This window comes from Balaenoptera acutorostrata, chromosome 2 (assembly GCF_949987535.1).
Source record: "Balaenoptera acutorostrata chromosome 2, mBalAcu1.1, whole genome shotgun sequence".
NCBI lineage: Eukaryota > Metazoa > Chordata > Mammalia > Artiodactyla > Balaenopteridae > Balaenoptera > Balaenoptera acutorostrata.
In genome coordinates, this window is record NC_080065.1 from 31,995,800 (window position 1) to 32,059,063 (window position 63,264).

The 63,264-nt window shown below is 42.0% G+C and overlaps 1 protein-coding gene across 3 annotated transcripts; it reads right to left on the reverse strand.

Annotated features, from left to right (window-relative positions):
- Nucleotides 1–8,598: 8,598 nt before the first annotated feature.
- AGXT2 (alanine--glyoxylate aminotransferase 2) lies at nucleotides 8,599–56,681 on the reverse strand. 3 transcript variants are annotated; one of them, XM_007192221.3, is made up of 14 exons: nucleotides 56,519–56,681; nucleotides 48,999–49,087; nucleotides 47,778–47,962; nucleotides 38,131–38,254; nucleotides 36,571–36,665; nucleotides 35,858–35,951; nucleotides 35,076–35,169; nucleotides 31,172–31,272; nucleotides 30,515–30,607; nucleotides 21,677–21,809; nucleotides 20,155–20,246; nucleotides 18,629–18,778; nucleotides 14,252–14,350; nucleotides 8,599–9,194 (listed from the first exon to the last, which is right to left on the reverse strand). In XM_007192221.3, exons 1-14 carry the CDS (start codon nucleotides 56,604–56,606, stop codon nucleotides 9,120–9,122), a joined length of 1,512 nt encoding a protein of 503 aa, XP_007192283.2. In that variant the 5' UTR covers nucleotides 56,607–56,681; the 3' UTR covers nucleotides 8,599–9,119. The 3 variants fall into 3 exon arrangements, with proteins under 3 accessions (XP_007192283.2, XP_007192282.2, XP_007192281.2); XM_007192220.2 differs by lacking the exon at nucleotides 8,599–9,194 and adding an exon at nucleotides 9,264–9,584 and having other exon boundaries at nucleotides 48,999–49,084; XM_007192219.2 differs by lacking the exon at nucleotides 8,599–9,194 and adding an exon at nucleotides 9,264–9,584.
- Nucleotides 56,682–63,264: the final 6,583 nt, after the last annotated feature.

Below are 63,264 nucleotides of genomic sequence, written 5' to 3' on the forward strand. Positions count from 1 at the left end.
GGGATTGCATTGAATCTGTAGATTGCTTTGGGTAGTATAGACAGTTTCACAATGTTGATTCTTCCAATCCAAGAACATGGTATATCTCTCCATCTGTTTGTATCATCTTTTCTTTCATCAGTGTCTTATAGTTTTCTGCATACAGGTCTTCTGTCTCCTTAGGTAGGTTTATTCCTAGGTATTTTATTGTTTTTTATTGTTTTATTGTTATTTATTGTTATTTATTGTTTTATTGTGTTTTGTTTTTGGTATTTATTGTTGCAATGGTAAATGGGAGTGTTTCCTTAATTTCTCTTTCAGATTTTTCATCATTAGTGTATAGGAATGCAAGAGATTTCTGTGGAATAATTTTATATCCTGCTGCTTTACCAAATTTATTGATTAGCTCTAGTAGTTTACTGGTAGCATCTTTGGGATTATGTATGTATAGTATCATGTCATCTGCAAACAATGACAGTTTTACTTCTTCTCTTCCGATTTGGATTCTGTTTATTTCTTTTTCTTCTCTGATTGCTGTGGTTAAAACTTCCAAAACTATGTTGAATAATAGTGGTGAGAATGGACAACCTTGTCTTGTTCCTGATCTTAGAAGAAATGCTTTCAGTTTTTCACCATTGAGAATGATGTTGGCTGTGGGTTTATCATATATGGCCTTTATTATGTTGAGGTAAGTTCCCTCTATGCCTACTTTCTGGAGGGTTTTTTTCATAATGGGTGTTGAATTTTGTTGAAAGCTTTTTCTGCATCTATTGAGATGACCTTATGGTTTTTCCCCTTCAGTTTGTTAATATGGTATATCACATTGATTGATTTGCATATATTGAAGAATCCTTGCATTCCTGGGATAAATCCCACTTGATCATGGTGTATGATCCTTTTAATGTGCTGTTGGATTCTGTTTGCTAGTATTATGTTGAGGATTTTTGCATCTATGTTCACCAGTGATATTGGCCTGTAGTTTTCTTTTTTTATGACATCTTTGTCTGGTTTTGGTATCAGGGTGATGGTGGCCTCATAGAATGAGTTTAGGAGGGTTCCTCCCTCTGCTATATTTTGGAAGATTTTGAGAAGGATAGGTGTTATCTCTTTTCTAAACGTTTGATAGAATTCACCTGTGAATCCATCTGGTCCTGGGCTTTTGTTTGTTGGAAGATTTTTAATCACAGTTTCAATTTCAGTGCTTGTGATTGGTCTGTTTATATTTTCTATTTCTTCCTGGTTCAGTCTCGGGAGGTTGTGCTTTCTAAGAAGTTGTCCATTTCTTCCAGGTTGTCCATTTTATTGGCATATAGTTGCTTGTTGTAATCTCTTATGATCCTTTGTATTTCTGCAGTGTCAGTTGTTACTTCTCCTTTTTCATTTCTAATTCTGTTGATTTGAGTCTTCTCCCTTATTTTCTTGATGAGTCTGGCTAATGGTTTATCAATTTTGTTTATCTTCTCAAAGAACCAACTTTTAGTTTTATTGATCTTTGTTATTGTTTCCTTCATTTCTTTTTCATTTATTTCTGATCTGATCTTTATGATTTCTTTACTTCTGCTAACTTTGGGGCTTTTCTGTTGTTCTTTCTCTAATTGCTTTAGGTGTAAGATTAGGTTGTTTATCTGAGATGTTTCTTCTTTCTTGAGGTAGGATTGTATTGTTATAAACTTCCCTTTTAGAACTGCTTTTGCTGAATCCCGTAGGTTTTGGGTCATCATGTTTTCATTGCCATTTGTTTCTAGGTATTTTATGATTTCCTGTTTGATTTCTTCAGTGATCTCTTGGTTATTTAGTAGTGTATTGTTTAGCCTCCATGTGTTTGTATTTTTTACAGATTTTTTTCCTGTAATTGATTTCTAGTCTCATAGTGTGGTCAGAAGAGATACTTGATACAATTTCAATTTTCGTAAATTTACTGAGGCTTCATTTGTGACCCAAGGTATGATCTATCCTGGAGAATGTTCCATGAGCTCTTGAGAAGAAAGTGTAATCTACTGTTTTTGGATGGAATATCCTATAAATATCAATTAAGTCCATCTTGTTTAAAATATCATTTAAAGCTTGTGTTTCCTTATTTATTTTCATTTTGGATGATCTATCCATTGGTGAAAGTGGGGTGTTAAAGTCCCCTACTATGATTGTGTTACTGTCGATTTCCCCTTTTATGGCTGTTAGCATTTGCCTTATGTATTGAGGTGCTCCTATATTAGGTGCATAAATATTTAAAATTGTTATATCTTCTTCTTGGATTGATCCCTTGATCATTATGTAGTGTCCTTCTTTGTCTCTTGTAATAGTCTTTATTTTTTTTTTTTTTTTTTTTTTTTTATTTATTATTTATTTATTATTTTTATTTTTGGCTGTGTTGGGTCTTCGTTTCTGTGCGAGGGCTTTCTCCAGTTGCAGCAAGCGGGGGCCACTCTTCATCACGGTGCGCGGGCCTCTCACTATCGCGGCCTCTCTTGTTGCGGAGCACAGGCTCCAGACGCGCAGGCTCAGTAATTGTGGCTCACGGGCCTAGTTGCTCCGCGGCATGTGGGATCTTCCCAGACCAGGGCTCGAACCCGTGTCCCCTGCATTGGCAGGCAGACTCCCAACCACTGCGCCACCAGGGAAGCCCAATAGTCTTTATTTTAAAGTCTATTTTGTCTGATATGAGAATTGCTACCCGAGCTTTCATTTGATTTCCATTTGCATGGAATATCTTTTTCCATCCCCTCACTTTCAGACTGTATGTGTCCCTAGGTCTGAAGTGTGTCTCTTGTAGACAGCATATGTACAGGTCTTGTTTTTGTATCCATTTAGCCAGTCTACGTCTTTTGGTGGGAGCATCTAATCCATTTACATTTAAGGTAGTTATCGATATGTATGTTCCTATTACCATTTTCTTAATTGTTTTGGGTTTGTTATTGTAAGTCTTTTCCTTCTCTTGTGTTTCCTGCCTAGAGAAGTTCCTTTAGCATTTGTTGTAGAGCTGGTTTGGTGGTGCTGAATTCTCTTAGCTTTTGCTTATCTGTAAAGGTTTTAATTTCTCCATTGAATCTGAATGAGATCCTTGCTTGGTAGAAAAATCTTGGTTGTAGGTTTTTCCCTTTCCTCACTTTAAATAGGTCTTGCCGCTCCCTTCTGGCTTGCAGAGTTTCTGCTGAAAGATCAGCTGTTAACCTTATGGGGATTCCCTTGTATGTTATTTGTTGCTTTTCCCTTGCTGCTTTTAATATTTTTTCTTTGTATTTAACTTTTGATAGTTTGATTAACATGTGTCTTGGCATGTTTCTCCTTGGATTTATCCTGTATGGGACTCTCTGCGCTCCCTGGACTTGATTGACTATTTCCTTATGCATATTAGGAAGGTTTTCAAGCATAATCTCTTCAAATATTTTCTCAGTCCCTTTCTTTTTCTCTTCTTCTTCTGGGACCCCTATAATTTGAATGTTGGTGTGTTTAATGTTGTCCAGAGGTCTCTGAGATTGTCCTCAGTTCTTTTCATTCTTTTTTCTTTATTCTGCTCTGCAGTAGTTATTTCCACTATTTTATCTTCCAGGTCACTTATCCGTTCTTCTGCCTCAGTTATTCTGCTATTGATTCCTTCTAGAGAATTTTTAATTTCATTTATAGTGTTGGTCATCATTGTTTGTTTGCTCTTTAGTTCTTCTAGGTCCTTGTTAAACGTTTCTTGTATTTTCTCCATTCTATTTCCAAGATTTTGGATCATCTTTACTATCATTACTCTGAATTCTTTTTCAGATAGACTGCCTATTTCCTCTTCATTTGTTTGGTCTGGTGGGTTTTTACCTTGCTCCTTCATCCGCTGTGTATTTCTCTGTCTTCTCATTTTGCTTAACTTACTGTGTTTGGGGTCTCCGGTTTGCAGGCTGCAGGTTCATAGTTCCCATTGTTTTTGGTGTCTGCTCCCAGTGGGTAACATTGGTTCAGTAGGTTGTGTAGGCTTCCTGGTGGAGGGGACTGGTGCCTGTGTTCTGGTGGATGAGGCTGGATCTTGTCTTTCTGGTGGGCAGGACCATGTCTGGTGGTGTGTTTTGGGGTGTCTGTGAACTTATTATGATTTTAGGCAGCCTCTCTGCTAATGGGTGGGGTTGTGTTCCTGTCTTGCTAGTTGTTTGGCATGGGGTGTCCAGCACTGTAGCTTGCTGGTCATTGAGTGGAGCTGGGTCTTAGCGTTGAGATGGAGATCTCTGGGAGAGCTTTCGCCGTTTGATATTACATGGGGCTGGGAGGTGTTTGGTGGACCAATGTCCTGAACTCGGCTCTCCCACCTCAGAGGCTCAGGCCAGACACCCGACCAGAGCACCAAGACCCTGTCAACCACATGACTGCAAACACAGAGTCATTTCCAATCTCAGCTCCCAGATGACTAATTGTTTATTTCAGTTGGGTAATTGCTGCCTTAAGCTGTTGGTGACACTGTACCACCTATGGATAAAATGCATACAGCACCATCAGGAGTTAGTCTTTGCCTTTTGGTGAGGGACACTCTGTTAGGCCTGATGTATATGAGGATGGAGAAGACAAGGTCACCTTGCCAGGATTTTAGAGTTTGGTTAGGAGATAAGATGTATCCACAGGAATCAATATTATCCCAAGATGGTGAGAGCCAAGTGCAACTAAGGAAGTTCTGTATCAAAAGGAAAGTGACACTAAGGAAAGAGTTAATATTAATTGAGCAGTTGTCAGTGTATTTGCTTATTTAAATCCTCCCAAGGGATCCATGGGATTATATTATCCTCCTTTTTGGACCCAAGGAAGCTTCAGCTCAGAGAGGTTAATTTGCCCAAAACAAATCAGGTGGAGAGCTTGTGCAGGCTCCCTCTGTTGCACGTTGTGTTTTCATTAGTTGCTGTCTGCAATGACCCTCCCCAACCAGTTCTTGATTAAATTGTGTTTTGACGTCTCTCTATGTTCTTCGTCCTGGATTACTAGCACAATGCCTCCGGTTCTGCCAACACTCCTTACGTCTGTCACCAGTCAGACCAGGCTGACCTACCTTCATCTGAACTAAACCTAAAGGTACTGGCATAATTGAGCCTTTGGTTCTGTGTCTTCACTCTTGCTAAGTTAGGTGGCCCTTTTGTTTTTGTTGAGATACTTTGTGGTGTTTTGTTCTAGTATTCCTGTTTTTAATGGGCAAAGCTGCACCATTTTGACTGTTTGTGCCTCAGCTGGAAATGAGGCTTCAGCTTTAATTAACCCGAGCAATCTGCTGCTGCACGGCCCAGAGTCTTCAAACCTACTTTTGAAACTTGACTGTGGTGCTCTGGAATTAAGTGATGATGAAGTGACCAATGTTGATGAGATTTAAGTGGGATTTAAAGGTGGAAGAAGGATCAAGTCCTCCCATAGTTTAGAGATAGCTTTTGAGGTTACTTTGAATTACTAGAATGTTAAAAACTACACTGATGTAAAAGATGGCGCTTGAAAACACAAATAAGAGCATAGTTTATTACTGTACTACCAATTTATCAGTGTTATTTTACATCTCTTTATAATTATTATTATTAATGGTATAATCAAAGTTTGATGTGTTTTTTTTTAATTACTCCCTCCTGAGTGGATTGTCATTTCAAGGGTTTTTAAACAGTTGCCAACATTTTAATATTATATTCTCATCACATGATTAACTGTCAATATGTTCCTTGTGTGGAAGAAATTTACGTGAGCTGAGTGTTCATTAGCTTCACTTCAGGCAGTTTCAACAAGAAAGGAAATAAAAAAGAGCTTGGCAAGCATGTGGGCTTCTTGTCTTATGTAAGCTGGCTTACATCCCACCTCCTGTGGGTAGAGCAGAAAATGGAAGGGCAAGAAATGGTGGTGCTAAACTCCTACCCATGGTTCCAGATGGAAAGAAGTAGGAATCCATCATGTTTATAAACTAGTGAAAGAAATGAATACATGCTCCAAGGCCACAATGTTTGCCCTTTCTGCTCCATACCTCCGATGGCTTACACATTTTAAATCCCCAAATGCTCTTCAAGAAAGAGGAGCAGTTTATCCTGGTCAGAGCACTTGGATAGGGTTATACAAACTTCATAGTCAAGAAATGAGACCTAGGATCTGGCTATGTTTCAGAATTCCATTGCTGGCTTTTACTCTACACAGATTCCAGGAGGTGGGAGACTAACAGGGTGTACTCCTAGATGTACACAAGATCCTGTAGGACTCAGGAAACCACAAGGAATATGTTCTGTGAATTTATCTGAACAATTAAATCCCTCAGCCTCCTTCTTCCAGGAGAGAGTGTCCTGGCAGGGATCTTGGCCTAAGCATGAAATCTTTTTTTGCTTTTATTTTGTTTTAAATTTGTATTTTGTTGTTTTCCCTTCATATTTTATTAAATTTCTAAATGGTCATCATAAACATTATTTTCAATGTTTCCCCCTTTTTCTTTTTCTAAATTTATTTATTTGGTTGCACCGAGTCTTAGTTGCAGCAGGCATACTCCTTTGTTGTGGCACATGTGCTCCTTAGTTGTGGCCAGCGGGCTCCTTAGTTGTGGTATGTGAACTGTTAGTTACAGCATGCATGTGGGATCTAGTTCCCTGACCAGGGATCAAACCTGGGCCCCCTGCACTGGGAGTGTGGAGTCTTAGGCACTGAGCCACCAGGGAAATCCCTCCCCCTTTTTCTTTATCTTGAAAGGAAAGAAATACTGAAAATGGGAAGGCTTTGAAGAATAACAAAGAAGTGTTGGCTTTCTTGTCCAATCTCCCTGATCCCATAATTTTCACTCACAAAGAAGAGCAGAAGAACGTACCAGGTAGAGTGAATTATAGGAGCTAAGCACCAATATGCATGACATGAAAGGAGCAAAGGGAGTAAAGCATGAAAACTTGGTCTGGGGACAAGTTGTGAAGGCTCTTGAATACCATAATAGTTGGAATTTGGACTTTGTTCCATGAGCAATAGGGAGCCCTCAAAGCCTTCAAAAGATGAGAGATGTGATCATACTTATCCTTTAATTAACTGACTTTGGAATCAGTGTAGAAAATGGATTGGGAAGGCATCCAGAATACCAGTTAGGAGGTGGTTGAAATAGTTCAGGAAAGAAGATGACGGCACAAATTAAGGCAGTTTTGGTATAAATGAGCCATATTGGAAAAATTACGTTGGAGAAAGTATTTATGAGATGTAGTCATATGAAAGGCAAAAAGATAACTTGGAGAAAAATAATGCCCTAAATGTTGAGCCTGAGACAAAAGCCTCATTAATCAAGAAGGAATTCATTGTAGGAGAGAAATTTAGTGTGTTTTGTGTTAGAAATGTTGAATTTGAAGTGTCCTTGTGACATACAAATGAAGGTGTCCAGACAGTTAAAACCTTGGAGCTGGGGTTCAGCAAAAAGGTTGAGACTGAAGATGAATATTTGCAAGTCATCAGTATGTCAAGGTAGGGGAAATCTCCTAAGTGGATGAGGTTGCCCATAGGGAGAGAGTCTAGCATGGAGGAAGAGATGGCCCAGGACAGAACCCTGTCGTGGAGGAGTTGCCAGGGGAGACTACGAAGGTGCCATCTGAGATAAAAGGACCACATTGCAGAAGCCGAGGGAATCAACTCAAGAAGGAACAGTTGTTTAGAAAGAACATTCAAAGGAAACGTTAAGTTTTGCCCATAAGGAAGTCACTGGTGGCCTTTTGAGAAGGCAGTTGTCAAGGAACAGGAGGCCAGAATGGGGTCTTAGTTGTTGAGGCATGAACGGGAAGCAAGGAAGCATACAGGAGCACAAAGGCTGCTCTTGGGAGACTCTGTAGTGAAGGAAAGAAGGGAAATGTGGCTTGAAAGGAAGAAATTGCTATGTGCATAGTTCTCTAGTTTGCAAGCACTTTTCCATCTGTTAGGCTACTTGATACCCAGGACAACTCAGGAGGTAGGAAGGGCAAGTATTGATCTGCCTGGGAACAAAATGAGGTTAAAAAGAGATTAAAAGTCTTGCCCAAGGTCATCTGTACCAAATAAATGGGAGAACTGAGTTTAGAATTCAGGTTATTTGGCTCGTAATCCAATCATCTTTCCACTGCGCCCAAACAGAGCATTTCTAAAGTCTTTGCTCTATTTGGATATTGGATACTAGAGGGCATTAAGCTCCTTCTTATAGGGGTTTTGATCTTATCTGGGAGGCAATGGGGAGCCACCGGAAGGTTTTGCGCAAGAGAAGGACATGTTTAAGTCAACGCCCGAGGGAGACAAATCGGGCAGTGAGGTGTGGGTTATCTTAGTGGAACTGACACCTCGGGGTAAACCATTAGGACGTGGCTTCAAACCGGGACACAGCTTAGATAAACATCAAATTACATGCTGAGAAAGTTACTTCTTATTCAGTTCTGTGGATCTTCTTCTGTTTGTGTTAAGGAGAGGGACTCAGCTTGCCAGTATCTTTTTACACTCCTCAAACACTCTGTAAGCTCTTTTTTTCCCCCTAAACTCCCTTTTGAACAAAGAGAGAACAAGCCTCAGGCTGAGAACATCTTCAAGAAACTGTATTTTGCTAGACCTGAATTACATCGCTTTGTGTTCACTCTATTTTATGAACACTTTCCAGTTGTGACAAGTAGTACTGATTTCTCATCTATTATAATGATAGAAACGTTACTATCAAATACATCTAAGTGAAAAATGTCAGATTAAGGAAAAATATTAAGTCAATTTTAAGACAAATAGTGCATACATATGGGAAAGAAGCACTATGAATGTGCATTCTAATGACTATAAAGTTTGGGAACTTCTGGTCTTGGAGACTATTATAATAGGAGTAATGAGAATTTAGTCCAGGATGGGATGATGGCAGTGGAAACAAAGGAGGCTCTGACAGACATTTTAGGGGAGTTAAAGGAGAGGACAGTTATCTACGTGGGGTATTTTCTGCATCATTTCCCAGGATGCTTATGGCTGCAGTAAGAGAAAACTTAAATGAAAAAGGCTTGTGCAATGCACTGAATTTATTTTCTCAGATAACAAGAAGCCCCAAGGTAAGGGGACTCCAGGATTGGTTAGATCAGTTGCCCATTGACATCACTAAGGATTCAGCTTCGCTCCACCTTCCAACCTCAGCAAATAAGCTTTGTCCTCAGGGCCGCAAAGTGGTTGACGGTGGTTGGAGCAGTCCTACCGTGACATCTGATGCTTCAATGCAAGACGAACACATCTCTTCCGGAGATGAAGAAACCTTTTCCTGAAGGCACCTCCACCAAAAGATTTTCCTGCAGGAATCATGTCACATTTCAGGTGTAAACATTCACCCCAAAGGAGAATAAAATTAGCATAACTAATCTCGACTAATTAGGATTTATTGTCTGAGCTAGGGATACAGATCCTTTCCTGAGGGATGGCTTTCTCTAGGTAACAGGGGCTCCGTTAACAAATACGGCTGGTAGGCAGTCAACCATTTACAACTTATACCAGTGGTTCTGAAATTTCTCAAATTAACCCTTGAACATAAGTGGGAAGTTCTTGAGGCTTGTGGTTCTTTATTTTCAAAAAATTTATTTGGCTTGTCTCTCCATGTGTTGGATTAAGGCAGAACGGAATACTTCCACTGCAAAATCAACTTCTGGTTTAGTGATGCACATCGAGGGTGCGATGCGGAATGTCTGAGGAGATAAAGGAAAATAGAGCAACGGATCATCATAGAATCAACTACGACTTCAAGGAAATGCACTAGGTTAAGAATCCAACACCTTGTTTTCATGGCATTCCTTATATTTCCCTGAAGGGTTCGTCTCCTCCCTCCCCAGTGCTGTATCCAGGCCATTCATCCTCTAGTCTCAGAAATTCTGGTACCATCCACTCGGCCCCTTTTCCTTTTTGTCACCTGCTGACCTCCTGGTCCTTCCACCACCTCCACTGAGGTCTTAGGCCTCTATCTACCCTCCGTTTCTGCCATCACCGAGGTTGCCTTCTGTGTCCCTGTGTGCAACCCAACAAACTAGCGTCTCAGTTTCTTGATCGCCACAACTCCAGGAAACCTTCGTCTGCGCTCCTCTGCACCCACTCACGCCCCAGGCCAGCACCACGAGCCTCCTCTTCACTAGGAATTCTTCCATTTCTGACCCCACTGCATCCGCCCTTCCCATGAACACTTCAGTCTCCTCCCTCCATGAGCTTCAGGTCTGTCACCCCCCTCAGATCTCGTCCTCCTCTTCCTACCCAGCTTGGAGCACAGGGTTGAGGATATGAACCCCTCTCTCACCTGCCCCCTCACTTTTCTACCCTTCCACTGCTGCACACACACAGCAAAGTCCCAGGTCCGATCAAAGCTATAATAGGACTGTTTTGCTCCAACACAGAGAGCTGAGAAGCAGTAAAGAAAGTCCCACTGCTGGTGGACAAACACCACAGGAAATGCAGGGCCCTACTTCTGCTGGTGTCCTAAACGTTCAGGCCCTCTCTCCTTTGCCACTCTAATTCCCATTCCTCTCAATTTCCTCACTCAGTTCCTACACCCCTCACTCTGTTTCATAGACAATCTTGCCTCATGCCCCTCAGAAGCTGTCAAGCAAGACCTTTCTATAAACTTGCTTGCTCCCACGTGCATTCTTATATCCTAGCCTGGAGGTTCAAGGAACAAACTGTCTACGATTCAACTCCAAATTTTCTACCTGTGCCTTTGGCCTTTGCTTCTCCCATCACCTTCCCTCCAGGAAACACCCTTGCACTCTCTTGCGTCTTCACCTTCTCCTCAACTTCCCCTCAACCTATACACAAGCAGGCTTACAGATCTCATAATCTAAATTCAAACCACACATAAAACCACAGATAATAGCCAGGACATGGAAGCAACCTAAGTGTCCATCGACAGATGAATGGATAAAGAAGATGTGGCACATATATACAATGGAATATTACTCAGCCATAAAAAGAAATGAAATTGAGTTATTTGCAGTGAGGTGGATGGACCTAGAGTCTGTCATACAGAGTGAAGTAAGTCAGAAAGAGAAAAACAAATACTGTATGCTAGGACTTCCCTGGTGGCGCAGTGCTTGAGAATCTGCCTGCCAATGCAGGGACACGGGTTTGAGCCCTGGTCCGGGAAGATCCCACATGCCACGGAGCAACTAAGCCCGTGTGCCACAACTACTGAAGCCGGCGCACCTGGAGCCCATGCTCTGCAACAAGAGAAGCCACTGCCAATGAGAAGTCTGCACACCAAAACGAAGACCCAATGCAGCCAAAGATAAATAAATAAATTAATTAAAAAAAAATACTGTATGCTAACATATATATACGGAATCTAAGAAAAAGAAAAAAAAGGTCATGAAGAACTTAGGGGTAAGATGGGAATAAAGACACAGGCCTACTAGAGAATGGACTTGAGGATATGGGGAGGGGGAAGGGTAAGCTGTGACAAAGTGAGAGAGTGGCATGGACATATATACACTACCAAACGTAAAATAGATAGCTAGTGGGAAGCAGCCGCATAGCACAAGGAGATCAGCTCAGTGCTTTGTGACCACCTAGAGGGGTGGGATAGGGAGGGTGGGAGGGAGACGCAAGAGGGAAGAGATATGGGGATATATGTATATGTATAACTGACTCACTTTGTTATAAAGCAGAAACTAACACACCATTGTAAAGCAATTATACTCTAATAAAGATGTTAAAAAAAAAACAAACCACAGATAAAAATGTGTTGACCCTCCTGGTCTCTTCCAGCTACCATACAAATACTATCCTTCTTTTTATCAAACACATAAAAAGACTGGTTGATGCCATTGGCCATTACTTTCCACTCCCTCTATTCACATCTCAACGCACTGCAGCTTGGTTTCTGTCCCAACAGCCTTCCGGCCCCACTCTGGCTAAAGCTGCCAGTCAGCTGCTAAGCGCAGAATCCAGTGGGCACGTTCCAGCCCTTAGCCTTTCTGGCCTACTCTTCTGCATCTGGCACTTCTGTTGCTCCCCCTTCCAGAACCTCCCCACTCTCTTGCTTCCATGACTCCGCACCCTCCTAGCTCTCCTCACAGCTCTCCACCCGTTTTGTGTCTCCATCTGGGTACCTCTTCTTCCACCTGTCCTTTAAAAGTTGACGTGACCCAGGCGTCTATCCTCATCTCTCTGCATTTCTCATCTAGACTCCCTTCCCAGGAGATTTCCTCCTCTTCCCACTTGTATGCTGATGACCCCCAAATCGTGATCCTCACCTCGATTCTTTCCTCTGAGCTACAGACTTGTCTATAGATAGAAGGAGACCAAGTTCAAAGCTGCACTCATCCCTTTATACCCAAGTCCTGGGCATTTCACGGCCAGATTGCTCTCTGGATGTCTCCTCTATCCCTACGGCTGCTGTTCAAGTTCAGACAGCATCATTAGCTCCCACCTGGACTCCCGGCCTCCAGTCTCGTCCCCTCGGGTTTACTTTCCTACGAGGACAGATTCAGAAATCAGACTGCCTGAATTTGGATCCTGGTTCTGCCACTTACTAACTGTGTGACTTGGGCAATTTACTTAGCCTCTCTGTGCCTCTTTTTCTTCATCTGTAAAATAAGGATAAGAGTACTTGTTTCATAGGCGTGTTGAGAGCATTAAATGAGTGAACATATGCAAAGCATTTAGAACAGTGTACGCTATCCCTTCGTATGGTTATCGGCAAGCATACTAGATTGTATCATCATTTTCTGTTTAAGTCTTTCTCCTTTGCCAGTTCCATGGAGGGAGGGACAGATCTTATTTCTCACTGTGGCTCTAGTATCCAGCCAAGCAGTGGCTGCTTAGGACTCAAGTGTGTGCCGGATAACTAAGGACTAACTAAGCAAGTAAACAATAAATTGTTCTCTGTCTTTATAAGTAGCCCGTCTTAGGATTTTGAATCATTAACTTACCCTGTCTGATTCATATAGAAAAATATCCGGGACCAGGACTAGAAAAAACTCAGCATTTCCCAGCAAAAGTGCTCATTCTGGTTTTGTTTCTATGGTTTGGTTTGGGCTGGAAGAGCTTTCAGTCTATTTGTTCACAGGCTGAGGGGAAGTTGAAAAAAACTGCAGAAACAAGAGAACACAGACCTGTTTCCCTAAGTGGAGGGAGTGTGGAGGGTCAAGAGCACGGAGAGACATCTCGTTCTCTAACCTTTAGGAAAGGAGGTGGAAACTGGCTCGGGGGACAGATGAGCTTCTATAGGGATCTTGCCTAACGGCTTCCATTTTCTCTGAGAAGCACCAGGCAAGGGTGTTCGCTGAAATCAAGTGAGAGGCAGCAGTGAAGCAGGGAAACTAGGAAGAATGACGCATGTTTAAAACGGGAGAGAAGGATGCCAAAGGTCAAGAACAAATTAGGGCAGGAGTAGGAGTGAGCTTACATCTTAAATCTCGGCCCCCCGGAGCGAATCCCTGGAGAGGGTCGTGCTGGTGTGAGGGATGGAGGGGCAGATCACTTTACAATAGCAGCCCATGCCCACGGCAGGGCCACACCAGGGTCCCGACTGTGGGGCTTGTGCTTGGCTTTCCCAGGAAGGGGGCAGGGAGAGCTTGTTCTCTGCCTCTGCCAGCCTGAGAGTGAAGGGCACTGGGAGTGGCTGATTTTGAGTTCTGCATTAGGGACCTGGCCAGGGTGGTCCCCACCTCCCCTGCAGGGCCACCTGGGCCTGCCAGCACTATGACGTTGCTCCTGGCCACGTCACGTTGCTCCTGGCCACGTTGCTTAGTGGCCACAGCGGCCACTAAGGCTTAGCAGGCTTGCGGGTCAGAGTCAGAGCCCAGGGCTGAGTTAAAAAAAGACTAGGATTGCGCTTTCAGAGGTTAGAACTAATTCACACGTGAGACAAACTGGTTACGCATGACTGTTATGACACTATTAGGACCTGTCCTGTAAGTCCTCTGCTTTGTCTGTGCAGCTTTTTCTGCCTCCTTAGACTGTCCTCTGTGTATATTCCCCGCCGAACCGCGGTAACCAAACCATTTCACACAGCGCCCTCTAGTGGCCCGAGGGCTTCACTGTCCCTTTCTTTCTTTTTTTTTGATAGGAAAACTTTTAACATCTTTATTGGAGTATAATTGCTTTACAATGGTGTGTTAGTTTCTGCTTTATAACAAAGTGAATCAGTTATACATATACATATGTTCCCATATCTCTTCCCTCTTGCGGCTCCCTCCCTCCACCCTCCCTATCCCACCCCTCTAGGTGGTCACAAAACGTCTGATCACTAAGCGTAGAGGAAGCGGAACTGGGTCCCCTAGCATAAGGGTGAACAAAAGGGACCAGCCCTGGGACCTCAGGGAGATGCCTACCTAAAGTGATAGGTAAAGGCCAGCCTTCTTGTTACCTGAGAAAAAGTGCCACCCCGGCCAATCAGAAGCCCCATGCGTTTGCAGTCCTGGTGGATTTGATTTACTTCTTCACGGGGAAGAGGCTGGCGGCTTGTCTGTAAATACATTTAAAAAATATTTGGCATTTGAATGATTCAAGACATTATTTCTAAGAGGAATAAAAAGCAACTCAAGCAATCAATGCTCTTCTCTCCCTCTCAACCTGTCTCCCCCTGTAATTGAATAAAGCTATTAATTGCTGAATTGGATTTCTTTCTGGGGGGGGTGTTATTGAAAATATTTGTTTTTATCCCAGTTCATCCCAAATTCCCAAAGACAAGATGAAGTGGAATGCGGACCGTCAGTGAATCTTGGCTCTGCTGTTGGTTACCCTGGGAGCTTGGTTCCTTAATAGCCGTATTTGGAGTTTGCTTTATTTATGTGGAAATTGTCCTCAGCCCTGCACTTTGTTTTGTCCATGTAAAAAATTCATTTCAAAAAGTCCAGGAAATGGCTCTGAAGTTGCACAAGGGCACAAACGGTCCAAGCTTTCTCTGGGCCATAGTATGGCCTGGGCAACTGGGGTGGGGCCGTTTGTCCTCATCTGCCCTGCTTGTGGAATTTGCTCTTTCTCACCCAAGACTTAATCCTCCAGGGTCAGGAAAGGTAAGCTCTCTGGAGCCTAGAGGCTGTTTCAGGTCACTTGGCATCTGAAGGTGGTCCCTTCCTGAGGGCCCAGGTATTCCAGTACCGTTTTGATGACACTGGGCTGGGGACTTCTGAGTCTGTGAGCACAAATGCTCCAACTAGTCTGTTGTGAAGCTTTAAGATAAACAAAACACTATTCAAACTTTCCCACTACTAGATAATGGAGGACCAGGATGCGGAAAAGACCAGCATTTCCTCATTGATCCTAAAATGTCATCCTGCTTGCCCCTGATGTTCTCATGAGGAAAGACTAAAACACGACAGTATAATTTGGGGCTAAACTGTGAAAGCTGGAAAGAAGTCAAATATGGTTTGGGGGATGAGAGGTCAGAGGTCAGAAAGGGTTCCTCAGGGGCAGTTGGGCTGGTGGGCCTTGGTGGCTATCAAGGGTCTGGAGAGGTGAACTTTGTTTGGCTTCAGCCTGGTCTGGGCCAGCACCCTCCCTGCTCCTTTGTCCATTTTATTACCCCCTGGCCTCAACTGCTATGACTAATTGAACATCTTGTAGGCATTCCGAAGAGAAAAGCACGGTCGGAAAAGCTAATGAGGCAAAGCCACAGGACAGCCTGCCCGGGCCCTGTGCTTGAGTCTAAGTCCCAACCACTCCATAATCAAGTGGGCATGTTAGTAACTAACCTCTTCTCAGGGATATAATGTAGCTTTGTGTTTATTTATTTATTTATTTATTGCCATTTTTGAGGGATAAGTCTTCATTTAAACAATTATACAAGTAATGCAGGGTTATTGGGAAAAACTCCTGAAAACGATATGGAAATGCACTAAGTAAAAATGAAACGTTTCCTCTTCTCCAATCCTACTCCTAGGGATACCGCCTGTTGGTAATTTAGTGGGAACTAGACACTTTTTCTCGGCATATACATACATTTAAATGCATATTTTAAAAAATGTCATACTTTATAATGTTCTGCAATTTGCTTTGAACAAATTACAATGTATCCAGAACATCTTTCCATGTCAGTGTATTTGGACCTAGTCTTCTTTTTTTTTTTTTAATTTTATTTAGTTATTTTATTTCTTTTTGGCCGTGTCGGGTCTTAGTTGCAGCACTCAGGATCTTCCGTTAAGGCTCCCAGGCTCTTCGTTGTGGTGCACGACTTCCCTCTAGTTGTGGCTTGGGGGTTTTCTCTCTGTAGTTGTGGCGTGCGGGCTCCAGAGTGCATGCGCTCTGTAGTTTGTGGCACGCAGACTCTCTAGTTGAGACACGCGAGCTCAGTAGTTGTGGCTCACGGGCTTAGCTGCCCCGCAGCATGTGGGATCTTAGTTCCCTGACCAGGGATCGAACCTGTGTCCTCTGCATTGTAAGGCGGATTCTTTACCACTGGACCACCAGGGAAGTCCCTGGACCTAGTCTCCTTAAAGATTACCTAGTATTTTGTTGTTTGTTGGTAGAGCAATTTGTTTAATCTCTTATTTTTGGACATTTATGTTATTTTCAATTTTTGTTTATGATCATAAGCAATGCTGCAAACATCCTCGTTCATTTATATCTTTACACACTTCTGTGAATATTTCTTTAGGATACATCACTCTAAGTGGAATGACTAGGTCAAAATGTATACATTTAAAATATTGATAGATACAGACAAATTTCTGTCCAAAGGGCTGTATCCAATTCACATCCTTACTAACTGCTCATGGGAGTTTTGATTCTGGATTACACTGTATAGCATTAAAGCCAAGTTCTGGGCTGTTTTAATTACATGAATGTGGTCTGAAGTGTTGCAGGGGCCGGAAATCAATCAACAAACATGGATAAAGCACTCACCATCTGTGTATTTCCTGGCCTCAAAAGCGTACAGTTTATTTAGGAAAAGAAGGTATTTATACATGAAAACCGAGTCAACAAATACATGATTTGAAAGAGCCTTTCAAAGGAGCTCTTTAGACAGTGAGTGTGAGAGAGATTCTCTGAAGGCTGCAGCCCCTTATATGGGAGAAGCAAAGGCAAGCTTCAAGGAGGAGATGTGGTGAAGAGTTGGATCTTGAAAAGGCCTAGGATTCCCATAGCTAGAGACAGAGAGGAAAGTACTGTATTCTATGCTTAGGGAAAAGTTTGAGTGATATTTGGATGTAGGAAAGTGAACGGTATTGAGGGGACAATGAATAGAATTAAGGAATGGAGACGCTCTTTCAGAGCCCATGCTTAAAACTACTGAAGGGCAGAGGGAAGAGAAAGAGAGCTCATTCTATACATACTATTTTATAGCCTGCTTAATTTTTTCCATAATACAGTTTGCACATCTTTCCATGTCACATGTATTTCTATGCCATGTAGTATGGATGTACCATGCTTTAGCTTGTTCTGTATCAATGGGATTCTGATGTTTTACCATGACAACTCAAGTTCTGATGAGCATCTCCGTTCACACGTCTTGGAGTACACAGAAGTTGGCTTTGGATTAGTGGGAAAGGGACGAATGCCTCCTCTTTCATTGGGCTTTCTTTGGTGGAGTCTGGGCTTTGAGGCATCTAGGTATCCTCGAGGGACCTCTTGTTGGGGGGACTGGAATGGACTCTTCTGAGCCTTAAAACAGCCCTTGATGGAGCCCCAAGCTGAAGGTAAGTACGTTAAGGCCTGTGAGCCAGAGGGCCTAGTCTCATGTTACTCTTATTTTCCTGTTGTCTTCCCTTAGCTTTCAAATCTGGTTCAAACGTTCCAGCTTTTCACAGGCTCTGCTGTGTGGTACTAATGGGAGAGTGTTATATCCATGGTCTAGTCTGAATATTGAGAGAACTGAACACAGTCCTTCTAAACTAGGGTGGTGTGATGAGAGCAAACAGCAAGAAGTCACCCACGGATAAGAATTAGGGTGAAGGGGCTGGTCTGACTATTCCTTCCTGTGCCAAGATTCCCCTGCTGTCACTCCCCTCAGAGGATCTAGATTTTGCGTTTATGGAGGATTGGGACAATTTCCTACTGACGTGGGCCCTAGGGGCAGCAGTAACAACAGTGGGAAAGATTTGAGAAACACGGCAAAGAAAGAATCAATAAAACTTGACGTTAGAAATAAGGAGAGGGAAGGAGTCACAGATTATCTTGTGGTTTTGAGGCTAGGGAATTGGGAGAACAGTGGAGGGTGAAAAACAGACACAGTGACCTTGGGAAGAATCACTGGCTTAAGGGAAATGCTAAGTTCAATTGTCATATCGAGTTTGAGGTCACCTTGCGGTAGGTCATCAGAAAGTCACATTCCGCCCTTGTTACTTGGGAGATTGAAGTCCATTCACAAACAAACAAACAAACAAATGCAAAACCCTATAAATCTTTAACATTCTCACCCCAAACCAACACCACAACCTTCTCCTGGCCCTTCCCCCTTACTTCCGCTAGCTCTCTGGCCCCCTGCCCCTCCCCCAATAATTTCCTCCCTTCCTTATATTTCTAATTCAAAATATTCAGTCATTACCATTGCTCTTTGCCTAGTCTGGCAAGAATAACATCAGCTTGCTTTTGCAAATGCTCTTCTGCACTCTAGAACTCTCGATGACCAGCCAGCCTGTCCTTCATACTCAACACTCCCTACTCATCTCTAATGAGCTTTGCTGAGTCTTGCTGTCCTTGTGTGCTCTCTTCCTGAGAATGAATGAGCTTGTAGCTGAGGCTTCCTACTTTAACTCTTGCTGCCCCCGCGAACCTGCAGAGAGAACAGCGGATCACAACCTACCTTATCCTTCACCATCTCTATTCCTATCATGAGGCCTTTGCCTCGGACGTCTCCAACGATTTCAAATTCATCCCGCAGCTTAGCAAACTTCAGTAACATATAGGTGCCAACTTCCTGGCTGTTTTCTTGTAGATTTTCTTCTTTAATCACCTGTTGAGAGAAAGCCCCAAATGACCTTGCATTAAAAAAGTTTTAAAATGGACTGAGAAACATGGAGAAATAAATGTATGTGACCCTCTTTACAAAAACTTGACCAGACAAATGGAACCCAAAGTCTAGTATGGCCATACCTTGTCCTACAAAAAGATCTGCTGTAGGGAGAAAAAAATTCTTGGTAGAGGGGATGCCTCCCCCCTACCCTCCTCATCTTCAGGGGTGTGTAAAAATTTAGGAAAAAATAAAAGAGACGTCTTAGTGTTGAGCTTTTTGTGGGCCCAGAGTCAGGGCACCTGAGATATATATTCAATAAAAGGATTTTCACCTACTTCCACTCATAGCAGAGACCTGTGATTCCTGACCAAACACAAGCAGTATACTACATTAATAACCAGCTGATAATAACTGCATGACTCCAGGCAGAACCTGATGTTTTTAAGACCTACTTGTTCACCTAAATCCTCTCTATCTGTTAAATTGGCTGAGGTGACACAGCACTTAAAAAATGTAAGCTGGCAATGTCTACAGAATGAAATAAATGAAACATCCTACCTACACTTTCTCATTTTGAGATTTAATCATATTGAAGATACTTTTTAATTTGCAAGGGCAGCTTTTACTTACTTATTTTTATTGAAAAATAGTTTTAAATTTAATTTTTTTGAATAAGTGAATCATGTACCTTGTTCAAACATCAGAAAGTACAGAAGCGTAGAGTAGAATGAGCCACACTGATCCCTATTCCCCAGCCACCAAGTTTCCTTCCCCACAAACAACCATTGTTATTAATTTCTTGGACATTCTTCCAGAAATACGTTACACTTTTAAGCAAACGCTATTATGCATATAAGCAAGGGCATTTAAAAAATCTTTTCAACAGATGAGACCCCAGGCAAAATCAATGGCCTGGGGCTGAACCACAGCTGAATCACCTAGTTGGAATTGCATAGAACTCACTTGCTCTTTACTCTTTTAATTTACGACAGTACAACAAAAATAAGGAAACATATACAAGACAGGACCAAAATTAAACTGAAATCAAGGATAGCCATTGATAACTATCCATAAAATACCACACAAATGTCAAAGAAATTTCAGTGCTACCAGCTAGCTAGGGAAATTCTTATATTTCCCATGTGTGTGAGGTTTATTACATATTATTTCATATCCAATACTTGAAGCACTCACAGTAGATCTTAAAAAGGGGGGAGGGGGCAGAATAATAACTGGAAATCTAACTTAAATTCATGGACTAGGAATTAACTCTTCACTTTAGTCATGAAATGTGATAGAGTTCTGATAATGTGTGTGTGGTTTTGAAGTATTCGTTTGGTGAAATGAGTGATGTTGATGCGGTTGCTGGAAAGTACCTCAAGCACCGATGATCCAATGGCGCAGGCCATGGGGTTCCCTCCGAAGGTATTGAAGTGAAGCAGGCGTTTAGCCAAAGACTTGGCAATCTCTGGGGAGGATGGAGAATAAAAGTGTATAAAGGGTGACACATTCCTATCTATAATCTCCCATCATGCATTTGGATTATATTTACCTTCATGTTGTATATGTATGTGTAATATATTTCATGGCGTCCAATTCATTCTTCACTCACCAGATAGTGGATGTTATGGTTGGAATTGTGTCTCTTCCCTCCCCCACCCCAATTCATACGTTGAAGCCCTAACCCCCAGTGTGACTGGAATTGAAGGCAGGGCCTTTAGGGAGGTAATTAAGGTCATAAGGGTGGGGCCCTAATCCAATAGGACTGGTATTCTCCTAAGAAGAAGAGACATCAGAGCCCTTTCTAGCTGTGGAAAAGGACATGTGAGGACACAGCAAGAAGGTGTTCATCTGCAAGAGAGATCTCACCAAAAACCAACTCTGCTCGTACCTTGATCTTGGATTTCAGCCTCTAGAACTGTGAGAGAATAAGCCCAAGCTGACTAATACAGTGGATAAGGAAAAATTGCTTATTTATTCAATGAGAAGTTTAATAATAAAAATCTTTAATGTGTTGGATGAATTGAAAAGTACTTTAAAACTTGATTTATGGGAACTTACATGGAACCTTCATTAGCTAAGCCTTTTTTCTATATTCCACTCTTGGGACTAAGAAGGAAATATTTTAAAAAAAATCTCATATCAAGGATTTCATAATATAATTTCAAGATTGCTTCAGGGTTAGTATATATTCGGTTCATTATACTTCACCTTCTACATCCACATTTTAGTACCTTTCTTCATTCAATAAAAACACTGAGATATTACAAGGCACTTAATTATCCTTTGGAGCCTCTCAAGTATGCTTACTATTGGTGGGAAAAACAAATGAAATAATTTTAAGATTTTCAACACTAAATGGTTCATAAAATTCTTTTCTGTAAAACCTGACTAAAATGGGAAATACAGTTAATTCTAATGTTCATTTTATAAAATGTTCTAGCTAAGTGAGATTGTATTGTCTTTAGCTGTTTTTGATGATCAACAGAGAAAACTATCACTTGGACCTTGAGTCTATAGCTTATTGGTGTGGCAAGACTAGGTCAGGGTGTCCTTCAAGAATATGATTCCCTTGGAAACTTCAGCACTGGCTTCAGGTTGTTTAGCAAGGATCTCTTGTGTTGGTTTTGTTTTTTGTGGCACATTTGCCTAGACCTTGTCAGTAGGGTAGAACCCTGCATTTCATTGTGGGTCTGGGAGAATTAGTCTTCTCTACAGCAAGAGCAAAAAGGGCTGGTTTTCTTCTATCTCTTCCACCATCTGGCAGACAGTTTCCCTTTTTCATTGTTTGGGAATCCCATCACTGTCTCTAGCCCACACAAGTTCCAATACACATGTTTTCTACCATTGCTGATGCAGGAGACCCAGAAGCAGACACAAACTGCCTGTAGTTCCTACCTGGAGTTGTCACAACTGCTGCCATGGGAAAGCCATTCCCAATCCCTTTAGCCATGGTGACAATATCCGGCAGGACGCCATGCGTTTGGAAGCCCCAGAAGTGAGAACCCAACCTTCCAAATCCTGTCTGCACCTGTGGAAACAAGCCCCAAATAATTGGAAACCAGTCCCAAATCATCAGAAACCTTTCAAGAAATGTTGGTTTTTTCTTGACTCTCTGGTCTCTTCTCTTTCCTCCTCTTCCATCTCCTCCTCCTTCCCAACATCATCATCATCATCATCAGTCATCGTCATCACCATCCTCGTACTATTATGGAGAAAGCACTTGTTCTGTGCCTGACCTTTTAGGCACCAAAAGCCAGTTACTAGCATTGTGTGATTCTAGACATGTTTTTTAACTCTTCTGAATCCATGTTAACTCTGTTGAGTGGAAACAATAGCAATACCTCACAGGGCTGCTGTGAGGGTCATATAAATAATGCATGTGAAAAAGGTCATTGTGATTAGCAATCCTTGATAAGGATCTCCTGTGTGTAAGGCTGCGTCTGCCCCAGGCTGGATGAAGCAGGAGTTACAGTAAGCAAATTGGCGCTGGGGTGCCCACCACCCAGCCCAGATAGGCTGGTCGTCCTCTTCCCTGTGATTTCTTTTTCCTCCTGAGAATTAGTCATGAGGAGGACCCAGCTGAGTCAGTTAAGTCAGGATGGAACTAAGTTGAACTTAGTTGTTTTGTGCATGCTGTTTCCTCTTTCTAGAAAGCCCTCTCCCCGCTTCTTCATCTCACTAACTCCTCTTCTCCTTCAAAACACAGTTTCATCATTATTTGGGCTAGGAAGATTCTCCTGAGCCCCACTAGGGCCCCCACTCAAGGCACCTAAGCTGCCGTCAGAACCTCTCACGTTGGACTATTATCACCAGCATACACGTATCTTGTTTTTCTCTTTATCCACAATACCTAGCAGAGTGCCTGATAAAAGTAGACAGTGTTTGTAGAATGGATAAAAAAGTGGCGGAAGTGCCTAAGTGAATAAAGCCACACAAACATTTCCATGCAAATTTTCGCCAGAGCCTTTTTGGTGAAGGTTCCTTGATCTCCTTCTGGTTCTCAGTCTCCTGGGCTGTCTGTCTATCTCTCTCTCTACACATACACACATTGCAGGTCTGGGGTAGAGGTGTGGGCACTTGAAGTTGATTCTGAAATGCACTTGAAAGAACAAGGGTCCTTCTCAGGCTTCCTGATTATTTTCTTGCTCTCTCCAGGGTGCTGCTGCAAAGGCAGATGTTGGGGGTTACAATTAGATGAGAGTGAACAACATAGGAGAAGAGCTTAGACGTGGGAGTCAGACAGACGTGGGCTCGAATCCTGGGTCTCCGACTTCCTAGTTACGGGCCTCTGGACAAGCTGATGAATTTGCCCAAATGAGATAACGTAGGAAGAGTTCATGGCAAATCCATCCATTTTGCCTCTCTGCATATCTTCATTTTTCACTTCATCTATCAAAGTACCATCAATAAATGGTGAAATATCAGACTGCTTGGACAACACGTGAAATTATGTAGGACCATAAACCATGTTTAGCCACCTAGGAAGTATCAGTTCCATAGAATCTTTTAGTCGAACAGAGATGATTCATTCTAAGGTTCTTAAACTCAAATGTCTTCAGGGATGAGGGGCATATCGTCTTGAGAGAAGCAGGCTGGGTCTACATCAATGAGTGGGGATGGAACTATGGGCGTGCACAACCTGCCTAAAAGCAGTGGATTTAAAATTTAAACCCAGCCCATGCCAGACCAGCAAAGACTGAGTGCCCATTGTGGTCCCAGCAGTGGCCTATTTTTATTCAAATTCCATATTCCTCATTTTAAAGAAGAGAAAGCCAAGGTTAGCTAATTAAGAAGACATGTAAGATCACTGAGTGGCAGCAGTGGCCCCAAACTAAGGATTTTCTTCTGCTCCCTCATTTTCTGCTATCTTTGTCTTTCTACACTGCTGTTCTGTCATTCTTTTTTTTTTTTTTATACAGCAGGTTCTTATTAGTCATCAATTTTATACACATGAGTGTATACTTGTCAATCCCAATCGCCCAATTCATCACACCACCACCCCCACCCCCCGCCGCTTTCCCCCCTTGGTGTCCATACATTTGTTCTTTACATCTGTGTCTCAATTTCTGCCCTGCAAACCGGTTCATCTGTACCATTTTTCTAGGTTACACATATATGCTTTAATATACGATATTTGTTTTTTCTCTTTCTGACTTACTTCACTCTGTATGACAGTCTCTAGATCCATCCACGTCTCAACAAATGACCCAATTTCGTTCCTCTTTATGGCTGAGTAATATTCCATTGTATATATGTACCACAACTTCTTTATCCATTCATCTGTAGATGGGCATTTAGGTTGCTTCCATGACTTGGCTATTGTAAATAGTGCTGCAATGAACATTGGGGTGCATGTGTCTTTTTGAATTATGGTTTTCTCTGGGTATATGCCCAGTAGTGGGATTGCTGGGTCATATGGTAATTCTATTTTTAGTTTTTTAAGGAACCTCCATACTGTTCTCCATAGTGGCTGTATCAATGTACATTCCCACCAACAGTGCAAGAGGGTTCCCTTTTCTCCACACCCTCTCCAGCATTTGTTGTTTGTAGATTTTCTGATGATGCCCATTCTAACTGGTGTGAGGTGATACCTCATTGTAGTTTTGATTTGCATTTCTCTAATAATTAGTGATGTTGAGCAGCTTTTCATGTGCTTCTTGGCCATCTGTATGTCTTCTTTGGAGAAATGTCTATTTAGGTTTTCTGCCCATTTTTGGATTGGGTTGTTGGTTTTTTTGATATTGAGCTGCATGAGCTGTTTATATATTTTGGAGATTAATCCTTTGTCCGTTGATTCATTTGCAAATATTTTCTCCCATTCTGAGGGTTGTCTTTTCGTCTTGTTTATGGTTTCCTTTGCTGTGCAAAAGCTTTGAAGCTTCATTAGGTCCCATTGGTTTATTCTTGTTTTTATTTCCATTACTCTAGGAGGTGGATCAAAAAAGATCTTGCTGTGATTTATGTCAAAGAGTGTTCTTCCTATGTTTTCCTCTAAGAGTTTTATAGTGTCTGGTCTTACATTTAGGTCTCGAATCCATTTTGAGTTGATTTTTGTGTATGGTGTTAGGGAGTGTTCTAATTTCATTCTTTTACATGTAGCTGTCCAGTTTTCCCAGCACCACTTATTGAAGAGACTGTCTTTTCTCCATTGTATATCCTTGCCTCCTTTGTCATAAATTAGTTGACCATAGGTGCATGGGTTTATCTTTGGGCTTTCTATCTTGTTCCATTGATCTATGTTTCTGTTTTTGTGCCAGTAACATATTGTCTTGATTACTGTAGCTTTATAGTATAGTCTGAAGTCAGGGAGTCTGATTCCTCCAGCTCCATTTTTTTCCCTCAAGACTGCTTTGGCTATTCGGGGTCTTTTGTGTCTCCAAAGAAATTTTAAGATTTTTTTTGTTCTAGTTCTGTAAAAAATGACATTGGTAATTTGATAGGGATTGCACTGAATCTGTAGATTGCTTTGGGTAGTATAGTCATTTTCACAATATTGATTCTTCCAATCCAAGAACATGGTATATCTCTCCATCTGTTGGTATCATCTTTAATTTCTTTCATCAGTGTCTTATAGTTTTCTGCATACAGGTCTTTTGTCTCCCTAGGTAGGTTTATTCCTAGGTATTTTATTCTTTTTTTGCAATGGTAAATTGGAGTGTTTCCTTAATTTCTCTTTCAGATTTTTCATCATTAGTGTATAGGAATGCAAGAGATTTCTGTGCATTAATTTTGTATCCTGCAACTTTACCAAATTCATTGATTAGCTCTAGTAGTTTTCTGGTGGCATCTTTAGGATTCTCTATGTATAGTATCATGTCATCTGCAAACAGTGACAGTTTTACTTCTTCTTTTCTGATTTGTATTCCTTTTATTTCTTTTTCTTCTCTGATTGCCATAGCTAGGACTTCCAAAACTATGTTGAATAATAGTGATGAGAGTGGATATCCTTGTACCGTTCCTGATCTTAGAGGAAATGCTTTCAGTTTTTCACCATTGAGAATGATGTTTGCTGTGGGTTTCTCATATATGGCCTTCATTATGTTGAGGTAGGTTCCCTCTATGCCCACTATCTGGAGAGTTTTTATCATAAATGGGTGTTGAATTTTGTCAAAAGCTTTTTCTGCATCTATTGAGATGATCATATGGTTTTTCTTCTTTAATTTGTTAATATGGTGTATCACCTTGATTGATTTGCATATATTGAAGAATCCTTGAATACCTGGGATAAATCCCACTTGATCATGGTATATGATCCTTTTAATGTGTTGTTGGATTCTGTTTGCTAGTATTTTGTTGAGGATTTTTGCATCTATATTCATCAGTGATATTGGTCTGTAATTTTCTTTTTTTGTAGTATCTTTGTCTGGTTTTGGTATCAGAGTGATGGTGGCCTTGTAGAATGAGTTTGGGAGTGTTCCTTCCTCCACAATTTTTTAGAAGTGTTTGAGAAGGATGGGTGTTAACTCTTCTCTAAATGCTTGATAGAATCCACCTGTGAAGCCATCTGGTCCTGGACTTTTGTTTGTTGGAAGATTTTTAATCACAGTTTCAATTTCATTACTTGTGATTGGTCTGTTCATATTTTCTATTTCTTCCTGGTTCAGTCTTGGAAGGTTATACCTTTCTAAGAATTGGTCCATTTCTTCCAGGTTGTCCATTTTATTGGCATAGAGTTGCTTGTAGTAGTCTCTTAGGATGCTTTGTATTTCTGCGGTGTTTGTTGTAACTTCTCCTTTTTCATTTCTAATTTTATTGATTTGAGTCCTCTCCCTCTTTTTCTTGATGAGTCTGGCTAATGGTTTATCAATTTTGTTTATCTTCTCAAAGAACCAGATTTTAGTTTTATTGATCTTTGCTATTGTTTTCTTTGTTTCTATTTCATTTATTTCTGCTCTGATCTTTATGATTTCTTTCCTTCTGCTAACTTTGGGTTTTGTTTGTTCTTCTTTCTCTAGTTCCTTTAGGTGTAAGGTTAGATTGTTTATTTGAGATTTTTCTTGTTTCTTGAGGTAGGCTTGTATAGCTATAAACTTCCTTTTTAGAACTGCTTTTGCTGCATCCCATAGGTTTTGGATCATCTAGTTTTCATTGTCATTTGTCTCTAGGTATTTTTTGATTTCCACAGTGATCTCTTGGTTATTTAGTAACGTATTGTTTAGCCTCCACGTGTTTGTGTTTTTTACGTTTTTCCCCTGTAATTCATTTCTAATCTCATAGCGTTGTGGTCAGAAAATATGCTTGATATGATTTCAATTTTCTTAAATATACTGAGGCTTGATTTGTGACCCAAGATGTGATCTATCCTGGGGAATGTTCTGTGCACACTTGAGAAGAAAGTGTAATCTGTTGTTTTTGGTTGGAATGTCTTATAGATATCAACTAAATCTATCTGGTCTATTGTGTCATTTAAAGCTCTGTTTCCTTATTTATTTTCATTTTGGATGATCTGTCCATTGGTGTAAATGAGGTGTTAAAGTTCCCCACTATTATTGTGTTACTGTTGATTTCCTCTTTTATAGCTGTTAGCAGTTGCCTTATGTATTGAGGTGCTCCTTTTGTTGGGTGCATATATATTTATAATTGTTATATCTTCTTCTTGGATTGATCCCTTGATCATTATGTAGTGTCCTTCCTTGTCTCTTGTAACATTCTTTATTTTAAAGTCTATTTTATCTGATAGGAGTATTGCTACTCCAGCTTTCTTTTGATTTCTATTTGCATGGAATATCTTTTTCCATCCCCTCACTTTCAGTCTGTATGTGTCCCTAGGTCTGAAGTGGGTCTCTTGTAGACAGCATATATATGGGTCTTGATTTTGTATCCATTCAGCAAGCCTGTGTCTTTTGTTTGGAACATTTAATCCATTCACGTTTAAGGTAATTATCGATATGTATATTCCTATGACCATTTTCTTAATTGTTTTGGATTTGTTTTTGTAGGTCCTTTTCTTCTCTTGTGTTTCCCACTTAGAGAAGTTCCTTTAGCATTTGTTGTAGAGCTGTTTTGGTGGTACTGAATTCTCTTAGCTTTTGTCTGTAAAACTTTTGATTTCTCCATCGAATCTGAATGAGATCCTTGCCAGGTAGAGTAATCTTGGTTGTAGATTCTTCCCTTTCATCACTTTAAGTATATCATGTCACTCCCTTCTGGCTTGTAGAGTTTCTGCTGAGAAATCAGCTATTAACCTTATGGGAGTTCCCTTGTATGTTATTTGTCATTTTTCCCTTGCTGCTTTCAATAATTTTTCTTTGTCTTTAATTTTTGCCAATTTGATTACTATGTGTCTCGGCATGTTTCTCCTTGGGTTTATTCTGTATGGGACTCGCTGCACTTCCTGGACTTGGGTGGCTATTTCCTTTCCCATGTTAGGGTAGTTTTCGACTATAATCTCTTCAAATATTTTCTCTGATTCTTTCTCTCTCTCTTCTCCTTCTGGGACCCCTATAATGCGAATGTTGTTGCGTTTAATGTTGTCCCAGAGGTCTCTTAGACTGTCTTGATTTCTTTTCATTCTTTTTTCTTTATTCTGTTCTGCATCAGTGAATTCCACCATTCTTTCTTCCAGGTCACTTATCCGTTCTTCTGCCTCAGTTATTCTGCTATTGATTCCTTGTAGTGTAGTTTTCATTTCAGTTATTGTATTGTTCATCTCTGTTTGTTTGTTCTTTAATTCTTCTAGGTCTTTGTTAAACATTTCTTGCATCTTCTCGATCTTCGCCTCCATTCTTTTTCCGAGGTCCTGGATCATCTTCACTATCATTATTCTGAATTCTTTTTCCAGAAGGTTGCCTATCTCCACTTCATTTAATTGTTTTTCTGGGGTTTTATCTTATTCCTTCATCTGGTACATAGCCCTCTGCCTTTTCATCTTGTCTATCTTTCTGTGAATGTGTTTTTTGTTGCACAGGCTGCAGGATTGTAGTTCTTCTTGATTCTGCTGTCTGCCCTTTGGTGGATGAGGCTATCTACTGTTCTGTCATTCTTGAGAGGCAGGTTTACGCAGTGGTTAGTGTGGTCTTGGCTTAGTGTGGTTTAAGTTCTGGCTCTGTCCCTACTAACTGCATGATCTCAACAGGCAAATTAACCATCTTGGACTTCAATTCACTCATCTGTAAAATGGGCATAATTACAACTGGACACTCCTTACAGAATCGCGATGAACATTAACTTAGTTAATACATACAAAGCATTATGAACAGTGCCTGACACTTAGTAAGTGCTCAGAAAGTTCTAGGTATTCTTATCTTTACCTACTCATTAGAACAGTTCTTTTGAAGGTCACCCTGTGTTAGTTTCCAATTAGGTTGTTGAAAATGATAAAAATGCATACCATAGGAAATTCTGAAATACATTAATTTCTTTGAATTCAGTCTACCTTCCCGCTAATTAATCCAATGGTGGCAGCTTCACTATGGGTGATTCCAAAGGTTAAAGCTTATTCTCTTCACCAGTGTAGCTATTTATAAACTGACTGAATAGACTTTTCTTCTTTTAATAGCAGATTAACTTTCTTCAGGACTTTGGTTCACGTTCCCTAAACTTGCACGGGTAGGATGAGAAAGGGAGGATGGACACAAGAGGAGGAGCTGGCCCACGCTTCCATGGGCAGTGCCCGGGGGTCGTCCAGTTCACCTGGGGATCACAGAGACCTGGCTGCATGGTAGGAAACTGCAAAAGAATTCTGCTGAGGGGGCAGCCCATTGTCCCCTATCGGGGATGTTTTAGTTGAGGAAAACTGTTTAGGCAAAGATGGCAGGACTGAAACAGGTATGAATCATTCAAGTTCTCCTCCTGTTTTCGGTGGTCTAATCACTTGTTAGAATCATGATGGCTCACCCAGAAGTGATCCAGGAGCACTTTGGAGGCCCTGGCGACTACCCTCTGGTCTTTTGATCTCCATTGCTATTCTCAGGAAGCAGAAGACACTCCAATAAGAGGTGTGATTATAATGTAAATTAAACCCATTAGGAAAGACACAGGCTAGAGCTCACAGAGCCCATGGATTTTATTCCCTTAAAGTGTCCCCTTAGAGGTACTGTATGATTATTCCAACAATGTTGCCATAACTATTTTATTTTTTGGAACTACTTAAAATTTTTTTTTAATTTTTAATTTTTTTGGCCATGCTGCATGGCATGTGGGATTTTAGTTCCCAGACCAGGGATTGAACCCGTGACCCTGCAGTGGAAGCACGAAGTCCCAACCACTGGACCACCAGGGAAGTCCCTGGAACTATTTTTGAATATCTATGATGGTGGCCCTCATCTAACTTAGAGGTTGGACCCTTTCTTTTTAAGTATGATTTCCAAACAAATTTTGTTATTAAGGTAAGATGAATGCGTCCAGACTGGTTAATACTATTTTGGCAAAAATTAAGATGAAAACTTGTTTATGAGATTAAACTAAGTTTAAGCTGCTCCTGACATGTACTCCTCAAAAGGTATTTTAAAAGTATGTTGAGGAATGGCAGCATCACCTATGCCTGTTAACAATTTATTTGATAGACTTCAATTTGGATGTTTAAGTTCTGTTGTACTTGATTAAATGGACCAACTAATCCAATAACGAACTAACCAGTCAACTATCCAAAGCTTCATTAACTTATACCCACGTCTTGGAATCCCCAGAGTAGATGCTTTCTGCCTGGACCACAGAGGAAGGTTTAAAGAAGTTTCTCCTTGTGCTTTTCCTGTCCCGGCTGCACTGCATTGCACCTATTCCATGGCCACTCACTTCATCTGCGACGCACACGCCTCCCCGCTCACGCACCAGCTCGAAGGCTTCCTTTAGAAACCCCTTTGGGTACTGGACAACGCCATTCACCCCCTGCAAAAGACCAAACCAAGAAGACCTAGAGTAGCAGCACAGCCCTTGAAAGTACTAAAAGAAAATTGAAGATGGGTCATGATCAATATTAGCATTAGTGATACCAGCAATTCTTAAAACAGTCTCTAGAACTTTTTCAACTATGGGTGAAAAGAGGGGCCATTACTCTTATGCCATGCCTGCGGAAAAAGGATGCAAGCATATTCTTTCCTGAGAGTAGAAATAAAGTAGATTAAGGGGATTTAGTAAGATTATAGAAAGGCTCCCCCTGACAGTGTGGGTGATAAACAACTAAAAATTGCTGGGGGTTTCTATTTTTACAGATTTAGGGATTCAATAGTTTCATGTATCTCTCTGTTCAGTCTGGGAGTGCAGGAGATGGTCTTTTCAAAGGTCAATTGAAAACCAGCCCCCCTCCTTTTTTAAGGGGACCAATGGAATGAATTAAGTTTGGAGAGGGACATAGCAGTGGTCACTTAAATATTTGGAATTCTCTAGAATGTATGAGTTAAAAATCTGATAATGTAGAACTGAGCTCAATTAATGTTTGGTTAATACACTCACTTGAATCGGCTCTGCAAAAAATCCAGCAATTGATTTGGCCACAGAAGTGCTCAGAGTATCTTTGAATTGTTCAATATACTGGTCTTTAGCTTGGCAGCAGTCTGCAACAAACAAACAACAACAACAGAAAACACAGCATTTGAAGATGTGAGAATGGCATCCAGAAGAATGGGGGGACAACAGAAAAAAAGAAAACAGGACAGTAAATTGAATAGAGTCCCTCAAGATACAGTAAACCAGAATATGAGGATATAGGTTTCTGAATGTTCTGAACATTCTGTCAGAATGACTCATACTTTGTTTCGAGCAGCAAGACTAGCATAGCCACAAAAGCATAAACAAACCACTTCAGTTGTTTCCATCTGGAGAAGCAATGCTCCAAAGCATCATTGAGTCTGGTATAGATAGCTGTTTCACCTAAGGATACTGATCCTCTCAACAGCATAGATTTAATTCAAATGTAATTGCTGTGTGGATTTAATCTATTTGGAAATAACTATGTTTACCTTTCATTGATACTTAATCTGATGTACAATTTTAAAGCTATAATGTATCTCAGTCTTTATGGTTAGTAAATATGTTTATATAGTAATCAGAATTCAGTCTAAAGAGGAATGTACTACAGTCAGATAACTTTCATCCATTACAGCAAGGCAGGGGAAGCTTTCTCCTCTGGAATACCAAAGGTCCCAGATCAGGTACATCCGTATATGACTGAAACTTCAGGATTTTTATCCACACCTGTAATTTGGTTCTAAACAGCATCACATAGTCTCTGAATCTAAACCCACATCCATGGACAGCAGAAGAGATGCAGAGAGAGATGTGGGTGTGATGGGGGGTTTCTGCTGAAAGCAGTCTGGGACGCAAGTCACCATCTACCATCATGATGTTTGCTTAGAGGCGTGGATGCGATCCTGTCTCCTGAAGGCTAGAGATAAGGAATGGAAACCTTCAGTTATCGTCTTCGAAAGTGAACCATAAATATATTTTATATTGAATACTTACCTTTTCATTAAAAAGTGGCAAAAACATGACCTGGCCCCAAATATACTTTGAGGCTACATGCGATGTTTGGAAAAGCTTGCTTGATAGAGTTACCTGATCTTTAGTTAGTTGGAATTGAGGGTTGGGGGTTTGAAGAAGGAAGTAATGAAATGAATAGCAAACCCAGAAAGTACATTTTTTAGCATCACTTATGTTGTATGATGGGTAGGATATAGTAGACAGATAAATCTGTGCCCCTAGAGGTTGAAATTTCCTATTATTATTAAGAAAGGAAGAAAAAACAACCTAGGATGACCCTAAAGGATGAATAGGACATATGTATGTTCAAAGGATATAATTTGGGAATTTAGTAAGATCATTTGTAACTAGAGAAATCAAAGGGTGGAGCAAAATCAACCCTAATGGCTTAAATTTGGACAAAACCAAACCATGCAGAAGGTTTTGCTTGAACCTGCACTAGACCTTTCATAATTTCACCCCCCACTGCCCACAAATTCAGTGATGAGAGGTCATCAACTGTCATTGGCTTTTTCCTTCATTTCACATTTACTTCATTGGCTCGTTGCTGTGACTTCAGGTCAGGTCGCCTCTGGAGAGAGACTTGGTGCTGTAGTGTCACCATGACAACATCAAGCGAGTGGAGAGGGGATGCTCTCCTGGATGTTATCCAAGCAACGGAGTAGAGAGGGAAGAGTTTTCATTTAGAGTTAAGCAGAGTGAGATGCCAAGAAAGAACAATTTTTTAAGAAAAAGGAAACTTGTCTTGCAAAAGGAGAAGGAGAAATGACATGATCAGTACCAGGTTTGGAACATTGAGGGGTAGTGGGTTGAGAGGTGCTTTTCATCACAGGTTACATCTGAAATTCAGGGAGTGGAATGACCAGTGGGAAAGAAAAAATCCTGAGGAGGGGGTGGAGGAAGGGAATGAAATCTACCACATAAATACCTATATTAGGCTCAAAAATGGATGCCTATGTGGGGAATGACGACATACTTTTGAGGTGAAAAACAAAAGCCCCCAACCAAGAGTGGCACCTGGATGTGCCCACTGAATGAACTCTAAGAGGAATGGAGAACTGGAATCTTCTATACTCAGAATAATTCACACGTTGGGATGCATTTATAAACATATATGAATATGCCTTTTTACAGCAAATACCAAACTCTTCTCAGGCCCTAAAAACATCAGAGGAGGCTGAAGTCCCTTTCTGTATAAAGATATGATATCAGTCTTGTCTCTTGAAGACATGCGTTAAGAAAACAGCTGACTTCAGACATGCCAAAGACCACAGTTCCGAGAAGCAGAAATGTCTGTCTTCACTATCATTTAACCTCTAGAGGCCACTAGAGAGATGACCCTGGGGCTCTGCTATATTCCAGTTGGCCTGAGGGAGAGAAGGCCTCAGAGAGGGAGGGACACGTGCTGGGAGGGAAGGAAGTGGCCATGTCTCCAGGGCTTCTGCTGCTGAAGCTCTGCGCTGGTGCTTTTGACGTCTGTGAGGTTCATCCAACCGATCTTAGTTGTTGGTGCCACGTGGATATGAGATACAGGCATGGCTGTCCTTGGCATCGCTATTGTCTGCCTGCCTCTACAAAAGCTCTCTTCCTTGGTCTCTTGAAGGCCTGGGATGAGGGGCCATGGGGGCAGGTATTGCCGCCTCCATTTCACAGATGAGAAACGGAAGCAAAAGATGGAACTTTTGCTTGCAGCTGAGCCACGATAAGGCTAAGAGTCCAACCCAGGGCTCCTGACTTCATGTGTCTCTTCAATCCTGGCCAGCAGAGCAGGAATTATTTTTAAGCCTGGGTTCCTCCTGCTGGCATATTGGTGTGAACAAGGGTGGTCATGGCTGGGGAGCACTGGCTTTGAGGGCAGAAGAATTGGGGTCAAGTCCTAGCTCTCGGCCTCCTAGGTGTGGACGTGTTTCTTCATCTTTAAAATGGAGAGTGTGAAAGATAGCTTTAAACTTCCCTACGGTTTTAAGTTCTGTGACTATAACATCTTGTTCTAAAGCTCATTCTTTCATCCTCCTACCTCCGTATTGCCATTATCCCATCTGAATTTTAAGCTGACTGTGAATTTTCTTCCTTTCGAAGCTGATTTTTAAGGCTTCCATTTGCATTCTTCCTCTCAGCCCAGTGACTCACCCTGTTCCATTAAAGATCTCTCGGCTGGAGCGATTAGTGATTTCCTTCAGCACTGCTTAGGGGCAGCTGTCCAAAGGATGCTGCCCTGGGATGACAAGCACGAGGTGGGGCTTGCTGATGAGCAAAGGACAGATGCTGTCTCCACGCCTCCTCTCCCTCCCGTGAAGAAGAGGTAAAGAATGTAATAGCAACGTGCTTGATGAATAGTGGCTTTCCTTGTGAGGACGCCTTTACAACTTTTGAAGAGATGTCAGCAGCCTTCAGGAATGGTCTCCTGTTTTGACAAAGGCTCTCATTTTGGCTGGTATTCTGAGTCCCTGGGGAACTTCCTGACTGGAGTTTTGAGATTTCTAAATGTTCTTTCCCCTTTCCCCTCCTCCCATTGGGAATTGGTAAATAATCCCTCAAAAAAACCTTGTTTTCTTTTAAAATTGGCAGCAGAGCTATTGCTGGGAGAGCTAAGAGAGCACCTTTAGTGAAGCACCAGGTAATAGTCTGTTTTTGGCTTAGCTCTGATAGCATGAGATGCTGAGATGCGTTTCCTAACAGGAGACGGATGCTCTGATGGTAGTGGTCATTGGCAGAAGAGGTGTTAGTTCAGTGAGGGGTGATTTCCTAGTTGTATTTGCCTTGGCTTTCCCTTTCCCACTTTTTCGAATCTGTTCGCTCAGGAATGGTTCTGCCTCTCTCCACATTCCTTATCCCTCCTGACCTTCCACCATGTGCCTCCCCCCCTGCCCAGCTGGACCTGGTGCACAGCTGCATTTCCTAATTGTTTGCACTGGAGAATCTCGGCAGTGGCTTCCTCCCCAAGGGCCACAGAAAACATCTGGGCACATCGTCTGCAAATGACAAAAGAGGGAGTTTAGCAAGATGTGAACACAAGACATCCAATTTGGGGCAACCTATGGTACCAGTTAAGGCAAGAGGGCTTCTTAATTTGAAACTAAGATTCCTCCTTTACTCTTCTCCCACTTAGGACAAAAACCTAATATTCTGCTTTGAAGAGATAATTTTTTTTCTTGGAAATCAATTATGAGGGCACTCTACAAAGCAAACTGATTTCAATGTCAGCCTGCAAACAATTTGCTCAAGAGCTTGGTCGGTAAGGGCATCTGAAAGAATAAGAATAATTAGGTATCTGATTCTGATGCTGAAAATGTGGAAACAGTGAGTGAGAACAGAAGGTGAGTACAGGGACGACTCTATGGAAATTTTATGCATTCAAGGCTCTGGGAAGTTATTTCAGTGCATTTATTTGCAGTTTACTTGATTTTATTTAAAAGCAAAACAAAATTAAAAAAACCTCTATCATTAATTATTACTCAGACTCTGAAGGTCTTCCTAAGAAACATTTCCCTTAAATGGTCTTTAATTCGATTAAGTCAAATTGAGCCCCTGATTAATTATAGTTATATAATATAAGCTAATTTGTATTAGTTTCTAGTCCTAATGCCTGGAAAATCTGACAAATGATTCCATACACCCAGGAGTTTTTTAGAGAAATAAGACAAAAATCTCAAAACTTACTGATTGGCAGCCCATCCCACTGGGGAGTCCCATCTTGTAGAACCCTACATTTGTCAAGCCAAGTGTGTAAGGACTGCATCCATGGTAAGCTCCTCTGCAGACAGAAAACAGTGGGAGGACTGGGTTAAGTTTACTTTTCTATGATCACTGGCCTGTGGAACACTGGGTAGGACAAAAAAGAAAGTCCATGTAGGCTATTCAGGCTATGGCTCCTTCCCATAAGCAGAGATGAAAGTGGGCCCAGTGTCATATGGCAAAGTCATGAGCTTCTGGGGGTGCAGACCAATCATTCACTATTTGGCATAGGTCATAGTCAATGCCATACCTTTTTTTAAACTTTTTTTCTTTAATTTTAATTTTTATTTTATATTGGAGCATAGTTGATGAAAACTGTTGTGTGTTAGTTTCTATACCATATCTTTAAAGTTAAAAAGCTGTCATGTCACCTTCTTTTTAATTCCATAGGAGAATCTATGACAAAACTGGGACTCCAAACTCTTGGTTACCTCAGTCAGGGACCCCTACCTTGGATCAGGCCAATTTGGATGGTGTTATCCAGCCATAAAATTCATTTGACTGACCCTACCCTAAAATCTAAAATTAGAAAAACACCCTGGGAAAGCCCCTCTCCTGCTCTAGGCTATATTTTAAAGATAAACATTTACTATTGGGGTGAGTCAATGTTAAAGTTGAATGTTCCAAGGTGTGGTTACCTGAAAGAAATGATATCTGTGTTATTTGAGTGTGCTCTGGCCATCAGCATGGCTAGGTCATTGGCTTCTGAGCCACTGTTCAACAGGAAAATGACCTGGAGAAAAAAAAAGACACATGGTCATGAGACACATGATTACCCAATTCATTTGAAATTGTTAAAAGACAGTGTATCCCAGCCTCTGATTATTAAGGAGAGTTCCCTTCATACCAGCAGTCCCATCATTGAATTACTATATTAATTCTACAGCTATTCACTGCGCAGCTGCTAAGCACTAGAGATACAAAAATGACTAAGGGATTGTCGGAGTTGTGAAATATTCCAGATTTGCATTGGTTTTACCTAATGCTCTGCAGAGTGCTAAGATGGAGAGACTTGCTGAGATGTACAGTGGTTAGTGGCTGAGGGCATGTGAGGACCAGGTCTCTTGGTTCTTGAACCTGAGCCGCCCCACCTGATTCTGAAGGCTTGAAACAAGTCAGGCTCCCAGAAGAGCCTGTTGGGTGTGTGTGAATGTTAAAACAAACGGGCAACAAACAAAAAAGTGTGGCTCGTCCTGGTTGAAAGAAAGGGGAGAACTGAAGGGTACTGGATCCTCCAGGCTCGGCGACTGGGAGGCCGGGGCTGTGCCCTTGCGGGCTTCCTCGCCTCTACTCATCCATGAGTGTGCCTGCCCTGAACTGAGGTTGCAGCTCTTGCAACTTCCTCCATCTCTTGTAGATAACATAGTAAATATGGTACCTAAATAATACAGGAAGATGATCATAATAGCTAACACCAGGTACGGCGCACTGTTCTAAATATGTATTAACTCATTGAATCCCGAAATGCAAACCTTGGCCAACATTTTAACATCTCAATTCAGTTAAAAAATTCAATCATTTCAGACGCAGAAAAACATCTCATTTAACAAAAATATCAAAATGCATCTCAGACCAAATGAACTTAATGGTATATTAATTTTCTAAAAAAATGGCTCCACTCTTTGTTAAAGAAGAATGGTTAACCAACAAGGACCTACTGTGTAGCACAGGGAACTCTGCTCAATATTATGTAACAACCTAAATGGGAAAAGAATTTGAAAAAGAATAGATACATGGTTATGTATAACTGAATCACTTTGCTGGATGCCTGAAACTAACACAACATTGTTAAGCAACTCTACTCCAGTATAAAATAAAAAGTTAAAAAAAAAAAAAGAAGAAATGCCAATGACTTTGCAGAGGGGCTGTGGAGCAAAGAGATGAAAACCTCCTGAGGAACACAGAGGAGAGTGTCAGGAAGCCTGGGTCTCCCGCTAAGTGATTTCTGCAAAGATGTGGTGGTGAGGAGAGTGACCAAGGAGAGGCAGATGTTTGGAACTGATGAAGTGAACATCAGCTGGTTTCACCAGTAATTCATCAATTCCTTTCTTCTCCTAGAGTGCTTTCCGATATGGCCACTAGCGCACTCATTTCGGATGTTCAATGCACAGACCAGATTCCCACCCATACTCTCATTTCCTAGGCCAGCTTCCCTGGGATCATGAGACTCCTATCCCTTTGAACTGGAAGCATCAGACCTTCAGAGGCTCAGGAAGAAGCGCTGAAAGCTTCTCTGCATATTCGTGGATCGGAGGGTGGAAGAAGACGGCACTTGTGTGCCACAGGCGGCCAAGCTGCTTTTGTGCCACTGCGTTTACTTTCCTGGATAAACAGAAGAGCAGAGTTACCCACAGTGCCAGCGGGCATGTCCCTCCCAACACAACACAGGCCATTGAACTCAAACCCATGGCTATTTCTCAAAGAGTTTCAAGAGGCTGATTTCATCCCCGCACAAGAAAGAGCTTCTCTAACCACCAGAGGTATCTGGCAATGGGATATGTTGCCTCAAAATGCAATGAATTCCTCACCAAGAGAAGTGTTCAAAAGGAGACTTATGTGCTGGGGATTTTAAAAGAGAAATTCCTAGTATAGAAGGAAGTTGAACTTACAATCTCTTCTAACTAGATTTTCTTATTAACTACACTTTGAACAGTTTGGAAAATAGAGACAACTAGAAGTAAGCCTGAGTGTCTTCCCATTTTATTCTAAAGAGTTATAGATCCATCAAGCACATGTTTACAAGATCAACAGTTTTTCCTTTAAAGAAGATTCCAACATTTGGGTCTTAGTAGTGGTCAGCATTGATGAACACTGAATGTGTAACCACATTCTGTGAAGGATCCGAAGGTTCACGTTGAAGGGTAGTAGGAACTACGGGTAGACAGGTAGGTGGGACCTGACTTGGAATGCTTTGAAAAGACAGGCCAAGGTGTTTGAACTTGATCTAAAGGAGAGCAATTGCCAAAGTCTGTTACACACTAATTCTGTTTTTATTAATAACTGGCATACCAAAAAAAAAATCATCAGTTCAGTGGCTAAACAATTTTGAGAAATACCAGATCAGATTTCTTTACGGCAGGACTTCTCAGTACCTTTAATAGGCTAATGTGCACTGTGTCTCCTCAGGAGGGAGATAGAGTTTAAAGTGTTTCCCAACCTTACTTTCTAATGGGACACTTTACCAATGAACCTCTCCTGTGATCAGTGTCCCACAGAACTCACTTTGGAAAACGGTGGAGTATCAATAAACTCTTAAATAGAAGAGACACTTGACAAGAGCATTGTTTAGCAAAGTAAATCTGAGAGCCACAAGAGGGTAGAATGGAGGGGTAGGACTGGTAATGGTGAGGCCAGCTGGGAGGGCATGGTAGCCTTCCAGGTGCGGGAGGAGCAGAGCTCCTAGGAGACTGGGGCTACTGGGAATTAGTGAGAGGGATTACTAGAAGAGGCATTTCAGCAGAGGGAAAACTAGACCTTGGTGTCAGGTTGGTTATACGGAATGAAAGGCAGAAAAGAGTCAAAGATGACTTCAATATTCTTGCCTGTAATATTGGGGAAATCCCAGGATTGGTTGAGAAACACAGTCAGTTGTCTTAACTACCCAGCTCCTAGCAAGGACTTTTGCAGAGGAGGTGGTTCATATGTGCTCCTTGAATAAATGAATGTGTGAATAGAAAGAGTTTTGTGGAAAGCATGGTGGATTTGGTCTTGGCAATGTCGAATTTCAGCCGATGGTGGAATATCATGGTCAGGGGTGTCCTGGAGGCTGTGGGAAATATGGGGCATCTTAGAGCCCACTTTAGGTGTCTTAGAGCTATTATCACAGCTTGGTGGGAGGCCAAGGCTGAAGAGTTGGGTGAGGCTGCTGAAAATGTAGCAACTAAATTAGCAGACGTGGGGAGATGGGGTGGGGCCAATTCTACGGGGGAAATGATAAGAGATGAAGGGAGTATAGAGAGAAGAGCAGAGGGCTCAGGAAAGAGCCCGAGACACCCAGAGCTAGGGGGTCAGAGGGACCAGCTGAAAGGTCAGGGGGAGATCAGGAGAAGCACCAAGGGCATGAGAGCCAGTGGGAGTTGTTGATTCACAGGCACAATGTTGCATGTTATTGGGAGGATTCAATGTGAATGTTTAAATGTGTTCTCTACTTCATTTTTGTTTACTTACTTCATGCATGTTTGTCCTATGTTTTAAACTGCTTCTGAAATTTATTTTGCATGCTCCTCAGGACCTGGTATGGGACTAGTGCCTCCTGAAGATGCAAACAGGAAGGAAAAGGCTATGGGAGGAATGGGTGAGAGCTGGACCGGGAGGTTTAACTCACTCCTCACGGCCTGACGGGTGCTTGTGGAGAAGACCTTTTGCCCTTGCTTCCACAGAAGGGCCTGAACCTACACAATTTAGTTAGACTTGCCGCTTTATTTTTGTCCCACGTACTATGAGTTTTATTGGTCAGATTATTAAAGGCAAGCCAGAATAGACCTTAAAATTAGATGGCTGCACCCAAACCAAAAGGACAACAGAAGGACCTGCCCAGGACATCTGTGTGTGTGGGCTGATAATCAAGGTCACAGAAAATCTCAAGATTAATGGAGCCATCCATTGCCGGTGTAAATTTCGAGCTCTGGTTACATCTTTCTCTTATCATCCTTTCTTTCCTCCTTCATGGCTCGAAGTTGATGAAGAAGAGCTAGAAGTGATTTCTCATCTCTCATCATCTCCCACCTGCCACCTGCTCCGTGTTCTCTGAGAACCACTGGCCTTTCCCTTCTTCTCTGCCTTTTCCTCAGTGCATTCCCTCTCTTTGGAAAGCTGTAGTTAACTGAGGACACACATACTCACAGCCACACTCCAATCACATGGTACAGGCCCCACTGCACGTGCCATGAGGATGACAAAATCTTGAATTGTCAGGAAAAGGTAAAGGACAACGTTAAGATTTTTTTTTGTTACCCAGGAAATAGCAGGGAGCATGTTAGCTGTAAACCAGAATGCACCTAAGGAGAAAGCATTTTTAATTGAGGTTCTTTTATTTTTTTTTAACATCTTTATTGGAGTATAATTGCTTTACAATGGTGTCTTAGTTTCTGCTTTATATCAAAGTGAATCAGCTATACATATACATATATCCCCATATCTCCTCTCTCTTGCATCTACCTCCCACCCTTCCTATCCCACCCCTCTAGGCGGTCACAAAGCACTGAGCTGATCTCCCTGTGCTGTGCAGCTGCTTCCCACTAGCTAGCTGTTTTACATTTGGTAGTGTATATATGTCCATGCCACTCTCTCACTTCGTCTCAGCTTACCCTTCCCCCTCCCCGTGTCCTCAAGTCCATTCTGCATGTCTGCATCTTTATTCCTGTCCTGCCCCTAGGTTCTTCAGAACCTTTTTTTTTTTCTTTTTAGATCCCTTGTATATGTGTTAGCATACGGTATTTGCTTTTCTCTTTCTGACTTACTTCACTCTGTATAAGAGTCTCTAGATCCATCCACCTCACTACAAATAACTCAAATTTCATTTCTTTTTATGGCTGAGTAATATTCCATTGTATATATGTGCCACATCTTCTGTATCCATTCATCTGTCGATGGATGGACGCTTAGATTTCTACCATGTCCTGGCTATGGTAAATAGTGCTGCAATGAACATTGTAGTACATGACTCCTTTTGAATTATGGTTTTCTCAGGGTATATGCCCAGTAGTGGGATTGCTGGGTTGTATGGTAGTTCTATTTTTAGATTTTTAAGGAACCTCCATACTGTTCTCCATAGTGGCTGTATCAATTTACATTCCCACCAACCGTGTAGGAGGGTTCCCTTTTCTCCACACCTTTCCCAGCATTTATTGTTGTAGATTTTTTGATGATGGCCATTCTGACTGGTATGAGGTGATACCTTATTGTAGTTTTGATTTGCATTTCTCTAATGATTAGTCATGTTTAGCATCCTTTCATGTGTTTGTTGGCAATCTGTATATATTCTTTGGAGAAATGTCTATTTAGGTCGTCTGTCCATTTTTGGATTGGGTTGTTTGTTTTTTTGGTATTGAGCTGCATGAGCTGCTTGTAAATTTTGGAGATTAATCCTTTGTCCGTTGCTTCGTTTGTAAATATTTACTCCCATTCTGAGGGTTGTCTTTTCGTCTTGTTTATGGTTTCCTTTGCTGTGCAAAAGCTTTGAAGTTTCATTACGTCCCATTTGTTTATTTTTGATTTTATTTCCATTTCTCTAGGAGGTGGGTCAAAAAGGATCTTGCTGTGATTTATGTCATGCAGTGTTCTGCCTATGTTTTCCTCTAAGAGTTTTATAGTGTCTGGCCTTACATTTAGGTCTTTAATCCGTTTAGAGTTTATTTTTGTGTATGGTATTAGGGAATGTTCTAATTTCATTCTTTTACATGTAGCTGTCCAGTTTTCCCAGCACCATTTATTGAAGAGGCTGTCTTTTCTCCATTGATTCCGATCTGGACTCCTTTTATTTCTTTTTCTTCTTTGATTGCTGTGGCTAAAACTTCCAAAACTATGTTGAATAAAAGTGGTGAGAGTGGGCAACCTTGTCTTGCTCCTGATCTTAGTGGAAATGGTTTCAGTTTTTCACTGTTGAGCATGACGTTGGCTGTGTGTTTGTCATATATGGCCTTTATTATGTTGAGGTAAGTTCCCTCTATGCCTACTTTCTGGAGAGTTTTTATCATAAATGGGTGTTGAATTTTGTCAAAAACTTTTTCTGCATCTAATGAGATGATCATGTGGTTTTTCTCCTTCAATTTGTTAGTATGGTATATCACATTGATTAATTTGTATATATTGAAGAATCCTTGCATTCCTGAGATAAACCCCATTTGATCATGGTGTATGATCCTTTTAAGGTGCTGTTGGATTCTGTTTGCTAGTATTTTGTTGAGGATTTTTGCATCTATGTTCATCAGTGATATTGGCCTGTAGTTTTCTTTCTTTGTGACATCTTTGTCTGGTTTTGGCATCAGGGTGATGGTGGTCTCGTAGAATGAGTTTGGGAGTGTTCCTCCCTCTGCTCTATTGTGGAAGAGTTTGAGAAGGATAGGTGTTAGCTCTTCTCTAGATGTTTGATAGAATTCGCCTGTGAAGCCATCTGGTCCTGGGCTTTTGTTTGTTGGAAGATTTTTAATCACAGTTTCAATTTCAGTGCTTGTGATTGGTCTGTTTATATTTTCTATTTCTTCCTGGTTCAGTCTCGGGAGATTGTGCTTTTCTAAGAATTTTTCCATTTCTTCCAGTTTGTCCATTTTATTGGCATAGAGTTGCTTGTAGTAATCTCTCATGATCCTTTGTATTTCTGCAGTGTCAGTTGTTGCTTCTCCTTTTTCATTTCTAATTCTATTGATTTGAGTCTTCTCCCTTTTTTTCTTGATGAGTCTGGCTAATGGTTTATCAATTTTGTTTATCTTCTCAAAGAACCAGCTTTTAGTTTTATTGATCTTTGCTATCATGTCCTTCGTTTCTTTTTCATTTATTTCAGATCTGATCTTTATGATTTCTTTCTTTCTGCTAACTTTGGAGTTTTTTTGCTCTTCTTCCTCTAATTGCTTTAGGTGTAAGGTTAGGTTGTTTATTTGAGATGTGTCTTGTTTCTTGAGGTAGGATTGTATTGCTATAAACTTCCCTCTTAGAACTGCCTTTGTTGCATCCCATAGGTTTTGGGTCCTCGTGTTTTCACTGTCATTTGTTTCTAGGTATTTTTTTATTTCCTCTTTGATTTCTTCAGTGATCTCTTGGTTATTTAGTAGTGTATTGTTTAGCCTCCACGTGCTTGTATTTTTTAGAGATTTTTTCCTGTAATTGATATCTAGTCTCATAGCGTTGTGGTTGGAAAAGATACTTGATACGATTTCAATTTTCTTAAATTTACCAAGGCTTGATTTGTGACCTAAGATATGGTCTATCCTGGAGAATGTTCTCAGGCACTTGAGAAGAAAGGGTACTCTGTTGTTTTTGGATGGAATGTCCTACAAATATCAATTAAGTCCATCTTTTTTAATGTGTCATTTAAAGCTTGTGTTTCCTTATTTATTTTCATTTTGGATCATCTGTCCATTGGTGAAAGTGGGGTATTAAAATCCCCTACTGTGTTTGTGTTACTGTCGATTTCCCCTTTTATGGCTGTTAGCATTTGCCTTATGTATTGAGGTGCTCCTATGTTGGGTGCATAAATATTTATAATTGCTATATCTTCTTCTTGGATTGATCCCTTGATCATTATGCAGTGTCCTTATTGTCTCTTGTAATAGTCTTTATTTTAAAGTCTCTTTTATCAGATATGAGTATTGCTACTCCAGATTTCTTTTGATTTCCATTTGCATGGAATATCTTTTTCCATCCCCTCACTTTCAGTCTGTATGTGTCCCTAGGTCTGAAGTGGGTCTCTTGTAGACAGCACATATATGGGTCTTGTTTTGGTATCCATTCAGCCAGTCTATGTCTTTTGGTTGGAGCATTTAATCCATTTACATTTAAGGTAGTTATCGATATATATGTTCCTATTACCATTTTCTTAATTGTTTTGGGTTTGTTATTGTAAGTCTTTTCCTTCTCTTGTGTTTCCTGCCTAGAGAAGTTCCTTTAGCATTTGTTGTAAAGCTGCTTTGGTGGTGCTGAATTCTCTTAGCTCTTGCTTGTCTGAAAAGGTTTTAATTTCTCCATTGAAACTGAATGAAATCCTGCTGGGTAGAGTAATCTTGGTTGTAGGTTTTTCCCTTTCATCACTTTAAATCTGTCCTGCCACTCCCTTCTGGCTTGCAGTTTCTGATGAAAGATCAGCTGTTAACCTTACGGGGATTCCCTTGTATGTTATTTTGTTGCTTTTCCCTTGCTGCTTTTAGTATTTTTTGTTTGTATTTAACTTTTGATAGTTTGATTAATATGTGTCTTGGTGTGTTTCTCCTTGGATTTATCCTGTATGAGACTCTCTGCACTTCCTGGACTTGATTATTTCCTTTCCCATATTAGGGAAGTTTTCAACTATAATCTCCTCAAGTATTTTCTCAGTCAGTTTTTTTTTCCTCTTCTTCTTCTGGGACCCTTATAATTCGAATGTTGGCTCGTTTAATGTTGTCCCAGAGGTCTCTGAGACTGTCCTCAATTCTTTTCATTCTTTTTTCTTTATTCTGGTCTGCAGTAGTTATTTCTACTATTTTATCTTCCAGGTCACTTATCCGTTCTTCTGTCTCAGTTATTCTGCTATTGATTCCTTCTAGAGAATTTTAAATTTCATTTATTGTGTTGTTCATCATTGTTTGTTTGCTCTTTAATTATTCTAGGTCCTTGGTAAACATGTCTTGTATTTCCTCCATTCTATTTCCAAGATTTTGGATCACCTTTACTATCATTACTTTGAATTCTTTTTCAGTTAGACTGCCTATTTCCTCTTCATTTGTTTGGTCTGGTGGGTTTTTACCTTGCTCCTTCATCTGCTGTGTATTTCTCTTTCTTCTCATTTTGCTTAACTTACTGTGTTTGGGGTCTCCGGTTTGCAGGCTGCAGGTTCATAGTTCCCATTGTTTTTGGTGTCTGCCCTCAGTGGGTAAGGTTGGTTCAGTGAATTATGTAGGCTCCCTGGTGGAGGGGACTGGTGCCTGTGTTCTGGTGGATGAGGCTGGATCTTGTCTTTCTGGTGGGCAGGACCACATCCGGTGGTGTGTTTTGGGGTGTCCGTGAGCTTATTATGATTTTAGGCAGCTTCTCTGCTAATGCGTGGTTTTGTGTTCCTGTTTTGCTAGTTTTTTGGCATGGTGTGTCCAGCACTGTACCTTGCTGGTCGTTGAGTGGAGCTGGGTCTTAGCATTGAGATGGAGACCACTGGGAGAGTTTTTGCCTTTTGATATTATGTGGGGCTGGGAGGTCTCTGGTGGACCAATGTCCTGAACTGAGCTCTCCCACCTCATAAGCTCAGGCCTGACACCTGGCAGGAGCACCAAGACCCTGTCAACCATATGGCTCAGAAGAAAATGGAGAAAAAAAAAAAGAAAGAAAGAAGGAAATAAAATAAAATAAAATAAAGTTATTAAAATAAAAAACTAAAAATTATTAAAAATTAAAAAATTAAAATAATAAAAAGAAAGAAAGAAAGAAGAGAGCAACCAAATCAGTAAACAAATCTAGGGTCTTCCCTGGTGGCGCAGTGGTTGGGAGTCTGCCTGCCAATGCAGGGGACACGGGTTCGAGCCCTGATCTGGGAGGACCCCACATGCCGTGGAGCGGCTAGGCCTGTGAGCCACAGCTGCTGCGCCTGCGCGTCTGGAGCCTGTGCTCTGCAACAAGAGAGGCTGCAACGGTGAGAGGCCCACACACCGCGATGAAGAGTGGCTCCTGCTCGCCGCAACTGGGGAAAGCCCTCGCACAGAAACGAAGACCCAACACAGCCAAAAATAAATAAATTAATTAAAAAAAAAAAATAAACAAATCTACCAATGATAATAAGCTCTAAATACTAAACTAAGATAAACATAAAACCAGAAACAAATTAGATGCAGAAAGCAAACACCAAGTCTACAGTTGCTCTCAACGTCCACTGCCTCAATTTTGGGATGATTCGTTGTCTATTCAGGTATTCCACAGATGCAGGGTACATCAAGTTGATTGTGCAGATTTAATCCACTGCTCCTGAGGCTGCTGGGAGAGATTTCCCTTTCTCTTCTTTGTTCGCACAGCTCCCGGGGTTCAGCTTTGGATTTGGACCCTCCTCTGCGTGTAGGTCGCCTGAGGGCGTCTGTCCTTCGCTCAGACAGGACGGGGTTAAAGGAGCAGCTGCTTCGGGGGCTCTGGCTCACTCAGGCTGGGGGGAGGGAGGGGTACGGAGGGGCGGGGCGAGCCTGCGGCGGCAGAGGCCGGCGTGACGTTGCACCAGCCCGAGGCGCGCCCTGCGTTCTTCCGGGGAAGTTGTCCGTGGATCACGGGACCCTGGCAGTGGCGGGCTGCACCGGCTCCTGGGAGGGGCGGTGTGGAGAGTGACCTGTGCTCGCACACAGGCTTCTTGGTGGCAGCAGCAGCAGCCCTAGCATCTCCTGCCCGTCTCTGGGGTCCGTGCTGATCGCCGCGGCTCACGCCCATCTCTGCAGTTTGTTTAGGCGGCGCTCTGAATCCCCTCTCCTCGCGCACCAGGAAACAAAGAGGCAAGAAAAAGTCTCTTGCCTCTTCGGCAGCTGCAGACTTTTTCCCGGACTCCCTCCCGGCTAGCTGTGGTGCGCTAACCCCTTCAGGCTGTGTTCACGCCGCCAGCCCCAGTCCTCTCCCTGCAATCCGACCGAAGCCCGAGCCTCAGCTCCCAGCCCCCGGCCGCCCCGGCGGGTGAGCAGACAAGCCTCTTGGGCTGGTGAGTGCTGGTCAGCACCGATCCTCCGTGTGGGAATCTCTCCGCTTTGCCCTCCACACCCCTGTGGCTGCGCTCTCCTCCGTGGCTCCGAAGCTTCCCCACTCTGCCACCTGCAGTCTCTGCCCGCGAAGGGGCTCCTAGTGTGTGGAAACCTTTCCTCCTTCACAGCTCCCTCCCACTGGTGTGGGTCCCATCCCTACTCTTTTGTCTCTGTTGTTTCTTTTTTCTTTTGCCCTACCCAGGTATGTGTGGGAGTTTCTTGTCTTTTGGGAAGTCTGAGGTGTTCTGCCAGCATTCAGTAGGTGTTCTGTAGGAGTTGTTCCACATGTAGATATATTTTTGTGTTTTTTGTGGGGAGGAGGGTGATCTCTGCGTCTTACTCCTCCGCCATCTTGAAGTGCCCCCCTTAACTGAGGTTCTGAAGCACGAACATGATCATTAGCCTGTTTTCCGTATATTTTTCTGGAGTGAAAATGCCAGAATATTAAGGATACTCACGGGTGGCAGTGACCAACACTGACAGTGACAATCCCAGAAAAGAAATCCAGGTATCTGTTTCCTTCGTAATCAAAGAGCCACTCCATGTGCCCCTGGTGGAGCAACAAGGGCTCTGAGAAATAGGCTGTCAGCACAGGAGAAAGATGTTGCTTGTGGATCTCCAGGACTCGATCATAGGCAAGGGACTGTAGGTAGGCAAGATTTAAGTGTTTAGCATCTTCCTCATCCCCACATTGCTTACAACATCACTAGCAGGTCCGTATAGCAGGGCCTGGCCTCCCCACCAACCCGGCACAGGGCTGCTGCCCTCGCCCATCAGGGCAGCTCTTTGCCCAGTGACCTCCTTGCAGGACAGACACCCAGGTCCTTCCTCTCAAGTGGAGGAAATTATTCATGTGGCCCTTTAATCCCTTTCTAGACCAAACATGGAGAAGGGGGCTGGAATTTTCTACCTCTCAATGGAAAGCCTTGGCTTTGAGTTAATTCTAGCTGTGAAAAAAAGTAAAAGACTTTGGAAGTAAATGTCTGAAGTAATGTGGTTTTTTTCCTCTGTAGTTTTTTTTTTGAGAATAAAAGTATGAAGTGTTTGTGGTGTTTATGTCTTTAATTACAAAGCCTCTGTCCTATAGTTCTCTTCTCTGCGGGTCCCTCCTGACTCTATTAATTCTACAATTTCTAACTTATGAATATTATGTAGGATGAAGGGGTGTTGGGGAGAGAGGGAGAGAGACAGAGACACAGAGAGGGAGAGAGAGAATGAGTTCAATATTTATTAGCCTGAGAGCAAAATGATAACTTTATATTTTTTGGTGGAGGACTCAGGAAGGTCAGATTATGCATTGACATATGAGATAGAATAAAATGTGAGCCTTCACATTTGTGATCTATGTATTTCTTTGTGTGCGTACCTCTATGCCTACATCCCTGTGATACGTATATTGTCATGGACAGGCTCTTCCTTGTATTCTCTGTCTCCTTCTGTTTTGTCTCTCCATCTCTGCCTCTGTCTGTCTCTGTCTCACACACACACCAACTCATGCAATGCCACTGAATGGGGTAAGAGAGTTCAGATGCTCCCAGTGACTTAAGGGATAGGACATCTGAGATGGATGGCTCAGTGGCAGGCAGGGCCGTCTGTGGGTCCTTCTTGAGGAAGCAACTACTTGAGACCTCCCAAGAAGAACCACCTCGTTGGGGTATTCCTAAAGCTCTTACTCTCACCTGGTATCTTTCAGGTGTGAAGTCACACGGAGGCATCCTGGGCTTTGTATGAAGACCGAGCTTGGTTACAGATGTCCAGAAAGCACCTGCTGAAAGTGAAGTGAATTAGTGTCCTCAGCTAAACAGCACACAGGCACGTTCGTCAGAATCATCTATAGTTACCTGAATCAAAGTCCTGAGGCACTTTTGTTTATTTCTTATTTAAATCAGCCTTTGGATTTAAAACTGAGGTATCTGTTTTTTTTTTTTAATAAATTTATTTATTTATTTTTGGCTGCATTGGGTCTTCGTTGCTGCGCGCGGGCTTTCTCTAGTTGCGGTTAGCGGGGGCTACTCTTCGTTGTGGTGCACGGGCTTCTCATTGCGGTGGCTTCTCTTGTTGCGGAGCACGGGCTCTAGGCACGTGGGCTTCAGTAGCTGTGGCTCGTGGGCTCAGGAGTTGTGGCTCGCGTGCTCTAGAGCACAGGCTCAGTAGTTGTGGCACACGGGCTTAGTTGCTCCGTGGCATGTGGGATCTTCCCGGACCAGGGCTCGAACCCGTGTCCTCTGCATTGGCAGGCGGATTCTTAACCACTGCGCCACCAGGGAAGTCCTCTTTTTTTTTTTTTTAAACAGCTCAGAAAGAGTTTTACTCACAAGGCAGCCAAGCGAGGAGACTGGAGGACAAGTCTCAGAACTGCCTCCCCAGTTGGGATATTTATGGAATAAGCAGGGTGGTCTTAGATGTGGGGAAAGGTAATCGGAGGTAGGGAAGAAGGTGAGGTAATTGGTGCTTTGCGTAGGTGCATCTCGGTTATGAAGTCTGCATATTCAAAACGGAGGCGCCAAGCGGGACCGGATGGTGGAGTTTTCCAGCCTCTGACGTCACCAGGCCAGTGAGCGCAGGCCCCAAACTGAGGTATCTTAATAATGAATTTTCTTTTTTTTGGCTGCACCACGCGGCTTGTAGGATATTAGTTCCCTGACCAGGGATTGAACCCAGGCCCTTGGCAGTGAGAGTGCGGAGTCCTAGCCACTGGACCACCAGGGAATTCCCAATAATGAATTTTCTTAAACAACAAGGTCCTACTGTACTGCACAGAGAACTATATTCAATATCCTGTGATAAACCATAATGGAAAAGAATACGTAAAAGAATGTGTATAACTGAGTCACTGCTGTACAGCAGAAATTAACACAACATTGTAAATCAACTATACTTCAATCAAATTAAAAATAAAAATTAAAAAATAATGAATTTTCTGGAGAAAAAAAGAGAGCTCCTCTCAAATCTAGTCAGGAAAGGCACAGAGGATACTGGGGGAAGTCATGGTTTCTCCCACCTGGGTCCCTCACAAGCTTGGGAAGTTCCTCCGTCTGTCACCTGTATGGACTGTAATTCTCTGTTCAGTTCAAACTTCTGCCAGGGCCAGGGGTTGCAGGAGCCCATCCTCTGTCAATAGAGGTGCTTTCTAAACTTTGACCTTCCTAGTCCCTGAATCCCAGTGCCTAGCCCAGTTCCCAGTACTGGGTTGGCTCCAATAAACAAAGAACGAATGGCTTTTGACTATTCTTGTAGGGAATGAGGAGAGAGAGGTGCTAGGCCATGTACTATAATAATAAATATATGCAAGGAGATCTGGAAGACAAAACCTTCCTGTAAAACACAACCTGAAGTCCATGACAACACAAGACCATGGCAAAGAAAAGATAAGCTGAGCCAGAGGAATCATTAAATATTTGGAGCTAGAAGGAAGCTTAGTTTTTTTTGGGGGGGGGGTGGTCAAAATGCTCATTTTATAGATGTAGAAACCAGCCTAAAGTAAATTAATTTGTTTAAGATCACCAAGCTAGTTAGCTGCAGAACAAGAACAAAACTCCCCGTTTCTGACTCCCAGCCTGGTACCGTTTCGCTCATTCCCTGGCCACCTCCATCCTCCTCCGCCAGCACAGATTTTGACCCCTCTATAGCAGTGGGATGGAATAATAGAATCAGAGAACATCGGCGCTGGAAGAGATATCTAGAAACCTTATAAGTACTCTTAGAAAAGAATACTGCTAATTTTGAGGATTCAAGGTCAGTATCGAGAAAATTTTACAGGTGGAGAGAGCTGAGGAGATGATGTCTCTTGTTCAGCATGAAGGTTTGAATCCATGGATGTAATGTTGGTGTTTTGTGTGGCTATAAAGTCACCCTCCTGAGAAACACAATGAACAATTGTGTTTTTAAATGAATCTGGAAAGTAATGACACTGACTCTCTTTCTTTCAGAGAAAGCTCATCCACTTTTCTGCTCTAAATAATCACGAATGTCGTTAATTTGCTCTTACTTTAAAAGCAAGTGGCTTTTGGCTATCCATACATAGAAATGACCCAAAAAATAATAGCTAAGTTTTCTGAGAATTTCACCTTTTCAAAAGCTTTTCATTGTGTCTCTCTACATTAGTTACTGTTCTAATATGGGGAAAAAAATTCTGAGTGTTTCTAAGAATTCGAATTCTCTTCACTCCTGCAGTCTCATTTTCCTATCTGCAAAACTGGAGTTACCCATTGAGGAGGCTGAAAGGTCTCTTGACTTCAAAGTTACAGGAAATTATGAAAGTCTGGAGGGGGAAGAAAGAGAGTTGGAAAAATTTGATAAAGAAAAGCTTGAATTTTAAATGGTCAAGTTACGTATATTCATTCATTCATTTGTTTATTCACCAAACTGATAGGAATATGATGGCTGAATGAGTGCTCAAAATGAAATACATAAAATTCTGCTCTCAGGAAGGAAGGAAGATTAGCAAGCAAGAGGAAAAATCATGTCAGTAAGTGAAATAAGTCTAGATTACATCTCACACTTGTATGTAGAATCCAAAAAATGAAACAAATGAATGACTATGACAAAACAGAAACAGACTCAGAGATATAGAGAACAAAATAGTGGTTACCAGTGGGGAGAAGGATGAGGGGGAGGGGCCAGGAAAGGGTAGGGGATGAAGAGGTACAACTACTATGTATAAAATAAATAAGGTACAAGGATATATTATACAGCACAGGGCATATAGCCAGTATTTCATTATAACTTTAAATGGAGTATTATCTATAAAAATATTGAATCACTATGTTGCACACTTGAAATTAATATAGTATTGTCAATCAACTGTACTTTGATAAAAAAAGAAAAAAAGTCTAGACAACATCTTCAAACAGCTGAAAACCTCTCTCCCTAAACAACCCAAACTCAAAAATAACAGTACATATAATAGTTGATTGACAAAAAGAAAAAAAATGCTTCAGTTTTCATTATTTGCTGGAAGAAATTCGAACCTAAACATGTTGATAGTTGCCTGCATTCTTTATTCAAAATAGCCTATGTTTTGAGGGTGACGTAGAGTTGAGGGTTGATAAAGCTTCTCTTGGGCTCCTGGAAATGGTGTGTGTGCGTGTGTGCACCTGCCTGTTTGCACGCCTGGGGCCCGGGAGTATGGGGCTAGTGGTGGTGGGGAGAAGACAGCACCAAGGGGGTCGGGGAAGGGATAATGAAATCTGGGTTAATAAAACTGAATCCCACGTCTATTTTGGCATAGAAATTTTTTTTTGTCCCTCTTTTATCATTTTGGCTGGTCTGATGTTGCCTTTTTAAGCCTGATGCTGAACATGGATGACAGTTAATGATTTTCATTAAATTCATTAAATTCATCAACTGCCACTCAATTCATCTGAACAACTCAAAACATTTAAAGATGGCATTTGGGGCAGGGAGGGGGAGGAATAAATTAGGAGTATAGGATTAATAGATACACATCACTTTACGTAAAATAGCTACACAACAGGGATTTACTGTATAGCACAGGGAACTATATTCAATATCTTGTAATAATCTATAATGGAAAAGAATCTGAAAAAAAAGATACATGTATAACTGAATCACTTTGCTGTACACCTGAAACTGACACAATATTGTAAACCAACTCTACTTCAAATAAAAAGATGGTTCAGTTTGGAGACCACCACCACTCTTGCCAAGTGGGAAACTAGATTTAATTTTCCGGCTGCCTAATTCTCACCAACAGAGTTCCACAACAGACAAGTCACCTTAGCTCTGTGTTCTTTCCCCCCAAATCAAAGTATCAAAAAGTGAAAACCTGTTGGGCAAGGTAAGTGAGAGAAATCCGTTTTTGTAGACATTTGAAAATTCTAGGGGAAATTCTCTTTGTAATGACAAAGATTTTTCTAATATCCACAACCAGCTTTCAACACAGGGTGGGCATTTATTAAGAGCCTGTGACTCTTTCAAATAAAAAAAAGGTTATAAAATATTTGAAAATACACAATGGACATACTTGGTAGAACATTAAGGGAATTTATTAAAGTGCTAACGATGTCTTATTTCTGCATAGCATATTAGGTCACTTTAAAAAAGCTTGTCACTTTGGGTATCTCATCTGATACTCGGGCTAGCCAGCGAGTTAGGAGAGGAAGATTTTATCCCTTACCTTAGAGCTGAGGCCGTGATTAAACGTGACGTGTTCGCAGTTTTGAGGTCCCACCCTCACCCCCCATGGGGCTGAGGGCCTGAGGCCACCGCCTTTCTCCCTTCATAAACTGTCCCACAGTCTGCAGGAAGTTACGGAGGATGTTCAGCCTTGATTGAACTGTGTGCTCTAGGTGACCGGATAATAATACCAGCTGCCTGTCTCCCGCCAGGGAAGCCAAGGGAAGGGCGTGAGACCTCTGAAAGGTGAATCAGATGTCCCCGCTTCTGGATCTGAAGTCTTGAGCCAAGGACCCGGGTGGAGGGACTAGCTGGAGGTCCTCATTAAAGCCATGATGTGCTTCCGAGGCTGTTCCTGCCTGGAGTTCCTGCTGTTTCCACGGGGCTTTCCCTGGTATCTTTGCACGTCCAGTCCTGCCCACCTCCTCACCTTCCTATTGATTCTTATAGCCCCTCCCACCTTCCCTTTGTATCCTTCCAATAAATGTCCTTTTCCCTAAGTAAACCAGGGCCAGTTGCCATTGTTCACCAGCAAGAGCTCTGCCTGATTCCCAGGCTCATGGCTCCATCCTTCCTTTGGTACTTTTGGGGGCAGGCCTTCTCTGAGCCCCTCCTGGCCCTCTGCTGGGCTTAGCTCAGTCCGCAGATGGCCGCAAGGATGACCTGGAGGGGCAGGTGGGACACCTACCCTTAGGGCTAATTTGAATGTTTTTCTTAGAAAGTCTTTGCAGGAGGCTTGGGAAGTTTCTCAGCTGGAAATGGGTGTTATTTGCAATCCACTTGCCCTCCTGGGCACCCCTCCTTGTGGGAGAGAAGGCAGGTGATAGCAAAATGGTATGTTTGAGCATATACCCCACCTGTCTAGACATGTTATAAATTTAATAATCTTTAGCTAATTAGTAAGAAGGAAGGCATGGCTGAGATATTTTCTCCATTCTTTTATCCTGAAAACAAATTGCTTCTGTAACTTTGTGGACATAGTCAGCCTAAAGTGATTGTGCCTATCAAACAGAGGTAAGGCTGAACATTGTATGCACACATATATCACATAATATACATGCAAGTGTTCTACAAGGATTGTGACATACTCTTTTTTTTGGCTGCACCATGCAGCATGCGGGATCTCAGTTCCCCAACTAGGATTGAACCTTCGCCCCCTGCAGTGGAAGCTCGGAGTCCTAACCACTGGACTGCCAGGGAAGTCCTGTGACACATTTTTATTTTTGCATATCTGACAGCTTTTAACACCAGGTGATCTTCCCGTCTAACATGGTCCCTGCCTCCCCCTCCGCCCATTTTATTTTTCTATTGCCTCCCCATGATTTGTTTTGATTTACAGCATGTATCTCGACTGGATTTCATTTTTTACATATTTACCTGTTTATCTGTTTATGCTCAGTCTCCCCCACTGGGATACGTAAGGGCTGAGATTTTGTTTTGCTCAGGTGTGGGTAGGTCCTCACATACTTATTGCCTAATGTCTGTTTGCACCCCGCAGATTCTTAAGAAGGGTGTGTTCAATGAGTGTGTGTTTGGATGAACAAACAAGCAGGCAGGTATTTAGGACCAGTAGGTAAGAAAGTAGAAGCCAAGTCCCAAAAGTTTTGGAAAGACCAGGTAAAAAGTATGACATCCATGTCTACGTGTCCTGGGTTTGCAAGATTACTTTTCCCCCATAGTGTCCTTGGTGGAGCCACGTGAAGGGGTCCTCAGTGAGTTGATCAAGATCTCTAGGCACCGAGCCTCACCTGCCACTTCCCATCTCCTGCTCCCACCATCAGCCCAGCTCCACAACCCTCAGGGCAGGGGTAGGAAAGGGGAAGAGGCAGCAGAGAGGGTATTTTCTCTTACTTTGTCAACAACCGGTACTTTTAGGGTAGCGTCCTCTTTACTGAGCATAAGACTCTGGGTATAATTCTAGCTCTTTCTCAGGAAATGCTGGAGTTAAATAGTGTTCTGGCGAAAGACCCATGACTGGGGGAAAAGACAAATCCAAAAGGGTGGGTAAGAAAGGGCCTGGTGGAATCGCTCTGACTTTGGAGCCAGACAGACCTGGCTTTGAACCCCAAGTTGTCACTTCTATGTTTCTGCCTTTGACCAAATTTCTTAATTATCCTTTATTCTTCTGTCTCCTCATCTGTGAAATGGGATAATAGTACTCCCTAAGAAGTTTGGTTGAAGATGAGAGGAGATAATGCATTTAAAGCATCAGATATGTATTAAGTTTTGAAGAATTGCAATTGTTAAGGGGGAAAAAAGCAAATAGAAGAGGAAGGAAGGAGATAGGAAAAGGAAAGATGAGGAGAGAATGAAGATAAAATTGATCATGATGGGCAATGGAAAAGGGTCCCCTCTGTTTGTTCGGGGCCTGTGGGGCACAGGGTCCCACTATGACACATCAGTGTGCAAATGCCTACTTACACTCGAGTTTGTAGCAGGGAAATTGGTGAGGAGGTGGTAGGCTCCTAGTGAAACAAGATAGGCACATGAAGCCACCACCAGACCTGGCTACCCCAGGTCTGTTCCTGCTGGAGAAAGAGGAGAGTCTGAGTGGAAGAAGAGGGCTCAGGGTCTAGACCTGGCCTGAGTGACTTTGGGTAAATGACTACACTTCTCTGAGGCTGTTTCCTTGTTAGTAATTGAGGGGGTGGTACCACTTTCTGGAGGCCTGGTGGAAATTTGTGAAGATGCTTTATGTTTTTTAAAATAGTTATCCTCAAGCATCTGTATACTACAGTTAATACTTTATTATTTTGAACTTCTTTCTTTTTCTTTCTTCTTTATGTTACTGCGACTGTTTTTATTTTGAAATTGTGTATAGTCAGGTTTTATTATCCATGAATTTCATTTCAGGACGAAAGGAAGCATTACAAAATATTGGACAGGAGAAGGGGGCAGTGGGTCTGACAAGGTGAGGTCTAGCTCACAGGTCTTAGTTGACTTGTCTCTAAGACCCTATCCGGGTCTAACATTCCAGAATTCCAGGCAACAGGCTCCAGAGCTCAGCCCTTCCCCTCTCGCTGACGTTCTGCTGACCCACGTCCCTCTGGTTTCCACTCACCTTTGGGGGAAGGGCGTGTCTTGGGAGTCCTGGGAGTTGAGGTCTCCAGGTACAAAGCTCTCAGCAAATGTCTCCAGGCTAGAGTCATCTCTCCCAGTCAGGCAGCAAATCCCCGTGGAAGCAGGTCTGAGGAAGGGCTCCACTGCTCACTGACCAGCTGGACTTTGAGATTAGGACGGAAGGGGAGGAGCTCCCCAGGGGAGTTCTGGAGGGGTTACTGCTTCCGCTTCCGGCGGGTCCCAAGGGGAGAGAAAGAGAAAGGGAGTGGGAGAGAGGGAAGGAGGGAGGGAGGGAGAGGGAAAAGAGAAGGCAGGCAGGCAGGCAAAGCAAAGGTCTTCGGGACTATTTTGCTAGTTTTATGTCCCATCGGGGTCTCATCAGGATGAGAGTCTCTCTGCGGAAGGGTGGTGATGGGCCTGGGGGAAGGGTCAGGATATAGTTGCAGGGGTCAGAGACTTAGAAAGGAGAGGAGTGAAAAAGAGAGAGAGAAGGAAGATATCCATGAATTAAATGGGTAAAGACACTGGTTTTCGTATTAGGGGTCTTGGAGGAAGACAAGAGGGACTAGTGGGGAAGGGGGTAGTCCACGGGAAAGGAGAAGGGCACCAAAAAGCTAGGGACAGCTCTGGACAGCTGCGTATCCCCTTAGGTATCTGAATAGGGCAAGAAGGTGAGAGCTGAGGAGTTAGGGTGCTTTATTTTTATTATGTTTTAATTTCTTAAATTCCCATTTGTCACTCCTGACTCCCCTGCACCCCTAATCTCCGTAAGCAACTATTTTGTGTGTTTAATATACACCTTTTTGTTGGTATGTATTCTTGTAAAGTGTTTATTGTTTGGGGTGAATGCATTTTTTAAAAAAATTTATTTATTTTTGGCTGTGTTGGGTCTTTGTTGCTGCGCACGGGCTTTCTCTAGTTGTGGTGAGCGGGGGCTACTCTTCATTGTGGTGCGTGGGCTTCTCGTTGCAGTGGCTTCTCTTGTTGCAGAGCATGGGCTCTAGATGCGCGGGCTCAGTAGTTGTGGCTCGTGGGCTCTAGAACGCAGGCTCAGTAGTTGTGGCACACGGGCTTAGTTGCTCCACTGCACATGGGATCCTTACGGGACCAGGGCTCCAACCCGTGTCCCCTGCATTGGCAGGCAGATTCTTAACCACTTCGCCACCATGGAAGTCCTATGCATTTTTAATTTATGTCAGTAGGTGTGCTTTTGTTTTTTTTCACTCAGGACCATGTTTTAAAAATCCATCCAGGTTGCTGTGAGTAGGTCTCTTCTGGGTTTCCAGCTGCTCTGGACTGGGTGTCCATGTGCCTTTGCAAGGCAGTGCCTAAGAAGGGAGAGTGACAAGGGAAGTTGGAGCTGGGAGGGTGAGGGAGTGTTGGGTTGATAACTGACTCCCATACACAGAGGGCAAGGAAGAGCCAGGCCCCTCCACAGTGGTAGGTGGCAGATTTAATAAACAAGGGAACTTATGAGGCTTGTCTTGGTAGAGTAGGTCTCTGCATCTGCCCACTGGAATCCTAAAATATTACTTAGAGGCCTTAATTGGGTTCAGTAACGTACACCGTCCAGTCATGTACACATTACTCTCCCAAGGCTGCACCCTTGGACCAGCTCTCACTGTGCGAATGATGGGAAGAATGTATACTCCAAGGACAGAGGAGGGGGTGAGGGGCCTCTGAGTGCGTGGATCCAGCTCGCAGGTCAGCCAGTGGTCACGTCCTCTCAACTTTCTCCTCCAGCAGAGTGGGGCTGGGGGAACCGCATACAGGGTGGACGTCTTGTATCACCTTGCACAGAGGACAACTGGCTTGGCCACATCCTCCACATCTGGGAAATAACCTTTTATCCCAAATGCCCATCAGAGGTGTGGTTACCAGGTAAGCACAGAAAGGTTTTAAATTCAATGTCAAGTGTCCCCTTTTACATGGGCTCCCAGCTCCCAGCCCATCCTGCTCTGGGGGCTGTAGGAAGCGGTTCTGTGATCTGGCTGGTCAAGTGCTGTGGGAATGACACATGTCAGCAAGGCCAGTGGTGAGGCGAGGCCAGTGGTGTTGCAGCCTCTCCCTGGGGTGCCCAAGCTGTCACGGTGTTGGACTGAGGTGAGAAAATGCTGAGTTCCTGAGGTCTGGCACATGTTCCTCAGCTCTACTGGGCTGTGATCTATTTTGCTTCTGCGAGCACTGGAGGCTGTAAACTCCTTGGATTTGAGATTTTTCTTGGGCTGTAAGTTTAAAGGCTATTATGGTGAGAGGCACCCAACAGCATCAGGGGCTGCCTAGGGTGGGAAAGCAAAACATAGCATTCTGAACAACTTCACAGTGAGAAGTTGTACCTTCTTTATTTAAAAGGAAAAATGTTTATTTTGATCACTGTAATGTAATGTATGCTTTTCGTGAAAACAACAAACTCAAGCCTGCCTAGAAAGCATGAGAGAAAGTAAAAATCACAAAAAAATCTAACCTTTATATTTTAGTAAAGATTCTTTCAGAAATTTTTTTTTATGTGTGTACCTGTGTATATACATGATGTTTCATAAACTGCTTATAGTCAATAATATAGCTTTTCATTCAAAAAATGTAGATCTGGGTCATCACTCCTAATTCTTTCATAATATTTCTTGATATATTTTATTTAATTTTGGAAAATTCTTGGCCACTGTTACTTCAATAGTTTTCCCCTGTTCTTTCTTCTCCTTCTGATATTTCAATTATACACATATTACACTTTTAGAAATTGTCCCACAGTTCTTGGAGGTTCTGTTATTTTTTTTTTTCCCCCCACTATATTTTCTCATTGCATTTTAATCTGGGAAGTTTCTATTACCCATCTTCAGAGTTCACTGATTATTTCCTCAGCCGTGTTCAGTCTACTCATGAGCCAATCAAAGACAGTTTTCATTTCTGTTTGCTGTTGTTATGTATTTTTGATTTCTAGCATTCCTTTCAGTTCTTTCTTGAAGTTTCCATCTCTCTGTTTACATTACCATTTGATATTACATAATATCTGCCTTTCCCATTAGGGTCTTGAATGTATTGATCATAATTATTTTAAAATGTCTGATAACTCCAGTATTTGTGTTATAGCTGAGTCTGGTTCTCATGCTTACTTTGCCTCTTCAGACTGTATTTTTTTTTCCTATCATTTTAGCATTCCTGCAACTTTTTAACGAAAGCTGGTTGTGATGTATTGGGTAATAGGACCTGAGGTAAATAAGCCTTTACTGTGAGGTTTTATGTTAATCTGGTTAGAAGCTGGGATGTGTTTGTTTTCTGTAACTGTAGGTGCCAGAGGATTCAAATTCCTCTAGTGTCCTTGTTTTTGTCCCCTGTTATCTTAGGGTTTCCTTAAGAAATTCTCTCTAAATAGAGCCAAGGCAGCTCTTTCAGCTGTAATCCACTGTTACTATACTGGAGGCTTAAAACTCTTATGATTAGATCTTAGTCTTTTAGTGGGCCTATGTCTCTGGACTGGGTTGTGATCTTCACAAGTATTTCTCTATAAATTCTCTGTAAGTATAAACTAAAAAAATTTTCCGCCCTCGACTCCCTCCCCTGGCTTCGTTTTCCTAGTTTGTTTCCTTGAAGCCCTTACCCCTTCTGACTATGTTCTTTTTCTTTCTCCCTTAGGTGAGGTAGGAAGCATAGAGCGGCTACAGTGGGAGCAATGCCTTTCACACAGCTGATATAGGGCTCTGGCAAAGTCATCTGCCCCGGAGAACAGATCTTTGTTAAGATGAAGTCTCCATGCACATCGTGTGATAGTTACTCTTCCCTTTTCCCAGCCAGAGCAATGAAGGGATCTTCACCTGGGGATGTGCCCGTAGGTAAGGCCCAGAGAAGTTAAGGGTCCTCCTAAAACTCTGGCAACCAGGGAGTTTCTTATTCTCACGCTAGTCCACACTCAGCCTCTAGCAATTTGTCAAAATTACTGTTTAATATTTCTACCAGTGATGGCTCCAGGTTAAGAAGGTCTTGCCTGTGACTTTGAAGATCTGCCTGTATTTCTAGATTTCAGAGTGACATTTCACTCTGCAACCTCACTTCTCTGATGGGTTCAAGAAAAGTCATTGGTTTTCAGTTTGTTCAGCTTCCTCTTGTAAAAATGGGAGTGACATCTTCCAAGCCCTTTACATGGTGGAGAAGCTGGAAGTCTACATACATTTTATTGAGTCCCTATTGATGGACAGCTATATTTTCTCCAGCATCCTAGGACATAGAACTTTGTGCACTAGATTAACTGTTTTTTCCTTTGGAGAAATACTTGAAGAGGGATTTCTAGGTCAAAATGTATGTCTGTTTTAAATGCACTCCAGTAAGTTGGCAGTTTATAATTCAACTAACATGGCACAAAGTTGTTTTCCAAGATGTTGGGTCCTTTGATCTTTTTAGAATTACAGTGATATCCACTGAGTCTGAAAACTGGGATGAGGAGGAAACTTGGGTTCCCTCCCGATCTAGGAGGCATTTGAAATAACACTCCCAGATCTTCCTCTAGTTTCAGAGGTAAAAAGACTATTAAACAGAAATTATTTCCAAGTTATAAGGGATGTTAAGAGACTTCTGCTCTGGTTCTTTTTGTTCTCTCTCCTTCAAGCAGATCAGGTGTAATTTTCTTCATTTTCTATAAGACCAGAGAAGATGAGGAACTACCCCATGACTGGTAAACAGGAAGGACAGGATATCAGTCAAGAGACTTGCCATCTCTATTTCCCAAATAATGAATTACTTTGAAGATACAGAATATACTTCATCAGCTAGGAAAACATTGGAATTTCTCTTTGAAAAAAATAATTGGCAAAAGAGGAAACATGGAAATTCTGTTGTCATGTTAATAATTATAGGGTTTTTTTTTATTTGTACACAGGTTCACTAATGATTTATCAGTTAAATCCTGAGTGAGCTTTGCTCTTTGACCCCAATCCTTCTGTCAATACCAGAGCAGGTTCTGTAAGATAACAGCTTTTCCAAAGTGATCCTTTCTCTCTCCTAACTCATTTAGGAGTGACGGATTGAAGGAAAGGGAAACATTTTGGAAAGATTTCAGATAAAACCCAATTTACATGAAACCTCCTATGACAGGTATTCCATTTCAGTGAACGGACTCTGAAGGAGGGCATGCACAGGTGTTGAGACTGAGGGGCAGAGATGGCAGGTGTGCTGGGGAGAAGAACTGCATGGAGGTGAGGCTCAGACACTGCAACGCTTAGAGTTTCAGGCAGCACTGATTTTCTTGAAAAATGGTACAAAGTCTTTCAATTTAGTTATTAGGATGAACTCTTTGAGCAAAGCTCATCTGGAATTATTAGAGTTAATTCTTTTTTTAAATAAATTTATTTATTTATGGTTGTGTTGGGTCTTCATTGCTGCATGCAGGTTTTCTCTAGTTGCGGTGAGCGGGGACTATTCTTTGCTGCGGTTTGGGCCTTCTCATTGAGGTGGCTTCTCTTGTTGCAGAGCACGGGCTCTAGGTGCACAGGCTTCAGTAGTTGCAGCACGTGGGCTCAGTAGCTGTGGCTTGTGGGCTCTAGAGCGCAGGCTCAGTAGTTGTGGCGCCTGGGCTTAGTTACTCCGTGGCATGTGGGATCTTCCCGGACCAGGGCTTGAACCCGTGTCCCCTGCATTGGCAGGTGGATTCTTAACCACTGTGCCACCTGGGAAGCCCTGAGTTAATATTTTTTTAACGTCAGCCTGGTAAGACTTGGGGACACAGTGGTTACCCCAGCTTTCCCACTAGACTGTGATCCCTGGGAGAGCAGAAAGCACGTCCTAATGCTTCCTGAATCCTAACACAGTGCCTGGCACACATGCTCATCAAGTGATGTTCAACAGTGCATATAGTTGAATGACTAACAGACCACTTAATTGAGGAAGTGTTAAAAGGAGGGTCTTGAATGTTCAAATTAATTCCTTTTTGGTAGAATGTATGGCAGAAACATTTTTGTGCATAGGCCCCTTAGCAGTTGGATTTCTCCAGTTGTTCATTCCCTTGAACTTCACAAACAAAGCATGCTGCCTCTCCCAATCTCAGCAGGATGAGATTTGTCAGAATTTGGCTCCCTGTGACCGGGGTTGATTCTGCAGGGGAGAGGAGCTGCCCTGAAGTTTGGGCCCTCAGATACAGTGAATTAGCTGACTAGGACCTTTACTTATATCCCATTCCTATAATGACTGTTACAGAATTGTTTGATTTAAATGACAAATTGCAAATAGATTTAGATTGCAAATGAAAAATGAAGGAAGATTGCATCAAATGAGAAAAAGGGAACTGATTTATCACCTAAAAGAAAAAATTCTCAAGTAGAATGAGAAAAGAAAATCTAGCTATATCGTGTTTATAAAAGAAACATTTAAAACATAATGACATAAAACAATTGAAAGTAAAGGAATGGAAAGAGATTCATCAAAGAATTACCACCCAAAAGAAAACTAGTGTAGCAATATCAGTATCAGAAAAGAAAAATAAGGGTCTTAAGACAAAGAGTCATTAAGGATAAAGGGGATCATATTTAATGATGAAAGGAATAATTTGTTAGGAAGATACACCTAATAATATGGCCTCAAAATATATAAAGCAAAAATTGATAGAATTACAAGGAGAAGAAGGAATTTCTATAATTCTAGAAGATTTTAACTTATTTACAAGTCACCTCAGAAAATTATATCTTAAGCAGCACAAAAGATGAATCTCATAAATGTAAAATTCTTAAATAAAATGTTACCAAATTGAATGCAGCAAAGATTGCA

What these genes read in the sequence shown, in the direction of transcription:
- AGXT2 (XM_007192219.2), bottom strand. Translation starts at nt 56,606, where the DNA reads ATGACTCTAGCCTGGAGACATTTGCTGAGAGCTTTGTACCTGGAGACC. An exon ending in TCACACCTGAAAGATACCAG is followed by an intron (nt 47,963 to 48,998) that starts GTGAGAGTAAGA and finishes GCCTACCTACAG; the next exon opens with TCCCTTGCCTATGATCGAGT. An exon ending in GGGGTGGCACTTTTTCTCAG is followed by an intron (nt 9,585 to 14,251) that starts GTAACAAGAAGG and finishes TTATCTCCTCAG; the next exon opens with ACATTCCGCATCGCACCCTC.